This window comes from Talpa europaea, assembly GCF_964194135.1.
Source record: "Talpa europaea genome assembly, chromosome: 15".
NCBI classification, from domain to species: Eukaryota; Metazoa; Chordata; class Mammalia; order Eulipotyphla; family Talpidae; genus Talpa; species Talpa europaea.
Genome location: NC_140083.1, coordinates 41201672 through 41273760, shown reverse-complemented (window position 1 = coordinate 41273760; position 72089 = coordinate 41201672). Strand labels below are relative to the sequence as shown.

The window sequence follows — 72089 nt, the reverse complement described above, 5'->3', positions numbered from 1 at the left end:
GCAGTGTACTTCGGTCCTTCTGCCTGCTCTGCTCCCTGCTCTGGCGAATTCTCTCACCCTCCCGTGCTTCTGACTGTACCCAGTGCTTGTATAAATAAATAAATAAATAAATAAATAAATCTTTAATAAAAAAAAAAAAGAAAAAATTATAAAGGGGGAAAAATTATGAAGACCTGATATTGGATGCTGTGTCAATTAGTGCACTTTAAGGCAGGAAAGTGACTTCATGTAAACTGTTTAATCTATTTCACTCTTTCAACAACTGTTTCTTGAACACCTACTCTATTCCAGCTGTTGGAGATACAGCAGAGAACAAAAGAGACACATACTCTAGCCTCATGGAGTTACATTCTAAATTGAGAAAGACCATAAAAGCAAACTAAAAAATTTCAGAGGAAGGTAAGTGTTTTAGCCATAAACCTAAGCAATATAGAGGAGGCAAAGGATGAGTGTTATGAGTAGGTGGGTTGCTATGTTATAAAATGATCATAGAAGGTCTCAGTGATCAGGTGACATTTGAGAAGAGCCCTGAAGGTAGTGAGGAGAATGCCATGTGGATAATGATGGGATGACTGTGACAGCAAGTGCAAAGGCCCTGAGGTCAGAGCATGCTTGGTTTGTTCAAGGGAAAAGAAGGTCAGTTTGGGGTGGGGATAGTAAAGAGGAGATCTTGTGAAGATCATGTGGAAGGCCTCCCTGGTGGCGCAAGCAGTTGAGCGCTATGCTATGAAGCTGTCCGCAGCCTCTGCTGGTGGGTTCAAGCCCAGCTGGCTGGTAAGATACCCACATGGTGTGGCAGACCTTTCCTGTCTCGCCCGCTGCTCCCCTCAGCAGTGTATTTCAGTCAGTCTGCCTGTTCTTTTCCCCACTCTGTCTCCGGTGAATCCTCTCACCCTCCCGTACATCTGGCCTGTATGCCGGTTCTTAAAAAAAAAAAAAAAGATCATGTAGAGAAGAACTTGAGCTTTTGCTCTGCTGATGTGGGAAGAGGTTGGAGTATTTTTAACAATCACCTGATATGACTTATTAACAGATGATTTGAACAATATCTTCCTGGCCGTTTTCAAAGGAAGTTGATCTATTATGCCATTTACTCCACACAACACACACAGAATCTGCAGTGAGTGTCTCCTGAGAGCATAATTTGAAAACAGGATGTGGCCTGGGGCGTTTTCAAAGAAGTCTGAGGGGTAACTCTGTGGGATTCCCGAGAACAGTCTGGATAGACCCTGATAACAGAATGTGCTGTTCCGTTTGGTTTACTTTGTGATGTTCCCTGTCATAGAAAGAGCAGTGGCAAATTGATAAGGGCATTTTATTCCAGAAGGAGTAGTGTTTGTTTGATTTTGGCCAAGGGGAAGAAGGTCCCTAGGTCTTAGCTAAGAATCCTCGCAAAAAACAAAACAAACAAAACCTCTAGCATTTCGATTTGTCAAGAAAGCTCAGGTTGTCTCAAATATATTTTTCACATCATGGGCTGAGGTAAGCAAGCACTTGGGTTGATAAGGAGTAAATCCTGGAAAGTAGATCCTGAGACAGCATTTATGTAAAAATGATTTATTAGGAAGTGCTTCCAAAACCCACAGGGTTTGAGGAGATGGGCTGAGAAGAGAAAGAACCAGGCCAGCAGTCTGACCAGAGAGTGTGGGGTTAACTGGGTAACAGCAAGCCCAGCTGCGGGTTGCAAGTGGGGGGCGTTCGGGGTATGCTGAAAGCCCAGGCTCACAGACTTCAGTGTGGACACCCAGCAAATCTCTAAGAGACAGATCTAGGACTAAAGACATCATTTGACTGTCTTTGAATGATGGGTGCTCCTCCAAATCATGCTGTTTTACAGGAAAATAAACCTTCATCTCAATTATACATTTTGATGTTTGAAAAGTCAAAGCAAACTGCTTTCCCAGGCAAAAATGAATGGTTCTAAACTACTTTGAAGAGCTGTCTTTTCAAAAGTCATGGGCAGCACATATCTCATGCCGGGTTTCCAAGCCCTGAGTTTTTGGAACAGACTGTAATAGTTTGCTTTTCATTGCCAGCCTCAGGCAAAAGGCACCAACTAGTTCAGGCATGAGTGGTCAGAGCCCTAGTGCTTTTTTCCCCCTGCAATAATATAACTTAAAATTGAAATTGCAACATTTGTCCACTTGTCAGATTTATTTCACTCACAAAGTATCAGAAATCATGCTTTTTTTTTTTAAAGATTTATTTATATTTATTTATGCATACAGGAACTGGGGTGGAGACCAGAGGTGCAGGGGTGAGAGGATTCCAGACACAGAGCAGGGAGCAGAACAGGCAAACTGACTGAAATACACTGCTGAGGGGAGCAGCTGGCGAGACAGGAGAGGTCTGTTGCGCCATGTGGGTAGCTCCCTGGCCAGGGATAGAACTCAGGCCTCAGTGGCTGGTGATAGCTTGATAGTGCCGAGACTTTAACCCCCGCCTGGTGAGGCCCAAATTATGTTACTTTTATTTTTTTTTAAATTTTTTAAAAGATTTATTTATTTATGCATACCAGAACTGGGGTATAGGCCAGAGGTGTGTGTGTGGGGGGTGGTGTGTGTGAGAGACGATTCACCAGACAGAGTGGGGAACAGAACAGTCAGACTGAGTGAAATACACTGTTGAGGGGAGCAGCGGGAGAGTCAGGAGAGGTCTGCTGTGCCATGTGGATAGGTCCCTGGCCAACGGGGATCGAATTCGTGCTGCAGTGGCTGTGGATAGCTTCATAGGTTGCGTCTTAACCCCTTGTGCTACCGGGGAGACCCTATGCTACTTTTAAATTTTATGGGAACTTTCAAAAACATGAAGACAAATGATAATAAATTTATTACATATGATAAAATTAAACTCACTTATGATGCATGAAGTGTAGAGCAGAAAAGTTGAAAGTCTTGTGTGCTTGGTTGTACCTAGGACGTCGTGACATATTAAAATGGACAAGATCATAATTTCACTTTAAATTCTGATTTGGGTTTTCACAAGCAATTTATTAAAAGACAGTCTTAGGGCCTCCCCGGTGGCGCAGCGGTTGAGCGCTGGGCTGCGAAGCTGCCCGCAGCTTCGGCATCACCAGTTCTATCCCCGGCTGCCGGCAAGGGTCCCACATGGTGCGGCAGACCTCTCCTGCCATGCCCGCTGCTCCCCTCAGCAGTGTATTTCGTCAGTCTGCCTATTCCGTTCCCTGCTCTGGCTCTGGTGAATTCTCTCACCCTCCCACACTTCTGACTGTACCCAGCGCTTGTATAAATAAATAAACAAACAAACAAACAAACAAATAAATAAATGAATGAATAAATGAATAAATAAATAAATAAGATCTTTTATTAAAAAAAAGACAGTGTTAGCTGTTTTTCAAGATTTTTCACTTTTTACTTTCCATCTCCTTCCCAGTAATAACATTCAATTTAAATAAGGTTAAATTCAAGGCATTTTCTAAAACTTGACTCAGTAATGCATATTGTTGAAAAGGGGGAAATCCACTAGGAATCTAGCTGTTGTCAGCTCTGAACTTCACCGAGAAATAGCATCAGACATTGATTGGGTGGTTTGTCCCGCACAGCATTAGCCCTTGGAGAAAGGCAGTATTCTTACTTCAGTTAAGCCCAATCACCCATCTTTTGCCCCTCCATCCAGTTCATCTTTGACTAAGGCACCCTTGGGTGGGGAGAGCAGTTGCTGTGAGTTAGGACACACATCTGTACCCATGGGAGCTCCTGGCATCTCTGGGCTCTGGTTTCCCTTCTCCCCTGGACTTCCTATCATCAATCACACCCCTTTACATTTCCACATGCTCAAAAATTTGAGAACACCTATTAACTTTTGGAAAAATCAATGTGGATCTGCATTTGGAAGGTAATATGTTGATGGTTGAGGTGAAGCCAGTCTATTTTATTTAGAACGTAGTCCTTTTTCAGGGACTCCGGAACTGACTTTCTTTGCTAAACAAGATTTTGGCTTATTGCTTATAGCAAATGTTCAGGCAAATTTCAGGAAGTAGAAACCTTGATAATGAGACTGGAAGGCTGCTGTTCATTTACTAAAGTATCAGTGGGCATCCATTCTCACAGGGACCCTCTGTCAAAGGCTTCCTTCAAGTCACTTTCAGAACTGTGTAGTATTCCATCCAAGGGTCACCCAGTCATCTTTTTTGCCCGTTTCAAAGTCTTTCACAGTTTCCCCATCACTATCTGTGTATCTATATCCCATATACATGCTATGTTAGAGAGGGAGAGGCCTCTCTTAACACACAAGAGTCCCAAAGGAAGTAGCTAATCAATAAACATTTCTAAACACTGACTTAATATTTTGAGCTCTCCATGTATTTTCCATAAGGGCTGGACCAGTTTCCATTTTCACCTAGAATGTGCCAACACTTGTTTTTTGTCTTCTTTATGTGGGCCATTCTTACAGGTGTGAGGTGGCATCACACTGTGGTGTTGATTTGCATTTCCCTGATGACAAGTGACGATGAGCTTGACACTGTTTTAAGGTGTTGTTGTCTGGATGCCTAAGGAGGTCATTTCTCCTTTTTCTCCAGCTATCTTTAATCTTCAACATTTCTGCAGACTCTGTCTTTGCAAAGTTTATTTCCCTGTTTTTCACCAAAACCTGCTCCACACCTGAATTTAAAAACCATGAGTTCCCTTATTTTCTTTTACAGTAATCTAGTCAATTGCATAAGTTCAACAAAAATCTCTTCTTTTCTACCAAGGCAACCTTGGTCTTATTGGAATGTCATGGTTGAGGATGGTGTTCATTTAATCAGGAAAGTCAAACAGCTCAGGGATAAAGTCTGATTTTACTTATGGACCCAATGCCTGCAAAACCATCAAAACCCATTTAGTACTGAATCAGGCCTAGGGAACCTGGGGCAGCAGCCCCAGGGGACTCTTGATTCTTGTCTTGGCAAGGAAAGAATTCAATGTGGAGACCAGAGTTAAGCAGAATAGCAAGAAGTTAATTGGCAGATGAGAAGGACCAGGAAAGCTCTCAATATTGAGACCACAGTCACAGAAAAGCAAGAGATTTATTGATAGGTAAGAGGAAGGACAGGAAATCTCTCCAAGAGGAGAGGGGTTCTGAGTGAGTAGCCACTGAGGGAGTGAGAAGCAACTATAATGGGTAAGGAGTGGGGATTCAACTGTTGGAGGTCTCGGCATTGTGCTTCTTGCTGATTGGTTGGGGTAGGTGGGGTCCCCCAGATTACTGAGGCCTGCTGGATCTCCCAGGTTACTTGGCCTACTTTCCGGAAAGGAGCTTTGGTCCAATGCTTTGGTATTGTGTTATCGTGTTGGTGTTTGGTGAAAAACGGGGAAAAAATCTTTGCAAACATTCGATTTTTACTGGGTTGGGGGTACCCTGACTCCAACTTGTTGTTCCTCATTCAGTTTGAGGAATGGGCTTGGGGTGCCTGGACTTGAGGGCACCCTCCTGGTTCCAACCAACTGTTCTTTATTCACACTGATGAATGGGCTGGGGGTCCCCTGCTCCTGGTAAATTACCTGTCATTTCCTAACTTCCTCATTTAGTACCATCCTTATAGGTGGTAAGAAAAGACATTTCTTGTTGGTAAATTTAGCAAAATCTGGGAAACTGCAGTAGAGTAGAATTTACCAAAATTAATAGTGCTGGTGAAATATACAGAGTTTCTCAGCTTGCTTTCCCAGCCTTGAGCTAGCAAAGAATAGAGACCTTCAAAAATACAATTCTGTTGCTCCAATTCAATACCCATGGCTCTAGATTATTCAACTTTTTTTTTAAAGATTTATTTATTCATATAAGAACTGGGGTACAGGCCAGATGGATGGGAAGGTGAGAAGATTCACCAGAGACAGAGCAAGGAACAGAACAGGCAGACTGACGAAATACACTGCTGAGGGGAGCAGCGGGCGAGACAGGAGAGGTCTGCCGCGCCATGTGGGACCCTCGCCAGCCAGCTGGGATCAAACCGGTGCTGCAGAGGCTGCGGACAGCTTCATAGCACTGTGCTCAACTGCCTGTGCCACCAGAGGAGGCCCCCTATGCTCTAGATTAGCAAAGCTAATCCAAGGAATCTTACCTTGGATAATCCTACAGGGTTAACACTCTTGTTATACTTCAGCAAACTGGATGAGTCTAGTCTTTTTCTATGACCATGAGTAATCTTTGACATTTTTATGGTCTCAAAAGTAGTTAGAAAAATTGGAAAGACTGAGAGGGCAAAAAAAAAAAAAAATTACTGAATGTACTTTCAATGGAATACAAGATTTCCTTTCTGGGTTATCTGATTTTATAGAAATGTCACCGTTTTCTGGTTCTTGAGATATTTTATAACCCTACAAACTGTAGGAACCGATGGAGAAATGGTTATTGTCCAATGAAGCAAATGAATGCTTCTGGTAGTGATGTGATTGATTTCCTCCTAAGGCACCAGTTTTGCATCTTTTTTTAAAAAAGATTTATTTATTTATGCAAGAACTGGGGTACGGGCCAGACATGCGGGAGGGTGAGAGGATTCATCAGAGACAGAGCGGGGAACAGAACAGCAGACTGACTGAAATACACTGCTGAGGGGAGCAGTGGGCGAGACAGGAAAGGTCTGCTGCGCCATATGGGTATCTCACCAGCCAGCTGGGATTGAACCTGCACTGCAGAGGCTGCAGATAGCTTCACAGCACTGCTCTGAACCGCCTGCGCCACCAGGGAGGCCCAGTTTTGCATCTATTAACAAATTTACTTCAGCATTCCTGATTGCTGAGATATGGATCTATTCCTTGAAGTTTTCTTTGAACTAATTTTAAAAACATATTACTTGCTCCTTTAGTAATAAACTAAATACATTTTTGATATGATTGCTTTGTGACTCAGTTTTAAACCTGAAAAAAATTTATGTACCTATGTGACGTGTTTAAGGTCTTTAACATGTTCAAGTTCTTTATTTTTTGTTTTTTAAAGATTTTATTTATTTATGCATACAAGAGCTGGGGTAAAGGCCAGAGATGCAGGGTGGGGGGCAGGTGAGAGGATTCACCACAGACAGAGTGGGGAACAGTACAGGCAGACTGACTGAAATACACTGCTGAGAGGAGCAGTGGGCGAGACAGGAGAGGTCTGCTGCACCATGTGGGTAGCTCCCTGGCCGGCCAGGGATTGAGCTCGTGCTGCTGAGGCTGTGGATTGCTTCATAGTGCAGTGCTTAACCCCTTGCGCCACCAGGGAGGCTCCTCAAGTTCTTTAGATATAAGGGGTAATATATAGGGGCCTGGCTTTATTTTCTTGAAAAAGCTAGTAATTCTTCCATTATTTATTGAGTAACCCTTATTTCCCCATTGATGTGAAAGTCCATGTTTTAAAAAAATTTTTTGGCCATTTATGTTGTTGTCTATTACAGTTAATTTATTTACTGATTTTTATTTACTTCCACATCAGTGCAAATCTGTTTTAAGTGTTATAGTTTTATAATACATTTTGATAACTTGATGGTTATTTTGATGTTGTACTGGCCCTACTGAAGATTGTCCTGCCAATATAGATTATTCTAAAATTTAAACTGATGAGGCTGCTTGGTGGTGCAAGGGGTTCAAACACAACATATGAAGCTAGCTGCATCCACTGCAGCACAAGTTTGATGCCCAGCCAGGGAGCCACATGGCACAGCAGACCTCACCTGTCTCACTCTGCTCCCCTCAGCAGTGTATTTCAGTCAATCTGCCTTGCTCTGCTCCCCATTCTGTCTCTGGCAAATCCTCTCAACCCCTGCCAACACCTCTGGCCTGTACCCCCGTTTTTGTATACATAAATAAATAAATCTTTTAAACAAATAAAATTTAAACTGATGAAAGATAAAAAAATTGGTGTAGAAAAAAATGACCCAGTTATTTTGGCCACATCAACCCCACCCATAACCAGGCATAACCCCACCCAACCCCACCCATAACCAACCCCACCCTTAACCAGGCAAAACACAACTACGAATCTAGAAGGTCAATGAACAGATTCTCTGAATTGTATTTACCACTAAGCTTATAGTTTATCCTATGGGGGAGGGGGAGAATAACCCTCTCCCAGACTTTCACATGTAAAGCAGGGCAGAGAAGCACTATTTACACTAGCTAAGATATGGAAACAAACGAAGTGCCCCAGAACAGATGACTGGATCAAGAAGATGTGGTCTATATACACAATGGAATACTACTCAGCAATCAAAAAGACAAACTCATGCCATTCACAGCAACATGGATGGTGCTGGAAGGAATTATGCTCAGTGAAACAAGGAAAAAGAAAAATATTGGCTGGTTTCGCTTATAGGAAGAATATATGGAAACCACACAAGGGATCAGGGGGGAAAAAAGACAAAAATACCAGGCAAACTATAAATCAGAGACATACAGCAGGGGAAGGGGAGGGAGAAGAATCAAAACGGGAAGGAAAAGCATAAGACACTATGGTGACAGCTCAAGGGTGACTTGCTGGTGGGAATTTTATGGCGACTACAGCTGGGGGGGACAAATCAAACATTATACAAAAGTGAACAATGATGTAAAATATATATATTTAAATAAAAAATAAAATAAAACAGGGTAGAAAAAGTCAATCTGAGCAGACACTGAAGAGTGACAGTAGAAGAATCCAGAACTATCAAACCACTCTGGGACTGGACTTTTGATTGGGACGAAACAGGCTCATTCTCAAAAGAGGAACTTTACATATAAGAGTTTTTCCAACTGCTTAGAAAGTGATCATCCTTTGGCCCTGGGGCTTTGATCTATTAAGAAATAGATGCAGTAAGCATGTAAGGATAAAAAGTCTGCTTTCCCACACTAAGTTTCCACCTGGAGATCCACAGGTGCACTCGTGTGGCCCTCTCCAGAATGAGCTGTCATCCAGCAGCTCAGGCAGAATCAAGGTGAGCCACATACCTGGTCACCCCATGAAAGCGCAGGTGGTTCATGCACCACTCATGTCCACAATAGGATTTGAATATCTGGCTTTCTTGCTGGCCAGATAAAGTTTTGCTAAGATCTTGGGGAGGTGGCAGTGACAGACAAAGGCCAGGCTTCAGATACTTTCCCCCAAATCACCTCTGGAGACATAGACATAATGATAGAATTTCCTATTTTGTGGGTGGCTACAATGTGGGGTCCTTCCTACAACATATCATATAACTAATACTCTTAAGAATGAACCAGAGTTTAGAAAGAAAATAGTATGTTAGACTTAATCTGATTACAAGGATTTACAGACATAGCTAGCATGCCCAGACAAGATTGATTTCTTTTCTTTTTTTAAAACATTTAAATTAAATTTTTTTTTTTTTGCATAGAAGAACTGTAGTGTAAGACAGAGGTGCGGGGCGGAGGTGGGGGAGAGAATTCCCCAGAGACAGAGTGGGGTGCAGAACAGGCAGATCTACTGAAATCCACTGCCAACAGGAGAAGGCAGTGATACTAGAGATCTGCTGTGCCATGTGGGTCAGCAACTTGGCCAGAGATCAAACTCAGGCCTTAGAGGTGATAGAGCTGAGACTCCCCCGAGACAAGGTCAATTTCTATTTAATGAGTTTTTAAAGTTTGGGTGTTTAAATATAGGCTTCTATGACCTTCACATGTTCTAGAACATTGAGAAATTGTACAAACCTGTCTCCAACCATCCCGAAGAGTATGTACAGTGTTTAGAAGTCCCCCATTTTTATAAAGAATGACTGCAAGATTCATAAACATTTTTAGTTCATATTTTTAATGTTTAAAAACTATGTTAACAGAGCAGTTAATAGAACAGAAATTCTTACATTTATTTTACACATGGTGGAAAAAAAAAAACTATTTGATTAACTGTGAATAGCAAGGTTTGTGACTTATTTAAATCACCCATCTGAAAGTCTTTTATAAGGTTCTTACATGAATAAAACAGTGATGAGCTACACGTACTGGACTCAGATGAAGTCTAAAATACATGGCCTCTAGAGAGTGGATTCATACCAATGATCAAGATTCAACTGTTTTGGGAAAAAATTATTCCAGACAGTCTTGTTGGCGTCAACACTGAAAGTAAAAGGCAAACATGCAAGACTTTCAAAATCTTAATAATATGATTGCTCTTTTTCCTTCAAATTTGTGCTTATAGTTAATATTCAGTTTCCCCCACTTTCCCCTTTCAAAGACCCCAAAATTTGGGAAATGCAGCAGTTCGATTCTGAAAAAAAATTTTTTTCCTTCCCAACCTCTGTTTTCATAAATACTATGTAGTGGTATCGGTGTTAACAGTAAGAACGCATGATGAAGAAGAAACCATTTTTCATTTTGGGTACACCTATTTCTATATGACAATAATTTGGGTCTAAATATTCTTTAATTGTCAGAGGACTAGTTTTTAAATAATTGATCTTAACACCAGTCTAAGAAATCAACACAACTATTTCTCAGACAGTTCGCTTTCTAAACAATGAGCTAAGATTTTTAGGCTCCAAGTTCACTTGGAGAGGAACTAGGTTACCTGGGAGAGAATGTAAGTTTTTCTATTTCTGGAACAAAACCACGAATACCTATGAAAACAATTAATCTTGATAGGCAGATATTAGAGATTTCTATTTCAGTGTGGATTAACAACTGCAAAAATATACAGCCTCCTATTTATTTACAGTATATTTACATACAAGTGACGTATTTCCTACAATAAGCCTCAACTGCATAGATTCTTCCTTTTAGAAACACAGAATCAAGCCCATATACAGATGGCCCAGTTTCATAACCCCTTTTTGAGAAAGCTCTAAAGAAGGGGAATGTCTGAGCCGTGTGGATTCCATGTTTTTCAAGAACTTCTCTTTTTGGAATTAGTGATATTTTTCAGTTGTTAGCTACTCCAACCCAAATGGTCCCGGAAAGCCATAATCTTTATAAATAATTCACCATGTGAATTATTTATAAATTCAGAGGAAGTATGTTCTATTGCTGAAGGATTCCCAGATCTTCCATCCCTAAGGACACCGCCTATTAGCAATGCTATAGAATCTGTATTTTCTTTATTTTGAAAGTGTCTAGAAGTTCACCATGAACTGGAAATGGAGTAATTATATTCTCAGAGCTCATGTCTTTTTTCAGCCATTTACATTGATAAACAGATGGAGACTAATGGCTTGGTGCTAAGGCATAAAGTTAAATATCTGATTTGATTTTCAATCAAGTCACCCATCTGAATGGGCAACTCACTCGCCAACCTCCTCCCCACCCGCAGTGGGACGTGCCCCACTGTTTTCTGATCTGCTGAAGCTGATAGAACCCTTCTCTCTTCAGAGCACCCTGCAGCCCCTCATCCCCTGTGGGCCTTGGAGTGGACAATTCACTTTAGAAGGACAGGAACTGCTAAGCCAGTGCTTCCAGAATGTGGCCCCTGGCTTGGCAAAGCCATATCACATGGGAGCCAGTGGGAACGTGAATCCTCAGCCCCAACCCCAGTGAAATCTGAAGCTCTTGGGGTTGGGGGCTTGGCAAATATTTTACAGGGCCCTCTGTGAAGCACCTCAAGTGTGAGATCCTCTCCAAGCCAGTTTGTCTCCCTTATTCTCCCCATTTAGGACTAATGGGGAGAATAAGGGAGACAAACTGGCTTGGAGAGGATCTCACACTTGAGGTGCTTCAAGAGGGCCTGTAAAATATTTGCCAAGCCCCCAACCCCAAGAGCTTCAGATTTCACTGGGGTTGGGGCCTGAGGATTCACGTTCCCACTGGCTCCCATGTGATACTGGCTTTGCCAAGCCAGGGGCCACACTTCTGGAAGCACTGGCTTAGCAGTTCCTGTCCATTTCCGGAAAGAAGGCAGTTCTGGGGTGACTGTCTGAGGTTGATCTCTGAAACCCTGAGGAACCTTTCCACAGTCTTTTGTCCACTCTAAGCCCTGCAACAGCACCCATGAGCACCTTTGTCCACAGGACCTACAATTATAGCAGAGGAAAATAGGCAGAGAGCTGTATGTACACCCCCATCTGATTGCTGAGCAGCTAAACCCGCTTATTAGCACTAACCCCAAAAGTGCTATGTGCTGGTTTCTGGGAGAAGTGACCTAGCATGTTCTTTCCTGTAGGAGGAAGAGAAGGAGGTGAACTGTGGGAGCAAAAGACCCCACAAATAGAAGCAGGCAGGCCAAGACTGAGGCCTCCAGAAAACAGCAAGACTTCTGGCTGAGGACGTCACCAGGGCTAATCCCTCAAGAGGGTTCCCCCTCCTCCTGATGCTCTGGGGGCCCTGGACTTACTTTCCCTCACCTGTGCTGGCACCCCTGCTGCAGGTGACTAACTGGGGTACCCCCTTACCCCCAGCATCCAGCGGGTGGTATGTGGCTGAGGTCGACAGCCCAGACTCCATGGGCTACAGGAATGAGATAATCTTGGCAATTCTGAACAAATAACACACCTCCCCGAAACAATATTATTTTTAGTGTTGAGGTTTTTTAGCATTCTGGTTTTATTATCGTACATCAGCCAAACTATTGGCTTGATAATCACACCTAGCTGGTCTGGGGGCCTCACACCAAGTATAACCTGCTGTCTAGCAGGTTACATTGTAGGTTGTAACCAACCAAATGATGGAATTTTGAAATATCATCTGCTTATACATAGGGACACCTCTGCTTAAAAAGGCTAGATTTCTGTACATACTCTCCTCTCCCCGCTTCCAATAAGTAATACTAAGTAAATTAGGGAATCATAGTACTCTGGGTTACAATAGTTAGAGAACAGTTCTAAATCCAAAATAGTAAATGGGCACTGTTCACAAGAACTCAGATCCTAGCTACCAAAAGAAAACGTGCTACTCCCATGGCTAAGGTCTAATAGTCTTGAGTCTACTAATTTCGCAGAAAATTTCTATAGCACTTGACTGTGTTGTTTAAATTCTACCTAACATCTGTGATACATGTACTTTTGGCTACCAGTTCACTATTCTGAACAAGAAGACTAAGCGCAGTACACTTTACACCTAATCCCACACAAAGGATGTAATTAATCAATCAGTGATATTGACAAATCACAACAAGGTCTATTATAGTCATTGGGTCAACAATAACTTAAACATACAAGGAAGATTTTTAAAATGTGGTATCACAGATTTCAACAACAATGTGCCTCCTCTAATAAATATGCTTTAAATAATAATAAAGATTTCTTGTACTGTTACATACAATCCAGAGATCCAAAAATATTGCTACACATTCCAAGAGTTAATGGTCATTTTCTAAATTGACTCTGTGAGTGTAAAGTGGATTGCTATAAATCAATGAGGATAACAGAAAAACATGTATTTTTTTGAATGGAAGGCCATCCGCTACCGGGCTATTTCATTACGTGGTGCTACAGATGAGGCTCCTAGTAACTAACCAACTGGTCTGGCTCAGTTTCTGTTCCTGCTCAGCTAATATGGAAGCCCCTTCTGAAAACAACAGAGGTGACTGGATTTTCCTGGGTAGGTATCACACCTAAACACCTCCATTCTGACCTCAGGTGGATGTAGTTCTGGAACATTCCATTAAAAGCTATGATGATCCTACCAAGAAATGCAGGAACTAGCCTTTCATTATGCTCCCAAGAGGGTCACAAAGAGGTGCTCTGATGTTTGCCTTTTCTGTGGTACATTAGTCTCTAAAGGGGAAGAGACAGTTCTGTGTGACTTCTGGGGAACAAGGAGGCCTACGGGGTTTAATGTGGAGGAGGAACAGAACCCAAAGCTTGCCAAGAGCCTGTGGTTACAGTCTACTTATCTCTGGATAAGAAATCTGTGCTCGATGAACTTCTATATTTGAATTCAATCAGGATACAGATAAAACACAAGTCCTATTTCAAGAGTCCGGTTCACAGAGCACACACGTTCTTAGCAAGTCCATGGAAAAGCCAGTCTAGCTGATGAGCCATCTTGGGCCATGTGGTGTCTCTGTTATCTCCCCTCCTCTCCAAGCTACCTTTGCACACACCCTCTTCGTTTGCAGTCTCCCTAATGAGAGGGACTGGGTTAGAGTGCGAGGCAAGTCTTGTGGGTCACGTGTACAGTTAATGCTCCTTGGTGAGGGGTGAGACGAGAGAACAGCACCAGCACCGAAGACCCCCCTGGGGGAAGGAAGGTATGATTTCTCCCAGGTTCCTTTCAAAGACTATCTCTGAGGGCTCTTTGTCACTTTTCCCCCCAGGACTCTGGATGGATTGTTAATGGACAAGAATAGGAATGAGGCTTATTTAAGGTACAAAAATCTTATATTTGTCATAACCTAAATTTATAGATATAAAACAAGTCTTTTAAAGACCCCCCCCAAAGTACCCAATATAAAACAGGAATTACTTTTCTTAGATCACCCTTGGTTAGATATACATTGTCCTCTGTGCAAAAAAAACGGGCAGACATGAGTCAAAGCTGTTGCGATTATAGGAAAATGTTTTCCCCTGCGACAACATTGGTGTGGGGTGGAAGGCTATTGTACCAGAGGAATATTTTCTTAGGCATTTTGGACAATCTTTTTGTACCACTCTTGCTTCTCAATTTATTAACAAAGGTGCCAAGGATCAGCCCAGGAGACGTGGCCTCTGATGAGACTTTGACATCAATTGCCAAGAGGGAACAAAACTTGATTTGCTCGATTACCCAAGTGTGTAACTAAATATGTTTACCAAAGTACAATCAGCCCCATCCACAGCTGAGAACACTCACCAGGGCCTGTCTCTGCACGGAGTGAGATGTAGAAGCTGTGGGCTACTGGGACCCGTTGCAGGTGACCAGGGCACCTCAAATATTGGGCACACCCTGATCCACAACGGCGCATGCCCTGTGACCCTCGCATGATCATCCCTGTGTGCTAGGTTAACCAAAATAGGCAAATTATTTACGAAACCATTTTTTCTGTAAAGCAAAATAAATATATACAAGATTCTTTTCTATAAAGGTACAGATACTGTGCGCTGAACATCAGTTGGAAAATGATTTCAGAACCCAATATCTAATAAATCAACATGATGGATGATCATGTTTGCAAAGTTCTGAGAGACTGTGAGGTGACAAAAAACACAGTTGGAATAGTGAGCTGTAACTGATGGTGAGAAGTGCTGAGAGATATGATCACGTAAACTTTGAAAATGAAAATCCACCATCTTACACTGATCCCAGAGCTTGAGGGACACGAACCATTATAGAAACAGGTCTCTGTTTTGCTACCCAAGTGCTATTCCGTTTGTGCCTTGTAAGTTTCTGTTTGCTTCTGTAAACTTGCAAAGGAACTGATGAGGGAGGGGTGCTGATGGGTGGTGACGGGGCAGAGCAGCAAGTTGGGGCTGGGACCTCTTCTCGCTGGTCTCAGTGGCCTTAGTCGTTGCTGGAGGAGCAGGCCCAGTCGTAGATCACCAAGGGGATGCTGACCAGTGAGAACAACACCCCCAGGCCCAGGAAGAGGGCAGCCTGGAGGAATAGAGAGGCAGACTTTCGGTGAGATAAACCTTTCCCACCTGCACCTGGGAAATACACAGAGGGCCCCCCTCCTTCTGTGTCCTTGGAATTGTAGCTGAGCTATCAGAATCTTTCCAAAACTGCATGAATCTGATCCTGCAAGAGGGGGAAAGTAAGAATGAGCCCTGTAGGGCCCACCTCTGCGTCCTGATTGCTGACTGCACCCCGGGATGAATCTGCTCTACCACTGCAGCCCCCTGCAGCCTCTTCCAGCCTAAGACTGGAAAACACAGAGGTCGCTTTGTTTCCTCTCTACTGACCAACCCAGGCTATCACTGGCAATGAACACTTCCACTTGCAAAAGTGAGCAAGAGTTCGAGAAAAGCAAAGTAGATTTGGTCCAGTGAGACAGGAAACAGACATCAAAAACTAAGTTACTTCAAGGACAGAGGAAGGCCACAGGGGCAGGTTATTAAATCCAGATTCTGGAAAGCACATGATTATGGATTGCTTGGCCTCAAGGACATTCGATCAGAGCTTCGCTGGGAGAAGGATGAAGCATCTGGAGAGCTCTCAGGGGGCTGCACTGGAACCTGAGGGGCAGATTGAGTTAAAAGACAGGAGGAGATAGGGCGGTGGGAGATGCCACTGAGAAGATGGCACATGGGTTTACAGTAATGAATCCGGAAACTCCTGGCGGGTTCCCAAGTGGATAAGAGCCCCTGTTTCAAGCCATCCTGTAGATCCTGCTACAAGTTTTGTTATGGGAGCCAGGTTGGACAGGACCAGAGAATCGCGTGCAATGCCACCATTTTCAGATTTAATCTTGGCATATTTCCTTGCTGCGCCAGAATGTCCTCCGCCCCACCCCCGTCCTCTGCTCTAGGGAAGCCCTACTAGTAAGGCTTGGGATGAGATGAGATTCATCACATTGGGCTAATCCCACTGAGAAGCAGGTGCTATCAGCCTTAACACTGCTTCTCTGAATGGACAGGGATGATCCCTCCTGCCTACATCTCCCACCCGGGTAACACTCAGGTGATGTGTGAGGCAGGGGCTGACACTTCAACCCTGTTTCCCTAGCTGTCTCCAAGCCTACCCAATCAACCCCTGAGCTTCACCAGACCTGGAAACAAGAATACCAATATTGAAAGGTAGTTCTTGAACCTAGGTCTGTGGCTCCAAAGCATTTCTCCCAAATCAAAGCATTTCTCTTGAATCATAGAAACTCTTTCCTCTAACTCAGCCTTTTTTTTTCCACTGTTCATATTTTATTTTATTTTTTATTTTTATTTTTTTAATAATAAATTTTATTTTTATATTCCCCCATACAATTGCAACCCCCCCATTCTGACCCCAATCCCTCCCCTCCCGCCCCCCACCCCCCAAAAAGTGTCTCTGGTTCATAGTTTTTTGTTGATTCTGATTTTCACTTTCTTATAGTTATTCATTTTCCTGGGCCCTTATTTAAGTTTTCTAGATTCCTGCTATGAGTGAGACCATCCGGTATTTTTCCTTTTCTTTTTGGCTTATTTCGCTGTAACTCAGCCTTTTGAAGCCATTGCAGGTATGACTGGGAACTGTGCAGATATAGTGGACTGTATAAAATCTTTGGGTCCTTCTCTACCTGTCTTGTGCTAAAGACAAGGTCTCACTCTACAGAAACACAAGATGATAAACACCTAGTCTCCTGCTGGCCTGCCCTTGCTAAGAGCAAAAGTTAAGGGTAAAACCTGAAAAGATATTCTGAGAGAACGGAGAAGACTCTGATATATTTTAAATCTCACAAATGGGAAAACACAGGACTGTGGTATCTCTTCGAGACACCTAAAAGTAGTATTAGATAGTAGAAATTGACTATTTGATAAATATAAATTAAAAATTATTAAAAAAAATAAGAGTAGCAGGCAAGACACATACCCAAATTCTTTGAGTTCCTTTATCTCCATCTTGGTTTGTGATTTTTAAATACAGAGATGACGGAAGAATGAAAATAAGCATATTAGCAGACGTAACTCCTGAAAAATGAGAAGAAAAAAATATTTGGGGGTGCTGTTGTGAAACTGTAGCTTTCTAAACAGCAGTTGAGGAATAAGTGTAAATTCATAGTCATACCTACGACTCCAAAAATGTCCTTCATGGAGGGGATGAAGATCACCAGCAAGTTGATAATAACCAAGAGAATGAAGGTAACAAAGATGTGGCGACATAAATTAAACTTTGTTTTCTTAGCCAGTTCAAACAAAGATGAACGAACCTGTAGGAAGGGAAAGACTTAATAAGGGTCGGAAGCAAGCCAACCTCACATTCCTCAGCAAAGACACTGATTTATTGGTGCATGGAAATTTGCAAAATGTGGGCCTCCCTGGTGGCCCAGGGGTTAAGTCTCAGAGCTATCACCACTGCAGCCTGAGTTCCATCACCGGCCAGCGAGCTGACCCACACAGCGCAGCAGACCTCTCCTGTCTCGCCTGCTGCTCCCCTCAGCAGTGAATTTCAGTAGATCCGCCTGTTCTGCTCCCCACTCTGTCTCTGTTGAATCCTCTCACCACCCGCACCTCTGGCCTGCACCCCAGTTCTTCTAAAAAAATGAAATTTGCAAATGTTTTGCAATACCTAACAAGTTTACTGATAGCAGTTTAGGTAGGGGGTGAGGCAAGGGGCCTGAATTAAAATAGAGAACGTGTTTATTTGTGGCTAGTTCTCCATGTGAGGGGATGAATTTCTGCTTTTAATCTATGACTGGGTGTTCTATTCTGACCCTTCTATATTCTCCCATCACGTATGACCGAGAGTCGAATATTCTATCTACCTGTCTCAAGAAGAGGGACCCATTAATAAGAATTAAGATTCATTCTATCCGAGGTCCCTCTGTTTTCTGAGTTCACTTTCTTCCCAAAGAGCCTTAACTGAGTCTCGGGGTCCATCCCTAATGTGGTTTCGAAGAAGCAGGAATGTCCCCGGGGCAGGGTTTCTCTGGAACGAGCTCCGAAGGGAGAAGGAAAGGTGATCCCCTGAGCTGTTCTCAGGTGGCACTGGGGCCCTCACGCACCGTGAAGAACAACACGGGCACTGTGAGGATGACGGCGACGATGACGGCCAGGCGCACGGTCAGAATGAGGATGTCATCTTTGCTCTGGTACTTGTGCAGGAGATCTGATTGCACGTTTTCTAAAATGAAGGCAGAATCAGAGGGTGTTAAAAAAAAAAAAAAGAGCAAGACACATCACTGAACGCCAGCTTTTCTCAACAACAAAGAGTCTGCGAGCTACAGGCCAGAGAAGCAAGGTTCTAGGTGTTGGAGGGTCTATTAAAATGCTTTAGAACGTTGCAAAGAAAAGTCCCCCGTGTGAGCCACACTCCACCTGCACAGCCTGGGCTGAAAGGAACTTGCAGGAAGCTCTAGAAGAAGCCATCAGAAGCAGGGACGGTTAAATTGGACTCAATTAAATCTAGAAATGGATCGGGATTAAAATAATTGACCATTGAAGCACAAAGTCCCTTTTACTCCAGATGCTCCCCCAGTCCTGTCTGCACATCTAACAAGAGCCAACACCATGCCTTGCTGGGCAGACAGGAGCCCCTTCCAGGTCCGCTCATGGAACTCAACTTCCATGGCCAGCAGCACAGGCACCAACAGGACGTGAGCACCTCCTGGAAATAACACTTCTCTTCCAAGTCTGTTTCTGTTACTTAAAAAAAGCATTTAGCTCGTGTGCCACTCTGATTCTCAGCGCCTAACCTCAGCAAGTGTTATTTCAAAGACTTAGAAAGTGGAAAAGTATCCTGATGGAGAGCAAGCTCAGTTTTGACCAGAGATCATTTCTCTCTTTGTGTTTACTTTCTAATGCTCTCATTGCACCATCTCGAGGTTCTGGGTGTTGAGTTCAAGTTTAAGGTCTATCCCACACCTTAGTTGAAGGTTATAATAAAACCTCATTCATTCTAATGTCTTTGATTCAAAATTCATATTCACTGAAATGTAGGTGAGCCTTCTTCTTTAACCTAAGAGTCCAGGAGGGCTTTGTGTTCTATCACATGTGGAAAAGAATGGATTTGCAATGAAAAATCATAGCCTGAAAAAAGTAACAGTAAATCATTCAACTAATATTAAGTTCTCTCTCTCTCTCCTCTCCCTTTAGCTATCCCCAGCCCTGCAACTAAGCAGGAAAATGCAGAAATACCATTTTTATGCAAAAATTAAACATGTTCTGAATCATACACAGTATTGAAAACCAATGTTTACAAACTGAGGTCCATATTTCTGGTTTGTGATGGATTTATAGATTCATTAGCTGTCATTCTCCACTTTTTATAAAAATGGTAATAATATAACTATCACCAGGGTAGCCTTTGTAAGGTGGAATTAATAATCCAACAATGTTCAGCATATTTCGTTTTTTGAGACATTTATGTTCATGAAAAAATGCCCCAAAGAAATCTTATTTAATAAAGAGTAATGTGAAATGTATGTATTTAGACTCAGTTACAAATTACAATGATAATGAGAGATGTTGAACCTGTGGGATCATTTGAATGGGAGAGGATGAAGACATGGGAAAGGTCAATTATTCATACCAGGCAGTAAAAATCACACATGAGACGTGGTTCTCTTTTTCAGATTTCCATTTCTTTTAACTTTGTGTGCCATTCCTTCATGTCTCTGCAAGGCTCCAACTTCCAGTGAGCAATTAGGCCCTTTATTTATTTTTTTAAAGATTTATTTATTTATGCATACAAGAACTGAGGTACAGGCCAGATGCACGGGAGGGTGAGAGGATTCACCAGAGACAGAGTGGGGAAGAGAATAGGCAGACTGACTGAAATACACTGCTGAGGGGAGCAGCGGGTGAGACAGGAGAGGTCTGCTGCGCCATGTGGGATTCTTGCCGGCCCGCTGGGGCTGGGATCGAACCTGCGCGGCAGAGGCTGTGGACAGCTTCACAGCACCGTGCTCAACCGCCAATGCCACCAGGGGAGGCCTCTAGGCATTTTATTTTTAATGAACATGGCTTGTCATGAGCATAACGCTGCTCTTTCTCACTTCCAACATCTGTCTCTGACTCTCTTTTCTATTAATGGAATCTGACCCAATTTGCAATAGCAATTAGGAAAGACTTATCTGATTTCATTTTTCACTTTCCTCTGTAAAGCTGGCATGCTTATACAATGTAATTTTATTAAAGAACACCATTAGGGGGAAAAATCACAGTATGTTGTTTTAGTCATTATTTTCTTATGATCCTGCATGATTATGTAAAGGAACCATCACCATTTGCTTTCAGTAAAAGAAAAGCCTAGCAAATCCTTGGATAGATTTGTTGGGTTTTTGGCTATCATATTCAAAGTTAATTTGTTATTGATTTTTATTCATTTATTTACAAATAGTTGTATTTATGTACTGACAGAAGTTACTTACCATAGAAGGTCAAGTAGCCAAAAATGGCAGTTAAGAAGTACATGACAAACATGGCAAAAAAGGAGATATTCGAAACCATCTGCATTTTTTTTTGGGATCGACTGAAAACAAAGGAAAGAAAAAACAAAACAAAAAATTAAAAATCACCTTCCTAAATTTAAGCGCCATTGTTAACACTGAAGACTATTAACTCCCCTTCTGTCAGGAGAGAGCAGAACTGACCAGCTGAAATCAGGCCGGTTTAGAATAACTTCTTTAATATCAAACACCCCTGTGTGTCTTCCTCAATCTTCTTTTTTTTTTAAATTAATTTATTTATACATATTTTACATTATTGTTCATTTTTGTACAACATTTGCTTTCTCCTCTCAGGTATGGTCCCCGTCAAAAAAAGAAAAAGAAAAACTATATGATCATATCAATAGATACTGAGAAAGAATTTGACACAGTTCAACATCTGTTTATGATGAAGTCCCTCAGAAGTCTTGGGATAGAAGGAACATACCTTAACATGATAAAAGCCATATATGACAAACCCACAACCAATATTATTTGGGGCAAAGCTGGGGCTTGACCTCGGGGTCCTCTGTGGCTTAAGCTGCTGCTCAGGTTCTGCTTTCCCCATTGGGGAGCCCAGGAGGGCACTGGGAAGTCTGCATGTCCCCAGAGCAGTAAGCAGCAAGGACCACAGCTTCAAGGATGAAGGATTCTACATCCAGGTCAAGTTTGCTCTAAGTTTGAATGAACATAAGAGTTTCTTTCACTGTCCAAAGAATTAATTTACCAGGCTTGTACAGGTAGTCATCACATTTGGCTGGGCCATAACAGGTGGTAAGGAAAATGAGAAAAATCAAGACATACATACAGGAGAAAACTACAGACTCAGAGGTGGACTATTGTATTTAAACCTTTTCAATATAATCAAGATTTTTTTTTTAATTATTTTTTGCTGAGAGGAACTAGGGTGTAGGCCAGAGGTGCAGAGGGTGAGAGGATTCACCAGAGACAAAGTGGGGAGCAGAACAGTTGTATTTACTGAAATCCACTGAGGGGAAATTTATTGAGGGGAGTAGCAAGCGAGACAAGAGAGGTCTGCTGCGCCATTTGGGTCAGCTCCCTGGCGGGGGATCCAACTCAGGCCTTAGCCGTGATAACACTGAGATTTAACCCCTAGGCCACCAGGGAGGCCCTGTCCAAGGCATCTTTAAGCACCCTAAATATAGGATGATAAAGTAGGACTGATAAAGGCATAGGTAGGTAGATAGCTATTTCAGAATTTAGCCATGTGTCAATTAAATCTATGAACGAAGAGGAATCAGGACTGAAAGTAATGCTAAATGATAACAACTTTTTGTTTCAAGGTGAAAATACTTTGCTATACTGTCTGTATTTTCTGAGCTTAAGACTATGCCAGGAAAACTATTTTTTATAGAGAAAGTCTGTTAACAGGAGGCTAAAAACAGAACACATGAGGAAATTTATAAGTGGGTCTTAAGTTTTTACCAAGACAGTACATTAAAAATAAATCAGTAGCATCATCTTAGTGTAAAATGAACCATATTCTTTTATCTGGTTTGTGGTCTTAACACTGATGTCTTTCTGTCTGATTTATTAGCTTTTTCCATCGAACCTAATAGGCAAATCAGAGACAGGTAAATCTGAAGATTATTATTACGTGCTTGCAAGAGAAGCATCAATAGCATAAAACAACACAAATACTTGAACTTTTCTGAGTAACATAGTATTTGGAAAACCAAATTAACAAAAACTTTACATAGTTGGCCATTTTATAGATCTATGGCCAAAAAATACTGAAGGTTTCTGATTTTCCTTGTTCTTTTTTTCCCTAATGACAGTATTTGCTCCTAAATGTCAGATAATTAATCTGCAGCTGGGTGATGAGCCCTCGGGACTTAGGGGTGCACTGCATGACTCTGCCTATTTTAATAAAATGGCTAAAGAGTAAACATCCAGCACATCTCTTACTCTTTGAGCTCACTGTAAATTGGCAGGACTGACGGGTGGCAGACAAATGCAAACGCAATCGTTGGTAGTGCATACACGGTCTATTTGAAAAAAAAAAAAGAAAAATTAGGAAAAAGGCAATTGTATCATAACAGTTATACACTCCCGGTATTTCTAAGCTGTCTCTTGATCTGAATCAAGAGATTCTTTCTCTTGCTTCAGAATCCCTGGATTACTCTGTTATTAGGAGGGCTTTGCTACCTAAAAATAGAAGCATTTTTTCAAAGAGAGCTTAGGTGGCCTGAGGCTGCAGGCACCAGGCACAGAGTGGTTCTATTCAGCTCACCTGCCCCATACTTTGCATGGCCCTGGAAAGCCTCTCCCCACATTTACGTGGCACCAGTCTGCAACACAGGAATTTTCCTACATCTCACTGGGTCCCCACTTCTATTTTCAGCCCTTTGCTCTATATCAGACTCTTTTTGAATCAAATCAACTTAAAATGGGACTTAAAAATTCATGTAAAATCAGACTTATCTGCATCAAATCAGATTTATTAATTTATTTTGCATCAAACTACTGAGGTATAGGCCAGAGATGGGGGTAAGTGAGAAGATTCACAAGAGACAGAGTCGGGGAGCAGAACAGGTGGATCTACTGAAATACACCGCTGAGGGGAGCAGCAGGTGAGCAACAGGAGAGATCAGGTCTGCTGCGCCCTATGTGGGTCAGCTCCCTGGCTGGGGATCAAACTCAGGCTGTAGTGGTGACAGTGCTGAGACAATCCCTATGCCACCAGGGAGGCCCCTCAAGTCCGTTTTAAAATATAGCATCTAAAAAAAAATTACTTCCTCATTCCACTACTGACTACAGCCTTAGAATTAAAAAGAGAAAAACCCATTTAATTTTCTTAGATAAGACATTTAAAAACTCTCAAACTCAACATAACTTCTTACGCAAAAAAAAAAAAAAAAAAAAAGGCAGGGGAGGAAGGAAAAGCAACATTTTTCACACTGTAACTTTGCCAAGCACTGCGCCAAGCACATTCTAAAAAATGCTGTAAGATACAGAACGGAATCCTCATTTCACATATGGCTGAAAAGCTTGCCTGAGGATTCAAACTGACCACTGACTGTTTCCATATTATCATTAATATCTCAACAATATGAAAATCCTTAAGTGCCATTTTCTGGTGCAATCAATATTTCCACTGTGCAAACTGGGGAACTTTGAGGTATTTCTTTCTGTCACTACCAGATCAGAAAGAACAAGCTAAGGATGCTAGTAGTTGGTTTTTACACAGGAAAAGAAGACTGAGATTAATCAGAAAGCTTTTCACTGAGAATGCTTAAGGTGACCTACATGTAAAGTGAGTAAAAGGGAACCTATAACAGGTTATTCATTTATTCCTCAAAGATCTCTTAATACACGAATGGATTTTGGTGGTATCATTCTTTTAAGAGTGAATACACTTAAAAACAGATTAATTATAGCAAGTATGAGAAACACAATGCTCTTAAAATGTTCTTTTTTTGTCTTTAAGGGCTAAGAGAATTTACCTTTGAATTGAAGGTAACGTATTTTGGCGTACACATTGTTGAATTAGCATTTGTTGTTGAATTTAGCTCTGGAACAATGCAGGGAATTTGAAATTTCTTGTAGATAACCTGGTATGAAAATACAGAAGAAACAATAGACGTTATCAAATAAAGACAAATAAGGAATAATTATTACACGGCATTGTAGTATGGCAAAAGCAAACTAGACTTTTCAATTAGCACTTACCACTATTAGGAAAAAAACCATACAGCTCAAGGAAAATCCACTAGTATAGCCAAGATAGCCTAAAAAAGATTTTTAAAAATATTATTATTATTTCATCCATCATCTTGTTTTTTCCAATGCCTTTTTTACAGGCATTGTTTGGGATTCCAGTAATACACACATACACATGCCAACGTCAACTCAAGACTTATTTGATGGTGTTACCTTATTTAGCAACAATGGTGACTTTGCATGAAAACACAGTATGTGTTTTGATTCTAGTTCTCCCTGACACACTAAAAGAATGCAGATGCACAGAATTCAAGGGCAAAGAGCCTCCCAATTTTGGTCATAGGTTTGTACATGTTGTTTATGTATTTGCACAGGCAAATCCACTTTCTTCCTGCCTGACACTTTAGCTCCTTATTGCCCAAGTACTGGATGTCAGCTCTAACACTCCTCTCCCCAGAGAGAAGACTCAGAAGAGGTGAAATGACTTCTAGGGATACACTGAACATTTGGGGGTCTTCACCTTCCTCCCCTTGGATTTCTCCCGTTTCCAACCGCCAGCTGCCATGAACTCCAGAAGGTTAGAGTCAAGTGACCTTTGGGGGCTGTACTGTTTTCATCTCTGGGGATGAGCCCTTTTCTACTTAAACTGAAAAGCTACCTGCGTAGACACAGAAAAACCCAGACACAGACCCTGAACCAGAAAGTGAAGCAGCTAAAAGATCTACTTACTAATCTTCCAAACAGTTACAGAAGTTTGATATTTTTCACAGGTGATGTGATGGTGAGAATTTTATGAGAGCTACAACTGAGGGGAGAAATCAAATAGTGTACAAAAATGAACAACAATGTAAATAAATAAATATATTTAAAAAATAATAAAGTTGAGCCTGATTAACATGTACCATTTATCATTCCCTTCATCCTGACCCTACAAGTGAAAGCAGGGTCCATTTTTTTAAAGTTTCTGTTCAATTGGGCACTGTCAAGACAATGATAACAGGAAGCTCTTTCCTTACCTAAATTCTTTAGGAGACACAGAGGGAGAATGATCCCAAAGGTAACTATCACCACCAACACACGGCCGTCCACATACCACGCACTGCAAGGCATTGAAGCGGAGGGTCATATTTTCCAAAAAGTGACGTATTTACCTCAAATGTACAAAAATCCCCAATACATTTTAATTAACTTTTTTTTATTATTGTGAACTTTTATCTTTATGCAAGTTTCATGCAAACACTTTAATCCAATCACTACTCATTTACTATGCTCTCTCGCAGGTGATGGAAGAAGGGATATTGGGTTTCCTCATTCCCCCACTGGTTAATGTGGCCTTCCTTTGAATCATTTAAGTGTTTTCAAAGCTGAATGCTTTGTCAGATTACAACTTGTCCTATCCATTATTTAAGGAAAAAGTTCCTTTTTGGTTGGCTAGGCCTTGTGTCAAGGAGAAACAAGCAATTATAAATAGGTATTGCCTTCTCCCTAATCTTTAGTATTTGACCTTGAATCCTGAGAATAGAACACTAAGAACTCTGGCTTGTACCAGTCTCCTTTGAAAGAAAACAGAGAAACTAAGACAGATGAGAACTGTTAAACAAGGGGGAGTCAAAACACAAAGTCTGTGCTAAAAACAGCTGCAACATTTTCCAGGGCTCGCTACGTCTTTCATGAGGTTAGCGCATGTAAGATGGGCTCCCAAAATGCTATGTTCCTTCTTTAAGAAAGAGACTAGGGTCTTCATTCTTTTTTTTTTTTTTTTTTTTTTTTTTTTTTGCATTTTCCACTTCCATGGTAAAAATACTCCATATCTGTTCTATGTCACAGAAACCAGACACAAATTGCAGGCTCTGGGGAAAATGCAGTGTTGAACAATTGCAGCAGAATGGATGGATTTACCTTTAAATACTCCTATTCTGATGGCTCTCTTGCCTCTGTCATTTATACAACCCCTAAGAAATTTATTTATGCAACAACAAACCACAGGAAAAACAAACCAGCCCAGGGAAGATTAAGTGTCTGCAATTATCACAAAACAAAAACTTTCATTAGCCCACATGTCAGTAAAACTATTTTAGTTATCTTACAAAAACTGGTCTCTGACTTACGAAAATGCCTCTTCCTTTCCCATTAGGAACTTTATGGCAGAAGGTAGCTCATTTTTCACTATGAAGAGGTAGCTCAGCATTGCTAAGAGAATATGAGAACATATTTAGAAAGCAGACACTCAGGGTCAAATTACAAGCCGTATAAAAGATTACTGGCCTCTTCTTAGATTAACCTTCAATAAGACACCAAGACAGCTTTAGAAGCTCTAGGAAAACATTTTGTTTAAAATAAGTGACTGTTTTACTTTCCAAGTGTTTTTAGCAATGACAATAACAACCTGGATTAGATAATCACATACTTTGAAGTTACATATAGAAAAGCATTTCTCGTTACCTCCAGTGTTCTGTAGAGAGGTGGCTCCGAAGATGACAAGCTTCCCTGTGGTGCCAAAGACCTGCTCTCCCAGCTTTTCGTAAACCATGCAGCCTATTTAAAAACCATTATTGAGAACACAAGACATAACAGTTTCAAAAGTTAAAGACAGGCTATTCCCATGATATCATGTGGTTTTCTCAAAATCACAAGACCAGCCTGTTGGCTTTGCAATGGTCATTGTAAAACACCTTCTTAACATTTTAAAATGTCAGACTTTATACCACTATTTCTCCTTTTTTCAGGTTGCCTGCAAAACCATTACAATTACCCTCTTAGGTCATAAAGTTTATTTTTCACAATTTTAAATAGTCTTCCTACTTGGCTGGGGGGAAATCCCCACTCTCATCTTAGTCTCATTAAAATACAGATTCGATTTAAAAAAATTTCTGATGATTCAGGTGAAGAGGTTCCTTTTGAATTAATTAACTGAACTGACTAGCCTCACAAAGAATTATCCTAGTACTAGCCCATCAGTGCTGCGTGTGTCTGCAATATAACACGTGTAAGAGAATGTAATAGTTATAACAGATCCAAGATCATTGTAAAGTTTAGTTCAAAGATATGCAACTCATAAAAGAAAGCAGGGACCACCCTGGAGGCCTAAGGGTTAAGTCTCAGGCTGTCACCACTGCCACCTGAGTTAGATCCTGGGCCAGGGAGCTGACCCACATGACACAGCAGACCTCTCCTGACTAGCCCACTGCTCCCCTCAGCAGTGGATTTCAGTAGATCCGCCTCTTCTGGTCCCCATTCTGTCTCTGGAGAATCCTCTCAACTCCTGCACCTCTGGCCTGTACCCCAGTTCTTCTATGCAAAAATTTTAAAAAATCATGAAAGAAAGCAACAGACACAAAAGGTTCACAGAAAACATATGGGTCAGGCCATAATCAAACCTTTGTTGATTCTCTCATAAGACTGGAGTTTAAATGAGACAATGGTTGGAGGCCCGGTTTATTACAAAGTGTCCCAGCTAAATGGAGTCATCTGTGTACAATAGTAGTTGGCCAGTAGTAGTAGTAGAAGTCAAAGAATGGCCAACATTACCCAGTGTCCCAGGAACAGAAAATAAACACTTCAGGTTTTACACTGCCCAGACAACTTGAAGTCTTTTCACAGTGCAGTCACTCCCACATCGCCCCAGGAGTAACATTTTCTTTTTGGAATATGCACAAAGGAGAAATGAAAGCTCGTTTTACTTGTATAACCATGGAGACAATAATCTAAAAACATGGGATCACTGTTCTGAATTTATAAAGACCTCAGTAAAAAGCAAAGCCTTTAGAGGAAATGGTCTTAAACTAGAAAAACTAGTATAATTGAGGGCTCACTTTAAACTATCATGCTGTGTTCACTGTTCAGGACAATGTATTCTAGAAGTTGGGTCTCCATTTTTCCAGGTAAATACCAGTACTGTCTTACAGTAGCAATAGGTGAAGTTGCTCTGTTTCAGTAACAGTCAAGTGGCTGAATTAATGCACCATTCATTTACAATATCACCAGGAAAACCATCCACCCAGGACCTTTCTGGTAGCCTAGTGGTCAACTCTCAGTGCTATCACTGCTAATGACTGAGTTTGATCCCCGACCAGGGAGCTGACCCACATGGTGCAGCAGACCTCTCCTGTTTCACCCGCTGTTCCCCTCAGCAGTGGATTTCAATAGATCCGCCTGTTCTGCTCCCCACTCTGTCTCTGGTGAGCCTTCTCACCCCCCACACCTCTGGCCTACACCCCAGCTCTCATATGCATAAATTTTAAAAACTCTTCAAAAAAAAAACAAAACACAACAGACACGATCAGCTTACCTGTTTCCTTCGAACAGATCAGCAAAAGGTTTATTGAATAAATAGACAGCAGCGTCACAGAAGTCAAAAGTATCCTAAAGCAAAGAAAACAAGTCTTGTCAAGACTATGAACCAACACACACTGACCTTGCATTTTAAAGGGTAAAGATTTATTTAAGTGGCTAACACTATTTGTTGATGATATCCAAATTCTGCAACTTATTAGTCACACCCTCTTTAAAATGCTTAATGAAAAAGCCCTACCAAATAAAGAACTGCTCATTAGAATCTGAGTAACTCTAACAGTTCAAACCCTTTACGTAAGTCAAAGCCTAAATAGCTCCCTGGGATCGTTTTAGTTGAGATGACTGTAAAACATGGTTATGAAAGAGACTTTGCTTGCTAGGGTGCACTTTCTGTGACGTTCAGGTAGGAAGTGAGGGGGAGGGGATGGGGGGGGACCCATGTCAGCACCATGGGACTTGGGGCATCCTGCTTCACTTCTCCCATCCCTCCATCCCTCACCTTTATCATAAGACATAATCTGAACAAAGTCAAAGGCTCATTTCCTTTAAATACTCTGTGGCTGGTTTTGATTTATGCATTCACACCCTGAGACAATTCACATTTTTTTTTTTAATCTGGTTCCTCTTAAAAGAATAAGCTTCTCTTTCACTAATGAGGGGAATTCTGACAATCAGAAATGAAAAGACTTTTTTTGAATGATGAACTCATGTTTTTGTTTCAGTACATTTGGCTGCTTCTTGAACCCTCCTTAAGAAAAAGCACAATTAAAATGATGTGGGAGATGACATAGATTATTTCTGAATCGTTTGGTTACAACAGACAGAGCATTGAAAATAAAGCCTATTTATTAAAAAGAAAAAATTTCCAGTCCCCAAAGGGAGCCACTCACTTCTTGGTGTAGGAAAACACATCCCCAAAACAATACAGAACCACAACTGATTCCACATTAGTGCAATTACAGCAATATTTTTCTATTGGGAAGCTCTTGGCATGTCACACAGCTGTGTGTCTGTCACCCACCACCCCCCAACACCTGTACTCCTGTGGGAGCCCAGCTTAGGGCACTGACACGTCCCCTCAAATGCCTTCCCTGCCCCAGCCAGGGAGGGTGCCCTTGAGCTCTGTGTCTTAGAGCATTTTATTCTGCTCTGCCGGGAGTTCCCAGGAGCAGATAGATGAGAACAGAATGGTCAATGGAGAGGGTGATGGGCTTCAGAGACTGGCTGGAGATCATAAAAAAGGGTAGTGCTCATGGAATTTGTAAAACAAACACTGGGAGAAAGAATGGAAAATGTAACACTTGGGTGAAGGTCAAACTGAGTAGCTAATAAAGGAGAATTAGATTAAGACAGGATTGTAAGGAAGTGTATTCAGTTTTATACTGACTTAGCTGAAATCAGGGTGCAAGAGGGTGAGTCCCTTATTTTCTATTCTGATAGAGGGACGCAGAACTGAAAGCATTTACTGACCAATCCGGTAGTTTTGAGATACAGGTAACTGAGCTCGGCTTGTACTATTTCAGAGCACAAGGTAGTGGGGTGGTCATAACTGGGCATGATTTCTCCTATCTTAAAAGATAAGTGATATTTATGTTGAAGATGCAGGCTTTGGTTTTCTTTCATAGTTGACTCTGTATGGTTTTAGGGCCACTGAACAGTAGGTAGAAGCTTCTAGAAGTGCACCAGACAGGCCAGAGATGGTCTTTGTGTGGCACAGAATTGCACAGCGATAGGGCACTTGTGGTCTCAGGATCATCTGTGGTGTTCTGGAGTGGCTCTTTGCCCAGTCCAGCTGATTCTCCTGGGACCTGGCTAGGAGAGAAGGGAAGTCACCCCAGGCCATAAACTAATCAGGAAAGAGTGTGACTTTGCAGGAACCATGTCTAGCAGGAGGGTAAGTAAAGTACTAACATCTGCATAATAATTTACCAAAGGCCCCAAACCCAGAGAACTGGGTACTTATTAACAAAAGGAAACTTCTAAGGAAAAAGCTGCTTGTCTGTCCCTTAGCTAGCAGCCCTTGGGACCTCTGGGTTCTTGCACAAGGTTGCCTCTTAACATTGTCTATTGAGTTGAATCCCTTTGTAGCTGGCCTGCAGCACTTGGCAAGAGATAAAGCATTTCTTCACAAACTCCTATCACCTCTTGCTCTTTTTCAAGTGGGATAAAAATGTTGCTGGGGAAGATTTTAGCAGGGAGCTCACCTATCTTCTTCCCCACACTTAGTAACAGCCAAATGAGGTCCTCCCACAGTGGTGAAAACAATCCCCTTGTTCCCACGTTCAGAGACATAACATCGCACCCCAGACAAAGCATGTGTAGTGTGCGTCTGATAACCTTGGCCTGTAACCAGACTTTCTTTTCCGTCCCTATGAAGATACAGAGCTTCCCGAGAAAGACTGAAAACTGAAACAGAAAACAAAGAAGCAAATTTCGTAGGTAAAATTCTAAGAATGCTTCAGGCAATAATCAAATCTAGGACTAATGGGATTAAAATTTAGACAAGTACATCACCTTATTAGATTCTTTGAAAGAAACAATCAATTGTCTAAGCAGCTATGAGAGATTCTAGAAGAGATTAAGAGGGTCCAGACATGGCAGGGAACCATGAAAAAGGATGCGAAGGGGGACTCAAGGACTTATTTAAATATTTATTTTGAGCATGATTATGCCCTAAATTGTCTAATTACATATTTGGACATATAATTGTGGTTTCCTGGAAGAGAAACATAACCTGGTATCCCTGTGCTAACAAAGAGGGGTGGGAGTGATTCATTTTTTTCATTTCATCTGGATCTCATGTAAATGTCTATACCGCTCACCACTGACCAGAGGTGTAATTCACAGCCATGGCCTAACCTACTTATCTATATATATCCAATAACACACACAGCACCTAGGAGATTTTTAGTGCAGAATAAGCAAATTTGCCTACTGTAAACAGTGCTTCGATGAACACAGAAATGCACATTTCTCTTTAAATTAGTGTTTTTTCATTCTTTGGATAAAATACCAAGGAGTGGAATTGCGAGCTTAAATGCCAATGACAGATGAGTGGATTAAGAAGATATGGTATAGGGCCTCCCCTGGTGGCGCAGGCGATTGAGCACCGCACTGTGAAGCTGTGTAGCCTCTGCAGCTCTGGTTCGATCCCGGCCAGCCGGCGAGGGTCCCACATAGTGCGCAGACCTCTCCTGTCTCGCCCGCTGCTCCCCTCAGCAGTGTATTTTCATTCAGTCTGCCTGTTCTGTTCCCCACTCTGTCTCTGGTGAATCCACTCACCCTCCTGTGAATCTGGCCTGTACCCCGGTTCTTGTGTAAATAAATAAAAATCTTTAAAAAAAAAAAGAAGAAGATATGGTATATATACATGTTGGAATATTACAGAGCTATAAAAAGGGTGAAATCTTGACATTTTGACAACATGGATGGAACTGGATGGGATGATGCTAAGTGAAATAAATCAGCAAACAGACAAAATACTGGATTTCATTCACACATGGAATACAGAGAAACTAAACAAAGGAATTCACAGAACTCAAGAAAACAAACCCTAGATACGACTGTAAGCTACCAGAGAGAGTCAGGGTGTTGAGAACAAATGGGAGAGGGGTCCGCAGTTCTATAGTAAAGAGATAAGGGTGCTTTGGTGGTGGGTATGGGGTGGTGACATACATCTGAGGAGGTGTGAACTTATTCCTCTAAATCATATATAGTGTTTATAAACCATTGCTGCCTCAAAAATAAAAAATAATTTAAAATAAAATAGTGGTTACTGGAAGGGAAGAGGGAAAGAAGAGAGGGTAAATTGAGTAAAAGAAGTCAATTGTATAGGGCCTCCCCTGGTGGCGCAAGTGGTTGAGCGCGCTGTGAAGCTGTCCACAGCCTCTGCAGCACTGGTTTGATCACAGCCGGCCAGCGAGGGTCCTACATGGCGAGCAGACCTCTCCTATCTCGCCCGCTGCTCCCCTCAGCAGTGTATTTTGTCAGTCTGCCTGTTCTGTTCCCTGCTCTGTCTCTGGTGAATCCTCTCACCCTCCCATGCATCTGGCCTGTACCCCGGTTCTTGTATAAAATAAATAAATAAATCTTTTGAAAAAAAAAAAAGTCAATTGTATAGTAAAGGATGGACTTTGTGGTGAACATACATTGTATATCCAGATGTTGATTTATAACGTTGTACTTCTGAGACCTATATAGTGTTATAAACCAAGGTTACTTTAATAAAACAATTTGAAAAAAAAAAACAAAATGAATTCACAAATATTGGAATCACATGTGTAAGTCACATAAAGCTATGCAGATATCTTGTTAAGCCAAGACAGATTTGACCTAAGAGAGTTCTGTGACCTACTAGTTCACTCACCTCAAAATATGAAGTTAGTTGGGCATGGCTACTTAGGAAAATCCTACTGGCCTCTGTGCAGCAATATTTTCTACCAAAATTGCACATAAACAAACTATTTAATGATTTGCTCTAGAATATTCCTGGGATCTAGAATATTCTTGGGATTTTTTAACCACTTTTGAATTCTTGCTTTCCGTGATTTCTCACATATATCTGATGCATTTTTTACTCTAAGAAAATTTTGGTTCATATCTTAAACAACAAACTGCTAAACATCTGTTTTAAGAGCATTTATTTGTTATTGCTTTGAGTCACATTGCTAGGATTCCAACTCTCTGTTCTTCCATGTTATATGGAGAATGTTTTAATAAATTTCATCCTAATAAAATGGAAAGATGTGACATTAAATGTAACCAAATATTTAAGGTGACTGAAATGTTCTACACCATGGGATTGTGGTAGAGATTTCATGACTGGTTTTAAACTTATCAGATTCTATCCTTTAAATTGGGGGATGTATTCTATATGAATTTTCCCTCCAAGAAAAAAAGAGACCACAACACTTTGAGATGAGGTTATATTTTAAAAGCCTAGCACTATAACAAGAAATCATATGACACTCCCAATCCAGCATCAGAGCCCCCTGGAGAAGTGGGAAGGAAGTATCAGCCACTCTGTAGATCCAGAAATAGCTGGGGTGGGAGTGGTCAAGACTGCTGGGCAGGTGAGTGCCTTCATCTCTCCCAGTACCCATTCCTCTCAGAAAACAGACCACTTCACCAACCCCCCCCCCCCAGTGTGACTCTGTCCTTCCAGCACGTAAGCATCTATCCTCAACTTCCACTGTGCACATTCAGATCCCTTAGGATTGTGATAAGATTCTAATTCAGTAAGTCTGGGGTAGGACCTGAGACTCTGCATTTTGAACAGGCTCCCAGGGCATGCTGGCCCATGCCCCACACCTGGTGTAGAAGAGTTTCAAGCTGCGAGTTCTGACCTAGTAGCATGCACATCATGCACATCTCAGTGTTTCTGCTTCTCACAACCACTGTACTAGAGGAGTGGCCATCACAGGTCTGCCCAGCAGTGGAGGACCTGTACCACGTACCCGGAGGACTCCAGGGAGCTGCTGTGAAGGGAAACGCTGCAGCTAAAGCAGGCACGTTCCTGGGAGACGTGGATGGGCTCTCAGTGTGGAAGGCGATCTGGTCGACTTGCTCAGCAACCAGGCATCACTTACTGCACCAGGACACATATTTTAAACTGACTTATATTTTACCACTATGAGTTACAGAGCTAATTCTGGCAGACTCTACTTAGAATAGATTGCATTTACAAAAAAATTGTGTGTGTGTGTGTGTGTGTGTGCAGAAGAACTGGGGTGTAGGCCAGAGGGGTGGGTGATGAGAGGATTCAACAGACCAAGCGGGGAGCAGAACAGGTGGATTGACGGAAATCCACTGCTGAGGGGAGCAGGAGGCGACACAGGAGAGGTCTTCTGAGCCCTTTGTGGGTCAGCTCCCTGGCCGCGGATGGGACTCAGGCCTTAGCGGTGAGAGCACTGAGACATAACCCTTAGGCCACCAGGGAGGCCACTACAAAAAAATTTTTTTAAATGAATAAAATAATTTATTTTCAATGTCGCATCTCCCGCCATCCACTCCACCCCTGTCATGCATCCTTCCTTCCAAAAGGGATCTCAGGCCCACCAGGCCATATAGTTCTTTTCTAAACACAAAGGTAGAAAACTTTACCATCCTCAATTAAATGAGCAGTGTAGCTCATATCAAACTCCATAGGACAGGTGTCCTGCTTTTACCTATTATCATCTCCCACTAATCCACAGCAGTGCACTATTCTAGAAGTCATAGATACACATGCCCATTATTCCAAAAAATTTAAAACTCCAGTTCAAGTGAACTGGACATCCTTGCAGGCAATAGTACTATCTTCTGGCCAGGTCTTTCTCCAGCTGTTCCATAACACCATTCCACCACCCCACGCCCCCGCCAACCTTTCCTCTATCTTTCCAAACTGTCTCCACTCTCCTGTACTTTTTCTTTCATCTTTTATCCCCTCTCCCTGTTCTTCCATTCCATGCCCAGCTTCTGGAAGGAAATAGCTATGTGAAATCCGTTTTTAAAACACTGCTGCAGAGAGGACAGGAAATGACAGGTGGGCTGGGCAGCTTAGAGAAACCTAGCTGAGGGTGAAGACCAAGACTTCAAAGTGTCACTTGTCACAAAAACATTAATTTGAAAGGAAACCTGCAGGCCTGTGTTTATTGCAGCTCTATTCACAATAGCTAAAACATGGAAACAACCTAAAGGCCCCCAAACAGATGCTCGGATCAAGAAGATGTGTTCTATATACACAATGGAATATTACTCAGCAATCGAAAATGATAAACTCATGCCACTCATAGCAACATGGATGGAGCTGGAAGGGATGATGCTCAGTGAAATAAGTCAGAAGGAAAAGAAAAATATCTGATGGTTTCACTTACAGGAGGAATAGAGGGAATACAAACAAAGGATCAAAAAAAAAAAAAAAGAAAGATAAAACTTGCAAGCAAAAACTATAGATCTGAGGCATCCAGCGGGGAGGAGGAGGGGGAAGAGGGGCAAAACAGGAGGGGAGAGCACAGGCACTGTGGTGACACTTCACAGATGATGTGGTGATGGGAGATTTATGGGGACTGCACATAGTGGAGAAACCAACTACTGTACAAAAATAGTAAAAAAAAAAAGTGTCACTTGTGTGAGAGATTAAAGTTCAGACTCAGGGGCTTTCCAGGCTAGGGTTGCAGAGAGCTAGCAGACACAGGAACTTTTAGGGGGTACTGAGGGGCTGCAGCATTTCAGCTGGACAGGGAAGGGGCACACACCAGAGGCCTCAATGTGGTTCTAGGGCAGGTTCTGGAAGGGTACTGTAGTGCCAACAAGGCACGGAGCAGGTTTCCTATGATCTGAGAAGATGGGTAAAGGAGAGTCCTGGAGCCTTCGGTGGCTTTTCAGGCTTTTATTGCCATTTTACCAGGTACAGGGCAGGCAGGAGTGCTGGGAGGGCCAGTAGGCTGGCAGGCCTCCCAGGCCCCGGCAAATCTTCACTCTTCCTGGGCTCTCCAGCGTTCTCTGGTGGTCTCCTTCTCTCCTGCTTTCTTTCATTCTCTCTGCTGGTTCCCCGTGACACCGCTCTTATGAGCCCAGTCTCTCAGCTCAGGGGTACCCACCTACACATGCCCACACCCCACTCCAGGTGCCCGCCATCAGGCATGCACTCAGGACCGCAGGGGTCCGTCATCCATCCTAATGGCGGGAGGGCAGAAAAGCCTGATAATCACTTACCTTACAACATACACATGCATTTCCTAGAGCTTTAATTTAATTAAACTACCCTGGCTGTTGGTTAGGTATTTTACTCCGTCTAGAGAAAGAAACATGCATTGATATCTAATACAACCCTAAAAAGAAAGCGGCATTTAAAGACACAGGCCGACAGAAACAGACTTGATCAGTTTAATGGATGCTTTGTGAGCCTAAAGAAGTTAGCAAGAGTCTGAGTTTAAATGAGGAAGTCGTATGTAAGGGCAGGAATGGCCACTGAGCAGGTTTTCTGATCCAGCAGACCGGGTAAAGGAGGAGTCAGAGTCCTCAGTGGTTTTTTGCAGGTCTTTTATTGGGGTTCAGCGGGTATGTGGCAGGCAGGGGGGCTGGGGGGCTAGGAGGCTGGCAGTCCTCCCAGCCCCCAGCAAATCTTCACTCTATCTGAGCTCTCTGGCCTTCTCTGCTTCTGCTTCGGGCTTCTTCTCTTTCGGCTTCTACTGGCATCCCTGTGACGCCGCCCTTAAAAGCACAGTCTTAGCACAGGTGTACCCACTTCAGGTGCCCGCCATCAGGCATGCACCCAGGATCACAGGGTTCCCTCATCTATCCTGATGGCGGGAGGGCAGAAAAGCCTGATTTTTTACCTTACCCTACATCGTAGCAGTCAGAAAGCGCGCTATTCTCACCACCACTTCCTGTTTTCGTTTAGCGTCGTTGTAGAGGGCTGTGGGTTTTGTGGGCGCTCCATTTATAACTCCTGACATACCCATGTTCTTCTTTCGTTCCTCAAGGATAACCCATTTCTGCTCCCCTAAACCCAGATCCTCACCTTTCAAAGTGAGGATCTCTTTACCATACGCTAACGGTGACTCCCGAGTGACAGAAAAACTGCACATAAGCTGAAATAAGGGATGTGTGTTTCTGGGGGGTGTTGGCCTCCCACTCCATTAGTAATGATGGGCTGGGGCTTCACTCACACTTCCCTAGTCTGTTTCCGTGGTAATGATGCACATGTTGGAGACAGGAGAGGACACAGCATCGGATCACCCGGCCCCTCCCTCCTCCCACCGCCTCCTCACCCTGGGTAAGTTCCTTACCCTTTGTGAATCTTTGTTTATCTACACAATGGGGGTGATAAATAGGGCTGTTATGAAGAGCCTCTGAAACTATTCTTTAAAATCTGTAGGGTAAGTAGAAATTGTCAGGATTTTCCGCCCTCCAGCCATTGGCATCTAAGCTCCACACCTGTGGTCTTGCAAGTGTGCCTGATGGTGGGCACCTGGAGTGGGGTGTGCTCATGCCTAAGTGGGCACACCTGGGCTGAGAGACGGGCTTCTAAGGGCGGCATCACGGGGACACCAGCAGAACCGCAGAACCATAGAAGCAGCAGCAACAGCAGGAGCATAGCAGAGAAACAGAACAGTAGCAGCAAAGAAGCAGAGAACCCAGAAAGTGTGTAGATTTGCCTGGGGCTGGGAGGCCTGCCCCTTGCCTGCCATGTACCTGGTCATCGCACTGCAAATGATGTAAAAAGTTCAATAAAAGCCTAAAAAAGCCACGGAGGGCTCCAGGACTCTCCTTTACCCATTTGCCTGGATCATAGAGAACCTGCTCTGAGCCTTGCTGGCACGACAAAATCCTTTTAAAAAGTAAGTGTCGAGCAACACAAGCCTGATGTGGGTAGCCGTGGTTTGCAATGGAGGCTGGCAGCCTCCGACAGCGGGGTACATGCATCACTGATGCCAAGTGCTGGGGGAGGTGGGTCCTGGGGTCACAGGACAAGGCAAGGCTCCCTGGCCTAGAAGGTGGGCAGTTTGCCACATGACCAAACCAATGACCACTCTTTGATTAACAACATTGAAAATCAGGATTTCTGGATGATGCTGAGTACTAAGCCCATACACATCTGGCCTGCTATATCCCAAACACAAGCACACGGCCGCTTTCTGTGCATCCCGGGTGTGAATGATACCGTTAAAATCCAGGCAGTATGTAGAGGCAACTTCTGGCAGAGAAACACAGGGCTTCAGAGGTCACGCTTTTGTCCTCCAGTAACTCTTACTGTGTACTTTTCAGGCTAAGTGACCTAGTGCCGTGCTCTCGACACGTGTGTACAGGTGTGTGCACACACACACGCACAGCTCCTCCCTCCCCAGGGCCCCGAGAACTGACTTCTTGGAATCTCTTATCAGACCCATCGCAGATGAGTCATTAACCATAACTGCTCAACTTCTAAGCACAGTGGGTGGGACGGTCTCCTACACTTCCCGACTCTGTCTATGAGATGGTGACTTATGTTTAGCCCACCCACTGCTCCCACTTCCCTACTTCTGAAATTGTCTTGATCCAATCCAGGTCGGTAGCATTCAATGACTGCGCTGTGCTTTCACATGGAGCTCAGTTGCTGGCAAGCTTGATGTGCCATTTCCAGTATTATTATTCCAAGAGGCTGATGCCAGTGATTTCTGCTGCCAGCTGAAGGACAATTTTCTCTTCAGATCATTTCTAAGGAACGGTGACTATACCTCAAAGAATTTGAAAATGAGGAACTGGTTGACAAGATGGGAGATGAGTGTCACCCTCCCCACGGACCTCCCGGGGGCAGCCGGAAGAGCTCATGACTTCCTCTTCACCACACCATTCTTATATCACTACACCCCATCTCATCTTTCCCTTGGAGGCAAAGAATCGCCTGTACCAAGTGTACTGAGTATATACTTGGAGTGTACAGAAAAGACAACATTCGACAAATATCACACAGGCCGTCTCTGCTACTAAGAGCAAAATTATCATCTTGGGTGTGAGTCTGACTTTTAGGGAATATATATATATAATAAAAAGTCATATAAATATAAAATATGAATTATATAAATATAATAAAAAGTATATAAATACAATATAAAGCATATAACTATAATACAAAGCATATACATATAATACATAAAGTATATATATAGAATATAAAGCATATATAAATATAAAAGTATATAAATATGAATATATAAAGCATATAATATAAAGTATATAATATAAAGTGTAATGTGAAGTATATAAATATAAAGTATATAAATATAGTTAAAAGTATATAAATATAATAATACACATAAAGCATATAAATATAACAAAGTGTATAAATATAATAGAAAGCGTAGAATAGAGCACCAAGTGAAAAAGCAATGGCACTTCAAGAATACGCAGGGTATTTGCAAAGGAACAGTGTAATCTCACAATACAGAATTGGCTGAAAAATACTTAGAGATTTCAGAGAACTATGCTGAGACAGTTATTTAAGAATAAAACCTCCTGATAGACTGAGATGTCCATTTTTGGAATGCGACACCTATAATATATGGACAGAACTCTGGGTGATGCGCTGACTAAAGCTCTGGGTCCAGCTCTTCTTCTTTCTACCCCTCTGGAGGCTCAACTATAAAATCAGATGTGGAAGGAATAGGCACCTGGTCCCTGATCTCAGTTCACAGATCTGATTTTAGACTTTCTGGCATGCGTATTTATTGCTTGCTTTGTCAACACTGTGATTTACAGACAACACAATGTTGTGTCTTTTTGGTCAGAGGATGATGATAAACAGTCCACAAAAGTAAATACTGAGCAAAAGAGAGAAATCACCTGCAACTGAGGCAAACAACCAGCTACCAAGGGAAGGTAATTGCTATAAACTGACAATGACAATTACTATCCTCTTGAAAATAGCACTTTAACAATGAATGTCCTTTTAGTCATGCATACTAGCCCCATACAGTTTTTCTTAACCGCCTCTGAACTGTTTAGAACTTTTCAATGAGGGAAGCATTCCTGTGCTGACCTCATGACCCATGACAAACCTACAAGCTGCTTAAATCTGAGGGTGAGTTAAGCGTTTTGGTTGATTTTCTTCTCCTCTCATAAGTTTGTAACAATTACAAGAGCCTTGGTTTTTGTTCTGAAGTCTTGTTTTTGATTTTGCAAAATCTAATTTTTACACATTCATTTATTCTAGGGCAGCTCTGAGATCAGCTCTAGGCAAGCACTGTTCTAGATCTCATTGGGGAGAAGGGGGCTAATTGGAACAAAGGATAATCAGACATTAATCCTGCCTTGTAGGGTTCAGAGTAGTTCAACAGGGAATGTAAAACACATGTCGAAAGACCAGAAGCAATCCTGGCTATTAGACATTAAAATTATAGGGTAAAGCGAGGAGGCGGTCCTTCTTTTGCCTGGAAGGATCAGGGAAGTATTTCTGGAGGAAATGCATCTAACCTGGACTTTTAGGTCCATTAGGATTTGGAGGCAGAGTAGAGGCTGGGATGGGGATGGGGTAGGAGAAAGGCAGAGGGGCACGGGCAGGCAGCCTCTACAGGAGAGCAGGAGGGTTGATGTGGCTATCACAGAGGCAACCGAAATAAGAGATTGGAAGTAAGGGGCAGGGCACCAATTGGTTTTTAATCCTCAATAACAAAGTTTAATTTAATTCCTTGAAAGGAATTAAATGCAAAGATTCCTAAAGACAAATCTTAAAAGGCACATGAAGGAAAATCAGGCAGTGGATATGAAAAATATGGAGCAATTCAGAAGGTTTATTGGTTTTGTAATACCCTTCTGGCATAGATTTTACTTGCTGTGACCATGAACTTGAGCACCCCGATCTATAATTTGGTAACTCAATATAACAAAACTTTTCATTACGTTAAAGGTGACGTTTCTTAGTGGAACACTAGCAACACAAGTCAGGGATACCTGAGTTGACAAGGTAATTTTATTTTAAATTTTTATTTATTTTTGCGTAAAAGAACTGGTGTTTAGGCCAGAGGTGCAGTGGGTGAGAGGCTTCCCCAGAGACAGAGTGGGGAGCAGAACAGGTGGTTTGACTGAAATCCACTGCTGAGGGGAGCAGCGGGAGAGACAGGAGAGGTCTGCTGTGCCATGTGTGTCAGCTTGCTGGCCAGGATTGAACTCAGGCTGTAGTGGTGATAACACTACGACTTAACCCTTAGACCACCAACAGAGCCCATACATGGTAATTTTAAAGCTAAAGCATTAACATGCAGGTATCCATGGATGTGTATAAAATTCCTGTCATGCTGTAGACTAAAAATGCAAGTTTGGTTTTAGAGAATGCAACACTAAAGAGCAATGAAGTGTTTGGACAGCACGGGGCCTGGGGCCAGGAAAGCCTAGCTCCCCTCCTTTCTGAGTCCTTATTAAGCGTCAGTTGCTTCATCTATAAAATCGTGATAACAGTTAATGCATAGTGTTGTTGGATGGGGATTAAATGAGATAATGTGACATATGTAGGTACCACTCAATAAATGTTAACCATTTAGTTACTACCTGATAGAAATTACTACACAGGTAATACTGGCTCTCTTTCAATCTCTCTCTCTCTCACACACACACACAGACACACACACACACACTCTCATTGACTTTCCGCAACAGCCCTATGGAACTGGTACTAATGAAGAAAAGGCTTTTGCATGCCACTTTTCAAAGAATGCTTTTAGATACCTTATCTTTTTTAGTGGCACGACCACTACCCAAGTCAGCTAGAAAATGGAAAACAAGAACCAAAGAGGTATGAAATTATAATCAACTCACATAAAATCTAAACAATTGTTTGACACTGATTGTATTATTTCAGAATGAACATTTCAAAAACATGGTTTATAAACCCAGTGGTTATAATAAATTATGACAGCTCTTTGAGGTCTCAGAAGTATCGTGAAGTACATTCTCCATTTTCATTATTTTATGATTTAAACTGCTAAAAAGTTATGGGAAAATATACAGCATTTATTGCTTTATCAGAGTCTATGTAATAAAATCCCATTTACCTAGCACTATGTGGAGATGATATGCTCTAAAGAGATTGATTTTCTACAAAATATATGCCTTTTATTGAAATCATTAGAAAATATAACTTTCCTATTGGGCTGGGAGTGGGTGACACTATTATGAAATAAAACAAAGCCTATTATTCTTCCATGTTAATACTGACTTTTAACCCCAACTTTTGCTATGATAGGTTATAGGGAAACTGAGTAAAAAGGTTAGAAGCATAAGAGGAGCCTTCCTTCTCCAGGAACCACCACCTTTTTTTAAATCTCCTTCTGAGGAAAGTTTTACCCTGAAATACGTGTGCTCCAGGGCATCCCAGGTCGCTGCCTGGATACTGAGAACCTATTCTTCAAAACAGGTAAACTGAGGTTCCCCACCACCACATTTCCTGTTCCTCAGATGCAATTAGAAGGCCTCAGAATTCAGGGAAACACAGAACCTCACAACAGGATTATTCACTGAATCAGATGTGTGTTCAACAGGATGACAGCTATTATGCTTAGGTAAAAAAAATGAACCCCAAACTCATCCAAGTACCAGAAATAACCCCGGCAAGCTGCAGATGACCCAAGAGAAGGGCCGGGCACCCAGCCTCAGTGAGACTTGGAGGAGCCTTCCCAGCTGCTTTTCTAAAGAAGTCAGGGCAGGCTGGGCCTCCGGCTCCAGTATGTGTCTGGGACAGGGCCCTGAACCAGAAGAAATGTCTTGCTCCTGCCAACTGATTCTTGGCTTGGAGCAGCTGGCCAGAGTGAATGCTTGTTCTGAGGTAGGAGAGCTCTCATTCTGTTAAAAACTTGTAATTTTGTGAAAAGCTTATAAGGATCTTTCTACACATGCATTAACAAATCTTAGCCCAAAGATTTGGTGTTTTGTGCTTGCTCTTAGTATGTATAGCAAACAGCAAATGATCTATAAAAGTTTCATCTGGGGAAAATCTCCCTGCAACAGTCAAGTTTACCTAATTCTCTTCTTCAATCAGAAACTAGAGTCATGAGATAGGAGATGAATTATCCCTGGGCCAGTGTAATTAAAAAGTAACTGAATTCTAGGAATGGTTGGTTGAATACCAGAAACTTACTCCTGCTCCCTCTGATATCCCAGGAAAAGGATTTTTTTAAGGCATAAAACTTGTGGTCACAAGTTGTCATGAGACAACAGTAACAAACCTTAGAACCTAGAAAACAGGCAGAGTTGAAACTTAAATTAGCAGTGGAGAAAGTCAAAACCAATCAAATGTAAACCACAGAATCCCCAAAAGGCCCTGGTGGAAATGGGGAATAATGAAGGGATGAGCAAAAAATAAAGAGAATCTGTAAGGAATATGGGGTAACTCAGGTTTTTTTTCACCTCCCACCACCAGCGGCTTTGTTTTGTTCCCAGGCCTCATTATCCACACATGATACTGCATTATACTTCAAAAAGCACTTGAGAGCAGGAGCACAGGGCATGTGCACCTATAATTATGGACACCAGGGCCACGAAGCCAAAGATAGTGGGAGCTGGGAGCTTCAATTGCTGCCTGCCTGCTGGTCTGCCTGTGTATATGGTCCACCGCTTCAGCATTCAAGGCAAGTCAGATATACCTAAGACTCCAAGATTCTTTTTCCATTTCCCTGAATCAACAGTGAACCTGCCAGGCCTGGGATAGCTGCACAATGGGAGCTCTTGGACTTCTTTCAAGAAATAGCTAGATTCCCCAGACAAGGCACTTACTCTGTAAAACTGAGCGATTGCTCCTCTACAACCTGGCAAAAGTCTGAAGATGCATACTCTGGAAAGTCTAAAATATAAACCCCTGGGTAAAGGACTAGGCATAATTTGTAGGGAAGAGGGTGCTGTAATGAAAAGGGGATGGAGTGAACACAGTGTGCATTTTGAGATATTCACACATCCCCCCACCCCCTGCCCTGTTCTCTTTTCCCATCTAGTTCTCGGAAAGCTGACGACCTGGCCCAGGCCCTCCAGGCAAGAGAGAGAAGTTCTTCTCTGGGTGATGTGAACAGTCAAAGTGGAGAGCGATAGAGACACTGACACTAGTGGTTCCCCTGATAAAGGGCGATGGACAGCATCGCAAGTATAGCTGTTGTCGGTGAGTCACACTCACAGGTACCAGGCTCAGATTAGCCTGTTTCCCTTTCTTGAATATAACGGACAAAATCTGACCACCTGACATGTGAGGAAAGATTCTAAAATGAAAGCTAGAATCTGAGGATATATATCCTAGAAAGTACAGTGACCATTTACAGAAATGAAAGTAAAGAATTAAAAATCAGAGGACTAGCCCAGAAGGTCCAAAATCTGAATAACAGTTTCAGAAAGAAAAGAGAAAGAGGGGGAATGAATTTACCAACACAATAATGTGAGAACATTTATTCAAAATTGAAGACTGAATTTCTAAAACAAGAGAAAGTACCAGCCATGTAACACAATGATGAAGTTGGGCATTGCTCTGAAACTCCAGAACTCTGAGAACAAAGAGCTTTGACAAGTTTCCATAAAAAACCAGAAACCCTGGCTATAAATAAAAGCTCAGGAATCAGAAGTGTATGTGACTTCACAATAGAAAGGCAAAGTGCTGAAGGAAAATTATTGCCAATCTGGAGTTCTTGATCCAGTCAGACTACACATGAAGGTCTCAAAATTTTATTTCTACTCATCTCTTCTCAGCAACAAAGCAATGAAATAAATCCAGAAAGAGGAGGATGTGGAACATGGAAACAAGGGAGTTAGCAAAGAGGGCTGATGGGCATTCCCAGAATGGTGACAAAGAGATGCTAAAGTAAATATATGTCCCATTCCTTAATCTGTGAAACAGGAATTAACAATAGCACCAGTCTTGGAATTGTAAGGATTCAGCATAAAACAAAGTCAGAGCTATAAGAGTTATTATCAACAACTAATTGATTCTTTACACAATTATATTTGTCTATAACTTGATTCAGATCAATAATTTAAAAAATCAATGTAAATGTATTTCTGAATGGAACATATTTCCAGCTTTAGAATGAATGAAAATAGAACTATCAGATTTTGAAGGTTGGAAGGGTTCTGAGATTTCCCCAGTGCAATTTGCTTGTTTTAAAAAGGAGGAAACTAGCTGGGTTGCTAAGACAATAGAGCCACTGTGCAGAGGAACTGCTTGGCAGTCAGGTGTCTCAAGCTGATGTAATGGAATTCAGAAATGCAGCTACATGAGCCACACCTGCAGGATCTTCAGTGTCAGTTTCACACATACAAACAAAAATCGTCATAGAAATGTCCAACTCAAAGCCTCCCTGGTGGCACAGGGGTTAAAGTCTCAGCACTATCAAGCTATCGCCAGCCACTGTGGCGTGGCCTGAGTTCTATCCCCAGCCCGGGAGCTACCCACATGGCGCAGCAGACCTCTCCTGTCTCACCCTCTGCTCCCCTCAGCAGTGGATTTCAGTAGACCCGCCTGTTCTGCTCCCCACTCTGTCTCTAGGGAATCCTCTCAACCCTCTCCACATATCTGGCCTACATCCCAGTTCATGTATACATAAATAAATAAAATAAATCTTTTAAAAAAGAGAGAAATGTCCAACTCTCATTTTATCCTCAAACCTGACATTTGCACAAGATAGACAAAAACAGAAAGCCCACATCGAAAAATCCCTATCACTCCCTTGTAAAAAGAAGAGGCTCTAGTTGGATTGACTTAGGCTGACAATAAGGAAGAAAAACGCATTAAATTCATTGTCCTACACAGAGGCCTTAATTCTAGGAAGGAGCCTCGAGTGGATTTATACATACACATAAGAATATTAACAAGAAGTCTCAGCATGGGTTAGCATTTCTTATCTCTGAGCAATGGCCTGGGCAGTAATGCACTACCACAGTAGTTTTCGAGAGAATATGCACAGTTTGGATTAATAGTTGTTTTGGGGCACTATTTCCAAGGAAATAACGCTCCCATTAAAATGACCCAGCAGGACCTCCGTGGTGGTGCACAGTGTTAAGATGCAACCTGTGAAGCTATCTGCAGCCACTGCAGCATGAGTTCAAAATCCCCAGCCAGGGAGCAACCCACATGGTGCAGCAGACCTCTCCTGACTCGCCTGCTGCTCCCCTCAGCAGTGTATTTCAGTTGATCTGCCTGTTCTGTTCCCTGCTCTGTATCTGGTGACTCCTCTCACCCCGCACCTCTGGCCTGTACCCCAGTTCTTGTATGCACAAATAAATCTTTAAAAAATACGACCGAGCATGAAGATTATTGAGCAAGGCCAATGAAAAAGTGTTAGAGTGGTTAGGTCTGGGAGAGAAGAATTTCCTCCTTACCTCACCAGGCAAAGTGCCCCCCACACCCCTTTGAGGTTTAAGAGGAGCATCAAACTGGGTGAGAAGTTTTCTGGGATAATTTTGTTTCAACTGAAAATAAGCCCCTGGACATCTGGAGAAGGTCCCACTCAACAGGAAGAAGAACTTATTTAAAAGAGAAAATTGCGCATTTTCTTTTCTCTCAAAGGAAAAGTACATGCTAATTTTTCACTTTCCAAACACTGAAAACTCCTATGCTTCTTGAATATTTACTGTAAATCAATTTATAGTTATCTTTGGGTACAGGCGTTGTGACAAGCCAAACATGCACTTGGTGACGGGCTGGGTTAATACCTCTTACCATTGATTACTGGGCTGAGACTTTTTTTTAAGATTTATTTATTTATGCCTACAAGAACTGGGGTACAGGCCAGAGATGTGGGGGTGAGAGGATTCACCTTAGACAGAGTAGGGAACAGAACAGGCAGATCTACTGAAATACACTGCTGAGGGGAGCAGTGGGCGAGTCAGGAGAGGTCTGCTGCGCCATACTTGGCTGAGACATGCAAAATCCAAAATACCCCCAAAATTTTGTTTTTACATGTTTTAATCCTTTTTATAAACACTCATTTCAGTATTTATGATTAGTGAAAGGATTCGCTCCTTCTTTCTTGCAAATATTAGGTGCATCTTCAAAAATCATTCAAACAAACACTATGAAGTGGGTAACTTAGCCAAGTTGGCAAAAACATGAAAATAAATACATTTAGCACTACTTTCAATTTCTTCTACATCTGAACAGAAACATCCAAAAAATACTATTTTAAAACAGAAAGTACTATAATGTCAATACTCACAGAAAAAGTAAGATCCCCGTGTTGGCCAGGGCAAAGGCAAGTCCCAAAATCCCACTGCCCATAATGGCATTGCTTAGGTTAAAAACAGACATTCCCAAGGAGGTTGTTCCTGGAATCTGGAAAAAAAGACAAACATTCACACTAAGCAAAAACGTCCCCAAAAGTTCATCACAGCCTTTAAAGCACTGTAAGGAACCAATATAGTTCCTAATTCAAGATCTCCTTCCCCAGTTATTCTTAAATGGGTTTTAGAAGAAGACACATAGGATGCAAGAAATATAGTGGTGAATAAAAGTAACTATGCTTTTGGTACAATGATACATGAATTAAACTGTCCCAAGTTATTTAAAAAAATAAGCATGCTTTATTGTAATAACACTTACATATTCATCACACTTCTTTTTTTCCAAATGGCTATTAGTGAGACTTCTTCGACTTTCTCGATCAGAAATAAACTTGCTGTAAAGACATGCATAACACATTTAATTTCAAAATGATTTGATATTTCACATTATGACAAAATAATTTACCACTTACCGAAACACATTACACATTAAAAGGTACCACAGCCCTATTCAATGCCCCCTACTTTTTGGAATTTTTGTTAATGTTAATTGTCTACATTCTTGTCTTACCAAATAAACCAAAAGTGCTCCAAGAGTAAGTACTTCACCTTATTCCTTTTTTGTTTGTTTGTTTTCTATTGAGCTATAAGTGATATGACATTATACTGGTTTCAGGTGTACAACATAATGATATTAATGATATTGTTTATCAGTCTTCTCACCTGTGAAATGGGAGTAAAGCTTTTACATTTATCTCAAAGCATTACTGAAGAATTGAGAGTGTGTGTGTACAATGTCAGTACAGGGCTAGGCAGAGTAAAAGTGACAGGCATTAATCATTCCTCTTCATCGGGCAGTGGGACTTGAGTTGGGAAAGCTTCAGAAAGTCTGAGAAAGTGAACCAAATACACATATATACAAATACGAACTCAGAATGCTCTAAGAATGATCAAATATAGTTGGGGATTCATAGTGTAACTTTATGTCCTAAATTTATAATTTAAAAAATTCCCCATTATGAAAACAATAGTTATTGCAAAGAAAAGGCCATTATAGTCAAACTGTCTGAGTTTGATCCCCAGCCAGGGAACTGACCCACATGGCACAGCAGACCTCTCTTGTCTCGCCTACTGCTCCCCTCAGCAGTGTTTTTCAGTAGATCCACCTGTTCTGATCCTCAATCAGTCTCTGGGGAATCTTCTCACCCCTGTACCTCTGGCCTACACCCCAGTTCTTCTACATAAAAACAAATTTTAAAAAAAGTTAAAAAAATGTTGTCAGAAATATAAAGATTGCAAGACGAGAGAAAAATTGAAACATCATAGAGAGAATAAAGTGGCTTTCTTTACGTCATTGTTACTGAACTAGATTTTTCTGCAGCCTAAGCTATTACTAATTCCTAAATAGAGATACGTATTCAGTTTATGGAAGTTACTCTGAATTGCTGATGCATGGGCAGGTTCATTTGCCTGAAGGATGAGACCATTGCCAACCACTCTGGATAGATGAGCTCGGCTCAGGTTCAACCAGAGTATAAGTACCAGGAAGACAAGGGCTTTGACCTGGTAGGAAGGGGACGGCCGAAGGGAGGACCCGGGTGTCCCCAGGGTGGAAGGGACTCCAGTACTTATATTTCAGTCCCTGCTCTCATGATGTGCTAGTCCTGTGCCCGTCCACCCTCTTAGGAAGATCATTTGGAGGAGCAGGGAGAGTGAAAAGCAAAACGTTGGCAGAAAGTTCAAATTAAGCAATGCATGGAGTTGCAAGGTGAGGAATTTGTACTTGAATCTTTTTCTGTATTGAAACTTAAAGAGGATTCAGGTGGGATACTGAGGTGTGGTATGAAGGGAGGAGAGTAATATTAGAGTAGTTATTTAAAACCAAAAGTAAATCAATAGCCACCATTTGGATAAGGATGGACAGCACAATAGGAAGATAATCTTCTTGTTTTAATCTCTACCAGCCTGATTCTCATTAGATAAGAGTATTTTGTTGGAGAATTAATAACACAAAAGAGGTGAGAGGTTATTAAATGACATTTCCTAGTTTTTTCCCTGACATGCTAACATTCGATTAAAAAAAAAAGACGACTCGAACAGAAAAGAGGTAACAAAGAGATGGAAAGGCATTAAAAAATTCAAGGAACACCAAGCATTTAAAGAAGACTGAGAGGAGAGGGTGGAGCAACATGGCGGCGAGGAGACGCTGCGAGTAAGATCTCCCATTAAAAAAAGTTAATAGGGAGGAAAAGTGACAGGTCCCAGTGAGAAGTGGGACACAAAAGATAAACGGGTGACTCCAGCAAACTACCCGAAGAAGAAAGTTGCCATAAAAGAGGACTAGAAGGGAGAAAAGCGCAGAACCCTGCTCCCCTCCCCTGCCCACAGAGGCGGCACTCTCCGACCGGCAGAGAGGAGATAAAAAACACACTAAAATGACCAACAAGAACAAACTACGCAGCAAGCGGGACTGTGAGTGGAAAGGAACTATTGTAGCCACCACACCCCTTGAACGGGAGCTGCGGAGAACCCTGCAGGATTCACCGCGGAGGTGAGCTCCGGGCGCCATTAAACAGAGACCCCGCCCCCCAGGAGGAGGCCAGGACCAGCACACAGCCCCGGGCCACCCGGTAAGCTTGCGCAGAAAAGCGGAGCTCTGGAAAAGCAAACGTGGATCGGGATCAGGATAGCGCGGAAAAGCAGCGTGGTTGAAAAGCAAACGCAGATTGGGATCTGGGCTGCCCAGGTCCCCGCGCCTGCGACCTAGGCTTGCAGGGAGAAGCGCGCGAAGACCCTCACTGAGGTGAAAGTCCCTCACTGAGTATCCAGGAACCAGGCACCCAGGCACGGGAGCGGGGTGCAAAAGACGCCATTCTGTGGACACTGAACTGGGCTACAGCCCGCGTCCTGGACCTGAGGGCTTTGGAACTGAGATCCGGGGCACAAAATTCGGGGCGTGGGTTCTCCACGACAGTGGGGCACAGGGCAGACACAGCACCCCAAAGCCGCTGAGGTTTACCCTACCATTCCCGCTCTGTTTCCTGTCCCACGGGGTGAAAAAAAAAAAAAAAAAAACAGCTCCCCAAGGGATCTAGGAGAGATCTCTGGCGCCACCTAGCAACTTGAAACCAGCAGAGGCTCCTGGAGGAGCCAGTGGCCAGCTGGGAAGTTAGCCCACGCCGGGCCCCTGCCGACCAGTAGTCTGAGCCCACAGGGGGAGCGAGTACCCAAAGCCGGGGCAGACCAGGTGCGCAGAAGAGTGTGCCTGAGACTGGACACGCAGGGAGTGTGACCCGCATCGCCATTTTAGAACAGGGACATTTCTTCAGTAAAGACTGCTTGAAACTGACAGATGGCTCCTGGAGGAGCCAGAGGGGAGCAGAGAAGCTCACCCAAGATGCCGGCCAGTCCCAGCAACACAGTGTCCCAACGCATACGGCAAATTAGAAAACAGACAGTAGGGAGTAGAAGAACCACACGCAACATAGCAACTCCTCAGGGAAGAAGCACACCACAAAAAGAAAACCAACCCCCAGATTGCAACGACAGTAACTTGGAAGAACTTCTGAGCCTTCCAGAAAGAGAATTTAAAATTGCCATGATTAAAAAATGACAGAACTCATAAAGGAAAACAATGATAAGGGAAAAATAATCAACGATCAGAAGAATGAAATTGAGTCCCTAAAGAGGGAAGTAAAAGAAATGCAGGAGATCAAAGAATTAATGGAAGAACTAAAGAATTCTGGGAAAAGCAATGAAAGCAGAATAGATGAAATGGAAGAACGAATAAGTTCTCTTGAAGACACAGAAATAAAAAGAACCAAAACAGAAAAGGAAAGAGAAGTACAAAGGAAAAAGAACGAAGAAAGACTTCAGGAACTATCAGACACCATGAGGAAAGGAAATATAAGAGTTATAGGAATACCAGAAGGAGAGGAGAGAGATGTAGGAACAGAGAAAATATTCCAGGAGATAATTGAAGAGAACTTCCCAAATGTGAAGAAGGAGCTGAAAATTGATATACAAGAAGCAAGAAGAACACCAAACTTCCATGACGAAAGGAAAAATACAGCAAGACACATAATAGTGAAGCTCCCAAGAATCCAGGACAAGGAAAAAATAATGAAGCTGACAAGAGGGAAGAAACAAATAACACTCAAAGGAAAACCAATCAGGCTGACATCAGACTTCTCTGAAGAAACACTACGGGCAAGGAGAGAGTGGAAGGACATAGTCAACAGACTCCAAGAAAACAGATGTCAACCAAGAATACTCTATGCCGCAAAGCTTTCCTTCCTCTATGAAGAAAGAATAAGGACCTTCCCAGACAAACAGAAACTATTGAACTTCATTACCAATAAACCCCCACTCCAAAAAATACAACAAGGAATCCTAAAGCCAGAACCTCAGAGGGACGAATAACAATGAAAGAAGGCAAGGAAAAAAAAAAGATATTAAAAGAATTAATAAAATCAAAGGAAAGACAAACACAATGGCAAATACAGATGCTAACATATCAATATTAACCCTAAATGTAAATGGACTAAACTCTTCAATAAAAAGACACAGAGTCTCAGGCTGGATTAAGAAACAAAACCCAACCTTTTGCTGTCTCCAGGAAACACATTTAGCTACAAAAGATAAAAATAGACTCAAAGTTAAAGGATGGAAAACAATCCTACAAGCAAATGGACCAAAAAAGAAAGCAGGAACAGCTATACTTATATCAGATAAAACAGATTTCAAACTCAAAAAAATAAAAAGGGATCCCAACGGTCACTACATTATGATCAAAGGGACAATACTTCAAGAAGAAATAACACTAATTAACATATACTCACCAAACGAAGGAGCACCAAAATATATCAGACAACTGTTGTCATCTCTGAAAACAGACATCAGAGAAAACACATGCATAGTGGCAGACTTCAACACACCACTATCAACAATGGATAGATCAACAAGACAAAAAATAAGTAAAGAAACTAAAGCTCTAAATAAGGACCTAGAGCATTTGGGCTTAACAGACATATATAGAACACTAAACCCCCCAAAAACGGAGTACACATTTTTCTCAAGCGCACACGGATCATTCTCCAGGATCGATCACATACTGGGGCACAAGACAAACATCAACAGATACACCAAGATTGAAATCATACCAACCATCTTTTCTGACCATGAAGGCATCAAGCTAGAAATAAATAATAAAAAGAAGGCAAGGAACTTTCCTACCTCGTGGAGACTAAAAACCACACTACTGGAAGACCACTGGACAAATGAGGAGATCAAAGAGGAAATTAAAAAATTCTTTGAATTGAACGACAAGGAGGACACCAATATCCTAAATGTATGGGACGCAGCAAAAGCAGTAATAAGAGGAAAATATATAGCAATAGAAGCTCACATCAAGAAACAAGAAAGAACTCAAAGAAACAACCTAATCTTGAAGCTCAAAGATCTAGAAAAAGAACAACAAAAAAAAACCCAAAACCAGTAGAAGAAAAGAAATAATAAAAACCAAAGCAGAAATAAATGAAATTGAAACTAAAAAAACAATCCAAAAGATTAATGAAACCAAGAGCTGGTTCTTCGAAAAAATCAATAAAATAGACAAACCCCTAGCCAGGCTCACAAAGGAAAAAAGGGAGAAAGCACAAATAAACAGGATCAGAAATGAAAGAGGAGAAATCACAATGACACATCAGAAATCAAAAGAATAATTAGCAACTACTATGAACAGTTATATGGAAACAAGTTCAACAATCTAGAGGAGATGGACAAATTCCTACAACTCTACAATCACCCAAAGCTAGATAAAGAAGAAATAGAACACCTAAACAGACCAATTAAAATTAGCGAAATTGAAATGGTAATCAAAAACCTCCCCAAAAACAAAACCCCAGGACCTGATGGATTTACAAATGAATTCTACCAAACATTCAGAGACGAATTAGTGACTATCCTTCACAAACTCTTTCAAAAAATTGAGAAGGAAGGGACAATACCAAACACGTTCTATGAAGCCAACATTACACTAATACCAAAACCGAACAAGGACAACACAAAAAAGGAAAACTACAGGCCAATCTCCCTAATGAACACTGATGCAAAAATCCTCAACAAAATTTTAGCTATCAGAATCCAACAATGTATCCATAAGATAATTCACCACGACCAAGTAGCATTCATTCCAGGGACACAAGGATGGTTCAACATCCGAAAATCAATCAATGTTATCCAACACATCAACAAAAAGAAATATAAAAACCGTATGATAATATCAATAGATGCTGAGAAAGCTTTTGACAAAGTGCAACACCCATTCATGATAAAAGCCCTTGAAATTCTTGGGATACAAGGAACATACCTCAACATCATAAAGGCCATATATGACAAGCCAACCGCCAGTATCATTCTCAATGGTGAAAAGCTGAAAGCATTTCCATTAAGATCTGGAACAAGACAAGGATATCGACTCTCACCACTGCTTTTCAATATAATACTGGAAGTCCTCGCCAGCACAGTAAGACAAGAGAAAGACATACAAGGAATCCAAATAGGAAAAGAAGAAGTCAAACTATCACTATTTGCAGATGATATGATAATCTACATAGGGAACCCCAAAAACTCCATAGAAAAACTAATTAAACTCATCAATCAGTTCAGCAAAGTGGCAGGATACAAAATCAACACTCAAAAGTCAGTAGCCTTCCTATACACAACATTAAATCTGAAGAAGAAGAAATGAAAAAAACCATCTCCTTTATCATCGAAAAAAAAAATCAAATATTTGGGAATAAATCTAACAAAAGAGGTAAAGGACCTTTACAAAGAAAACTATAAAACACTGTTAAAAGAAATAGAAGAAGACACAAAGAAATGGAAAGACATCCCCTGCTCATGGATTGGAAGAATAAACATTATTAAAATGGCCATCCTACCAAAAGCAATATACAGATTCAATGCTATTCCAATCAAAATTTCAATGTCATTCTTCAAAGAAATAGAATAATTATTGATGAAATTCATATGGAATCACAAAAAACCCCAAATTGCCAAAGCTCTCCTGAAAAAGAAAGAAGGGAATGGAGGCATCACACTCCCAGACTTCAAACTATACTACAAAGCCATAATCATCAAAACTGCATGGTATTGGAACAAGAACAGAAACACAGACCAATGGAATCAAATAGAAAATCCAGAAATAAACCCACAGATGTATGGTCAACTAATCTTTGACAAAGGAGCAAAGACTATGCATTGGAGCAAAGAAAGTTTGTTCAATAAATGGTGCTGGGAAAACTGGGTTGCTACATGCAAAAGAATGAAGCTTGACCACTACCTCACACCATACACAAAAATCAACTCAAAATGGATTAAAGAACTAGACATAAGACCTGAAACCATAAAATATATAGAAGGAAATATAGGCGAAACACTACGTGATTTGCACATCAAAGACATCTTTACAGATACATCACCCAAAGCAGTGATAGTGAAGGCAAAGATAAACAGCTGGGACTACACCAAATTAAAGAGCTTCTGCACAGCAAAAGAGACAATAACAAAAACAAAGAGAAACCCCACTGACTGGGAGAACATGTTTGCACCCAACACTAATGATAAAGGACTGATCACAAAAATCTGCAAAGAGCTGATGAGACTCAACAACAACAAAGAAAATAACCCAGTCAAAAAATGGGCAGAAGAGCTAAAAAGAAACTTCTCTGAAGAGGAAATGCAAATGGCCAACAGGTATATGAAAAAATGTTCAACATCACTTGTCATCAGGGAAATGCAAATCAAAACTACCATGAGATACCATCTTACACCAGTGTGAATGGCACATATTAAAAAAACTAGCAACAACAAATGTTGGCGAGGTTGTGGAGAAAAAGGAACTCTCCTACACTGTTGGTGGGAGTGCAAACTGGTCCAACCACTATGGAGAGCTGTGTGGAGATTTCTGGACCTACTAAACATAGAGCTTCCATATGATCCAGCAATTCCACTCCTAGGTATTTACCCAAAGGACACAGAAACATCAATTCCAAAGAGCACCTGCACACCTATGTTTATAGCAGCACTGTTTACAATAGCTAAGCTTTGGAAATAGCCCAAATGCCCAAAAATAGATGACTAGATCAAGAAGATGTGGTACATATATACCATGGAATATTACTCAGCATTCAAAAAAGATAAACACATGCAATTTGCAGCAATATGGATGACGCTGGATGCTCAGTGAAATAAGCCAAAAAGAAAAAGAAAAATACCGGATGATTTCACTCATAGCAGGAATCTAGAAAACTTAAATAAGGGACCAGGAAAATGAATAACTATAAGAAAGTGAAAATCAAAATCAACAAAAAACTATGAACCAGAGACACTTTTTGGGGGGTGGGTGGCGGGAGGGGAGGGATTGGGGTCAGAATGGGGGGGTTGCAATTGTATGGGGAATATAAAAATAAAATTTATTATAAAAAATAAAACATTGGAAACATGAAAATAAAAACAATAGAATTGAAAGTAAGAAAAGAGAGTGGCTATTTATTGGGTCTGAGAGATTGTACATCAGCAATGAAGTGCATGGCTTTTTCTGTTTGTTTGCTTAAGTAAATAAAATATAGGAATGAAAATGAAAAAAAAATATAAGAAGACTGAGAGGTAAGAAAAGTCTCATTTGGTGGGAAAAATAGTAAAATTAGGAGAAGTCTTTAATTTAGGCCATAGACTTTAATTTACAACAGGACTGATTAAAGCAAGTGAAGAATTTTCTGACATGAAAACTGAATATTAGAAGATGTTATGGGATCTTCTTCCCTAAGATGGCAGAAAGACATTAAAGGAAGGGAACCCTTTCAAAGGTCCTGCCAATTAAAGCACATTTAGTCCATGAACTCTGAAAGAGATACAGGAACAAGGAAAAAGGGCTGGCTGATACAGGATCTTGTGGCAAGAGTTGCCCCAAATTCTTTTAAGAAAATCTAAAGAGAGACTCAAATTTTGTTACATACTTCCTGGCTCATAAAAACAATAACTCTAATGACAGATGAGAACAGGAAGTAAGTATTAAAATATGTGAACATTGGGGCCTCCCCAGTGGCGCAGCGGGTTGAGCGCCATGCTGTGAAGCTGCAGCCTCTGCAGCGAAGGCTAGATTCCCGGCTGGCCAGGGAGATTCCCACATGGTGTGGCAGACCTCTCCTGTCTTCCCGCTGCTCTCCTCAGCAGTGTCTTGGGTCCATCTGCCTGTTCTGCTCCCCGCTCTCTCTGGTGAATTCTCTCACCCTCCCATGCGTCTGACCTGTACCCCAGTTCTTGTATAAATAAATAAATCTTTAAAAAAAATAAAATAAAAATTATGTGACATTTATCTGCATCCAGCTAGGATCATCTCCTATATTTCACCACACTTAAGGCAACAATTATCAGCAATTGCCCAAAACTGGAAAATATCATTATTCGTTGAGGTAGAGAAGAAATGTCAAAGAAAGAGGGTTGTACTTTGACACAAACTTTTCTCATCTGCTCTCAACAGTAAGAGGCTTACAATTACCAGACACCCTGACAAGTCCTTTACTTGGATTTTCTCATCTGTTTTCACAATAGCTACTTGTAGTTGATACTATTATTAGCTCCATTTTAGAGAAATGAAGCAACTCAACCAAGTTACTAGTAACTAAATGTGGAACCAGGATTTGAGCCCAAGTAGGCTGACCACAGAGCCTAAATTCTTAGCCTACAAATGGTATTGCATCCAACATTCCCCAACAATCCCATGAGGTAAGATATTATTATTATCCCTGCCTTACAGGGATGGGACTAAGGCTTGGAGCATAGACCTATTGAAAAACCAGGATTTAACCCAAGTCTAAATAAAACCAAGTACCTACCTGCTCCCTCATTTAACAAATCCTCTGTAATGTGCATCCTATTGCTATGATGATGATTAAGGTGGTCCCTCCTCTACAGAACTCACACCTGGAGTTCTCCAAGGATTTTCTCATTTCCAAGTCTGATCTGGGGGTGGAGGGGTCATGTGGGCAGTTCCTAGGATCTCAGGACCCAACCCAGAATCTACATTTTGACAAGGTTTCCAGTTATTTCTCAAGCACATCAAAACTCCAGTGGTACCGGCCTAGCAGACATTTGCAAGATTTTGCTGTGCCACATACAGATTTCTGTCTCTATGGCCAAAGACCAGGGAATGAAATAAAATAATTGATTGGAATAGGGTAAATGTCTTAGTACCCAAGTGGCTCCACTCTTTTAAACTAAACATTAAAAAAGGATTTTTGTGAGTATCCTAGTGAGGGTTTCCAGGGAAAGAGAGGCCCCAGGGCCTCTCAGGTGCTGGGTATGTTCCACCCTGTAGGGTAAATGGTTTTTCAGATTTTTCTGCCCTCCCACCATTAGAATTGCCCTGCCTGATGGGGCACCTGCAGTTGTTACATTGTTGTAAGCTGTCTTATTTACTTCTGTGGGCCATGGGAGGAGTACTGATGTAGTCACCAAGAGAAGCAGAAGCGAGAGAGAGGCAGGAGAGAGAAGGGGAGAGAGAAGGGGAGAAAGAGGACAGAGAAGGCCAGAGTGAAGACTTGCCTGGGGCCTGAAGGCCTACTGGCCACCTGGCCCCTGACACCCCTGCGTGCCGTGTACCTGGTTGCTGTGATGCATGTAAAGCTCAATAAAAGCCTGAGAAACCCACCGAGGGCTCTATGACTCCTCGTTTACCCGCCTGTCTGCTTGGATCCTAGAAAACCTGCTCAGTTCCCATCCTGGCACTACACACCTGTAGGGTAAGGAAAAATGTCAGGCTTTTCTGCCCTCCTGCCATCAGGATAGATGATGGATCCTTGAGGTCCTGAATGCATGCCTGATGGCGGGCACCTGGAGTAGGGTGTGGGCATAGGTAGATGAGATTCACCTGGGCTGACTGTGCTTTAAAGGGCAGCGTCACAGGGATGCCAGTAGAAGCCAAAAATGAACAGAAACCAAAAGAAGAGAAGGAGAGAGAACGCCAGAGAGCCCAGATAGAGTGAAGATTTGCTGGGGGCTGAGAGGCCTGCCAGCCTCCCGGCCCCCCAGCACCCCTGCCTGCCGTGTACCCACTAAATCCCAATAAAAGACCTGCAAAAAACCACTGAGGACTCTGACTCCTTTACCCAGTCTGCTAGATCAGAAAACCTGCATGGTGGTCTTCCTGCCCCTAAAATTGGCGTAGTTGGCAGGATGATCCATGCAGATGGGTATGGAGCCCTCCAAAGACCTGGAGGGATTAAGGAGTAACAGACTGTGTTTGGCTGTGACAACGTTGGAGGCGTCATGGCGGCACAGGAGATGGACAAAATCTCAGAGCTACAGGATGAGACCTTGCGTGAAGGAGATGGCCTGAGAGGACCAGCCAAAGACCCCTAGGCAGCAGAATCATCGGGGAAGGAAAGGACCATGATTCAGAGTTTGCCAGTGCTGATGGCAGGGAGAGGCCTAATGGACTTGGACTAATGGACTTGGACTGATGAACTTGGACTGACAATTCCACCAGAAGACGGAGGAACTTTGGCAAGTTAAGTTTTTGGGACCCTGGGAGGATGCCATTGTTTGTACACCCCAGGAAATGGGAATCTGGGAGTGGCCAGTGGGCCTTGATGGCCAAAAGCAACCTGTGTATGCCCAGCAGCTAGGCAGAGGAGAAAAGCCAACTGAGAAGGCAAAAGCTGGTATTGATGCTAAGTTTGGGAAGCCCTGAGTGGCTGTTAAGCACTAAGTAAGCTGAGGAAGGCCAGTGAGAATCATAAAATCACCTGTGGGTGATGCCCTGCTCGTTCTCGAGTGAGGGTGAGGAGCTGAGGAACCCGTCCTTGGGGAACGGGTGGGGAATGTGGCTTTGGGTGGAGCCCAAGCCAAAGAGGGGACATGCAGAGTTTGGATCCTCGACCCATGTGCTTGTGCAATGGGTTGGCCTGAGTGCAGGGGTCTGCGTGTCGCATTGGTGGCTATGAAAGCCAAGTGTTGGAGCCACAGCCGACAGAAGCCCTGAAGGTTGGGCGATTACCCCCAAAGAGTAGAGAATCCCCAATCCAGGAGTGAGTGCATCCTGGGGGTGGATGCGGTGTGTGGCTTGTAGCCAAGACTACAGCCAGAGAAGATCAGGAAGCCTGACAGCTCCTGGCATGTGACAGAGATGTCTGAGTGATTTCCCCTCCCTCCTATGAGTAGTGCCTTCAGCAGCAGATGTGGTGGATCATCTGCTAGTACCAATAATTGTCTTTTGCCACTAGTTTGGTGCTCTGCCTGGACTTATTTTGTTCTATTGTATTTTGTTATATTGTGATGTATTTCATTTGCTTTCATGGGCCATGGCTGCAGTGTTCTTATTGCCAAGAGACATGTGTTTATGACTTGAATATAGAGACTGATAAAGACTATATGGCAGAAAACCCTGAGGGGGTGGACTGTAGGGTAAGGAAAAATGTCAGACTTTTCTGCCCTTCCGCCATCAGGACAGATGATGGATCCTTGCAGTCCTGAATGCATGCCTGATGGCGGGCACCTGGAGTAGGGTGTGGGCATAGGTAAATAGGATTCACCTGGGCTAAGACTGTGCTTTTAAGGGTGGCATCACAGGGACACCAGTAGAAGCCAAGAACGAACGGAAGCCGAAAGAAGACGAGAAGCGGAGCAAACACCAGAGAGCCCAGATAGAGTGAAGATTTGCTGGGGGCTGGGAGGCCTGCCAGCCTCCCGGCCCCCCAGCACCCCTGCCTGCTGTGTACTAGGTAAATCCCAATAAAAGACCTGCAAAAAACCACTGAGGACTCTGACTCCTCCTTTACCCAGTTTGCTAGATCAGAAAACCTGCACTGTGGTCTTCCTGCCCCTACAACACCCTTTCCCCTGATGCTGGGGTTCTGCACCGGTTACTGTCATTCTTGACTGCATAGATATTTCATGCTCTCCTCTATGTATGTGGTGCTTAGACTTGTCCCCTCTGCAGTTTACTCGGAGTTCTTGGGTGGGGACTCAGCCAGCCCTTCATTAATCTAATCATGTTGTTTCCAACTCCACCCACTGTGGCCTCCGCGCCCAGCACCCCTGAGCCCAGTTTCTCTGGTTTGGCTTCTCCATAGAAAAAAAATGCCTTTCTTCCTGCCGGAGTCGGGGCATGGCTGTGCTGTCCACTACAGGCTTGTCAGTGGCTCTCTTTTCTTTGTGTCTACCCTGCTATCACACTGAGAAGGCCTGAGATCTACATCTTCAGACAGGTCAGAGGTTCTGGGCAGGGAAGCTGCTTGCCTTTTTAAAAACTCATTTATTCCTCCAGTGATAAGGGTATTTATTTGCGTTTGCCCACACTGGGTGTCTGCTTCATCCATCAGATGTGCTGACTCTCTTCCCTGGCTTGTCTTGGCCTGTCTTTTCTTTGGCTGCTCCTAAGAGCAGGATTGGCACAGAGCAGGTTTCTAGAATCCACCAGACGGGTAAAGGAGAGTCCTTGAGCCTTCAGTGGCTTTCTCAGGCTTTTATTGAGCTCTTACATATAGAGCAGCAACCAGGTACATGGCAGGCAAGGGTGCTGGGGGGCCTGGAGGCCAGTCCTCCAGGCCCCCAGCAAGTCTTCACTCTGGGCTTCTTTCTCCCCTTTTCTCTCCTGCTTCTTTCCTGCCTCTGCTTCTCTCATGACTATCTCAATACTCCTCCCATGGCCCACAGAATTAAACAAGACAGCTTGCAACAACTGCCGGTGCCCCATCAGGCAGGGCAATCCTAATGGTCAGAGGGCAGAAAAGCCTGAAAATCATTTACCCTACACACCCTGACCTCACAACAATGGGATTCCCAGAGTTCAGCCCTGCACCATCTGATCTGTCTGTACCTCTGCCCCAGGCGAGCTCATCCTTCCATTCTATGTATTAAACATCTCCATGAACATTGGACACAGTGAGAGTTGATCAGATTTCCCCCCTAAGAATTTATAGGGAAGCACTGGGGGCGTCCCCAAAGGAGAGGGTGCTCTGAGCAAAGGCAGCTTCCAGTATTATCTCAGCTAACTGATTATCAATTTGAAAGATTAGGTACAGGAACTGAGTAAGCATTTAGAAACTCCTGTGGTGAAGTGGAAAATGTCAGACTGACCTGTTGATCAGCTGAAGTTGGGACATAGCCTGTAGACTGAAAGTTTCAGGGAACAACTGACAAAAGCTCTCAAGGCCACATGATTGATTCATGCATCCCAGCTGACTGTAACCCTTGCTTTAGGCAATAAATACTTTGTTACTAATTGCTGGGAACCCACACTTTGGAGAAAGATCTCCTCTGGGCTTGCCTTTGTAAATAAAGAGCTTCCCTCCTCCTCTCTGAGTGGTGCCTGGTTACCTGACAGATTCCTACTGTAATAATGACAATTTGACAAAGTAACTATGTCTATTAAACCCAATATTTAAAAGTGGGGTCTGGGTGAACTTAAGTGTCCATTGACAGACAAATGGCTAATGAGGATGTGATATACAGAGAGCAATGGAATACTACTCAGCTACAATTTAAAAGAAAAAATGAAAATCTTAAACCATTTTCAACAACATGGAGGAACTTGAGATTATGTTCAGTGAAGTAAGTCAGACACAGAAAGACAAATGCTAATGTACTCAGTCATATGTGGAATATAAAGAAATAAAGCAAAGGAACAAATAAAACAAAAATAAACTCTTTGAGAGCAGACTGGAGGTTACCAGATAGGAGGAGGCCTGGCAGCAAGGGGGTGGGGGTGCAGGAGGTGGTGAAATGGGTAAAGGGATTCAGCTGCCTGATGACAGATGCAAAACAGACTTGGGGGGGTGATGGCCATGTGCACAGATGCTGGATCCTAGCTCTACGCACCTGAAACTTCCATCATGCTCCAAACCGATACCAGGTACCTCAGTTAAAATGTATTAGCAATCAAAAGTGAGGTTTGTATTAAAAAAAAAAAAAGCTCCATGAACTAGGTCAGTGAAAGAGACACAGTAAATAAAGAAATGAACACTTTATACTACATTTGCAGTAAGAACCGAATTCCACAAGACTAGCGGTCAGCACCCCTGGCTGGCCTTCCTCACCATCTGTGCAGACATGCATGGCCCTGGCAGGTGCCCAGGTCAGAGGTAAGGACAGGCGCTTCTTCCATCCACCACAGGGGCATGACCCCCAAAACTTAGTATTTTTGGCAAGTAGAAAGAGCAAGTTCAGATTCAAAGCTAAATGGTATAAATGACCGTCACTTTAAGGTCCTCCAAGTTTGCAAGGCTTTGAGAATGAAGCTTCTTATAAAATCAAAATGTCCTATTTGTGAAATGGTTAGAAGCCCATTTAGGGTAAACAGGAGTCAGCAGTGACTGCAGAGCACCCCAGAAAGGGAGCATAGAATGGTGCTGGCAGAGTTTAGATTCTCTTTTCTACCAGTGCCCAAGCTTTATAATCATAGACAGCAGGAGAGAATAGAAAGATGAGGATTACCAGGACCTCCCTGGTGGCACAAGGGATTGAGTCTCAGCACTATGAAGCTATCGACAGAGACTGCAGCACAAGCTCAATCCCTGGACAGGGTGGTGACCCACATGGCGCATCAGACCTCTCCTGTCTTGCTTGGTGCTCCCCTCAGCAATGGATTTCAGAAGATCCGCCTGTTCTGCTCCCCATTCTGTCTCTGGTGAAATCCTCTCACTTCCCTTCACCTCTGGCCTACACCCCAGTTCTTGCACACGTAAATAAAATAAATCTAAAAAAGATGAGGATTTCCTACAGACAGGTGTGTGCCCTGGGCCAGTGATCTTATTCTGAGCCTGTTTCCTTATTTGTATAATGAATTTCTTTAATTATCCTTATTTGCAAAAGAATAATTGTTTTGCATATTATAAAGATAAGTGGTAGTACAGAAAACTCTGGGCACTCAAGAAATGATAATAAGTAGGAATTACTCAGAAAAAGTAAAAAGCATGCTGGAGTCCAATGGTAAGAAATATCCCCTAACAGTAGATGATATCTGGATGATAATAAGCAACTATCTGGTTTGGAGACTTAACCTCAAAGGACATTTAAGGAAAAGAAAAAGAAGAAGCAGGGTTGAAATGTCCAAGAGTATGTATGTGTGGCAGCTGAATCCTGCACTGGACTTTCAAGTACGTACCACATCAAAATGTAGAGCAGAAAATCAGAAATGATTTCTACAAAGATGCTGGCTTAGCTGACATGAAGTTTTCACCCTCCATCCCAACTGCCCTTGGCCCTTACCCTCAAAAGTGTAGCTTCTGTTGTTCTTATAAACAGTCTTGTAGACCCTACTCTCTTTTCCTATCTTTTAGGAGGACTCAGACTGCAACAAACCACACCTCCTACCCCGAAGCTGGAGAGCTTCCTGCTAAGGGAGCCACAGAAACTGGCTATAAAGTCAGGAGGTTGGAGAATATCCCACATCATTGGAAAGAAGGGAGGGAGAAAAAAAGTAATACTCTTTATTACTTAAGAATTGGAAAAACCTGCTTGCCAAGGTCACAGCTAAGCCAAGGGCACCCTCTACCTATCTTTCGGCCTCCACTCACTCACGCTATCTATTTTTCGACTCTAGTTTCCCATAAGGCTCTTTAGGCTCAACAGAATAAAACTGTAGTAGTGGGCCTCCCTGGTGGCGCAGGCGGTTGAGTGCCGCAGGTGGCTGAGTCCGATGCACTGTGAAGCTGTCCACAGCCTCTGCAGCATGGGTTCGATCCTGGCCGGTCAGTGAGAATCGCACATGGCAAAGCAGACCTCTCCTGTCTTGCCCACTGCTCCCCTCAGCAGTGTATTTCAGTCTGTCTGCCTGCTCTATTCCCTGCTCTGTCTCTGGTGAATCCTCTCACCCTCCTGCACATCTGGCCTGTGCTCCGGTTCTTTTATAAAAATAAATAAATATTTTTTAAATAAATAAAAAACAAAACTGTAGTAGTATTTAAAATCCATGTTACAGTCGATGGCTTATAGAGATGTATTTGTAGTTAAAAGGAGGGAACATTGGCAAATGAAATTCTGATCACTACATTAGTACATTTTCCTAAATTTTATTTATCTTTGCGTGGAAGAACTGGGGTGTAAGCCAGAGGTGCGGGGCATTGAGAGGATTCATCAGAGACAGAGTGGGGAGCAGAACAGGTGGATCAGTCACTTCTTGATTAAAATGCAGTCAGGGTGTTATGGCAGTGCTGTCTACTCAAGAGATGGGACGAGGTGAAATTCCAATCACCGAATTCAAAAGCACAGAGTTTTTGTAAAGTTAGGGCTGGTTGGGGTTCAATGTGTTTATACATTTTATTAGGCTGAATTGAAAGAGCTGAAGACTGAATAAATTCCTTTCCTGTTGGCTTCATCTGCTTTTGCAGACGATTCCCAACAGATGTCACATAAGCAATTCAAATGATCGTCTTCAAGTGGAGCATAACTTTAGGAATGCATAATTCAAGAGAGTAGCTGAAAACCGGAATAATATTTTCAGATTATTTTTGTATTGGCTAAAAAGTGTTAGTGGAAAAATACTCACCTATTTATCTGACCATTTTCGACTTCTGTGAAATCATTGGAGTCATTGCTGATGTTGTCATCTTCAGGCACCGTCATGTTTTGTAGCTCAGTTAGTTCCAATCCACTTTTAAAATGCATCATGTTTGGAAAAGATCTATAATCCGAAAACTAGACTGAACTCTGCTGTTCTGAGTGCATTTACAAGCAGAGAGCAGCCAAAATATAAGCTTGATAGCCCTGCAACACACCACAATGACAATTAATCAACAGATGAATAACATCACCATTCATTTATTGACATTTATTGATAAACTGCACTTATTGATAATGCAATTTTTACATTTTGCTAGTCTATGCATTAAAACGTTATAGATGCTTATGCCTAAATTTGACACCTTGCATACATTTCCCTCCATTTTAAACTAAAATGAGTCATGTCCCATAATCCTTTTTTTTAAAGATTTATTTTATTATATTTATGCATACAAGAACTGGGGTATAGGCTAGAGGTGCGGGGGTGAGAGGATTCACCAGAGACAGAGCGGGGAGCAGAACAGGCAGATCAAGTGAAATCTACTGCTGAGGGGAGCAGTGGGCCAGACAGGAGGGGTTTGCTGCACCTTGTGGGTCAGCTCCCTGTCCGGGGATCTAACTCAGGCTACGGTGGTTTGCGATAGCTTGGTAGTGCTGAGACTTAATCACTGTGCCACCAGGGAGGCCCCCAGGTCCCATAATCTTTATACTCACATTTATAGGAATTCCATGTCAACTATGGGTAAGGTAGACTCCCCTTTATGAAACAGTGTGTTTAAAATCAAAGTGATTAAAGACGTCAGATCACACGCCATGTATAGCAGGATGCAGGCCAGAGGGGCACAAAAGCACATCTGATTGAGCAATCCCAGTTTAATAAAAATGCAAATCCCAATAAATGACATCATGGGAATCAGCCTGGAGGTCAAGCAGGAAAGGACAAATCTATGTTTTGAAATTCAGCAAACAGTTTGCCCACCAACCACAAGAGATTAAATCAATCTCTTCAATGAAATCACTCCATGTCAGGGAATTAAAAATCATACTTAGGGATTTATGTTAATCTACCTGAAACTACATTTCCTCATCAGAAACAAAAAGATTTGCAGATTGCACATTTCCCCTCACGTGGAAAACTGTGCTTTATATTCAGGTTCTGAAAGGTCACCCAGAGTATATTAGGTGGGAAAACATTTCAGACACAGCCATACCAATCAAAAAGCAGATGGCAACAGAGGTAAATGCAACCTCAGAAACAAAGTCCATGTATGTACAGGAATCTCACCAGGATAATCTCAGTGAGGTCACAGAGCATGGCATGAAACAGAACGTCAAAGAAATTTTGTGTTGCCTTCATTGGTAAATTCCCTTGTACAGTTCTCAGCAAAGGGGCCGGTGCTGTGTTTGATCCTGAGTTCCCTAAGACTAATGACTTAAGGGACAAAATTCCAATGGCATCTAAGCACCCTCGAGATCCCAAGAAGCATTTTGTTAACTGATGATATTTTCAGGACCCAGAGAAAGTACCCTTTTATGATACTTCTTTAGGGGTTTTCTTCACTAGGGATTTCTTTCTTCGTGTCTTGCCCAGCACTAGCCACCCATTTTTTTACTCACACAGTCTCCTATCGAGAATAAAACTTTCCAGGCTCCTTTACAAATTTACCGCTTAAGTGCTTTCTCATATCTCAGCTTCCAGGAGCCTCCCTCACCCTCCTGCAGAGAAGATCTCTCCTAGAAAGTTGGGACCCAGGACAGGAAACTGAGCCTCAAGACATCTGGTCTAAGGCTAAGTTGGCAGCCCCAGGTTGGACCATTCCAGAGACCCGGCTGGACCCAGTGCCTCACCCAGCAGCAGAGTTTACAACTTGTCGTTACTTTGCAAAAGTTGACTTCATTGAAATGGTTGGAGCCCGGCTGGACTGGGTCATTTCTAGAGGTCTTATGGCTCTCCTGTAGGCGCACTCAGAGGAAGAGATACTAGGACACTGGCAGACGGTTGATTTAATAGCTGCTGTTTCCAGGCTGGACTAAGGAGTCCCTTTTTCTCCTCGAACTGCTGTGAAATGGAGCCCTGAGGAGAGGAAAGGCTGACGGCTAATAGTCTTGGAGTCACCTGTTTGAATTCGAACTTCCATATCAAATACGTGTGTGTGTCACTATGGGGGTAGGGGGAGAGGAAGGACAAGGGTCAAAATAAGGGGGGGGGGTGCAATTGTATGGGGAATATAACCAAAATGAAAATGCATACATTGTGCAAAGGTGAAAAATGATGTAAGAATTATATAAAATATTAAAAACAATCATTCTGGAAAGAAAACGAACATAAAAACTGTGATCTAATTAAACCAATTTCAATATAAAGCATTGTTCATATTAAAAACGAACAAAAAACAAATATGTGTGTGTGTAGTGTACCTAGATCACACACACACACACACAGGCATTCAAAGAAGTGAATAGAATGAAAGAAGAAACCAATTGAAAGGAGGGAGCAAGTTCTGGAACAGAGGAAGTCAGAATTATGTCAATGTCAGGTAATTACACAGAACACACCTGCTAGCTATATTTCCTCACAGAAATCTCCTCTCTCTGGATGTTGTCTGTGTCCTAACCTCTTTTTTTTTTTTGAACAAGTTTTTATTGTTGTGAAATAATCTATCTGAAATCCAGCTTGTTCGTGAAAACAAAAACTTGAAAATGGGGAATATTAACAGTTTGTGGCACCCCTCCTGAGGCTGAGGTGGCCTTAGAGAACATTATCCCTTCAGTTCATCATGTTCTCACTGGTAGGGCGAGTGAGGGGCTCAACAAGCCTAAGAGGGTCATATTAGGATATGTGAAGTAATTTCATGTCATCATCACAATTGGACTGCATCTTGAAAAAAGGTTTTTCTGATTCTATAATTAATACATATTTACTACAGAATCTTTGGAACAGGGGCCTCCTTGGTGGCCTAGGGGTTGAGTCTCAGCGCTGTCACCTCTGTGGCCTGAGTTCGATCCCCGCCGGGGAGCTGACCCACATAGGGCAGAACAGACCTCTCTTGTGTCGCCCGCTGCTCCCCTCAGCAGTGGATTTCAGTCAGTCCACCTGTTCACTTCCCACTATGTCTCTACGGCATCCTCTCATCCCCGCATCTCTGGCCTACACCTCAGTTGTTCCATGTAAAAAAAACCCCACAAAACTTTAGAACAGACCTTGTAAAAAATAAAGTCCTCCCACCCCTAGAATGGGCATGCATTCTTATGTATTTCCTCTCTCCTTGTCTTTCCTTCTCTCTCTCTCTCTCCTTTCCATTCAACATTATGACTTTAGACTGTTCTTGACCTATTTTTTCATGTAGTATATTGCAAGTATTTTGAAGAATGAAAGATTTAAAAAAAACACATTAGGTCCTTATTAATAAATAAGTTTTGTAGAAAATACAATTTTGCAAATGTAGGAGGATATAAGTGAAAAAAAGGCACCTGTTATCTCAGCAAGCGGGGGTGATCGCAGTGTTTATGCTGGTGTCGAGCCTCCCAGGGTTTTTCTGTGCACAAACAATTGGTGCCTGGCACGCGGTGGGTACTCAATAAATATGATAAATATCTGTGAAATGAAAATAATGAGCACGACTGAAAAATACATGTAGATTTACAAAATGGAAATCACACCACAGAGATTTTAAAAGAAACATGTCCACTTAACAAGAAAAGGTCTCCTGATAATCAGACTATGCAAGTAATTAAAAGGTGAACTGGGGTCATCATGGGAAGATCTTGATGTTAACCCAACCACAATACTATCTCTCAATGTACCTAATTGGTTACAAATTATAGTTTATTCAGCACAGAACATTTCTGATCCTTTCCATGGGAGGTACTCCTAAGCGCATTATCATCTGGGTATGGTACAGATTGGTACATTTTAGTAATAGTACTAATCAAACACATAAACTTATTCAATACTCTGCATGGTGTTATATATCAAAGGACAGAATAAATAAACTTGTCTAGGGCCTCCCCAGTGGCGCAGCAGTTGAGTGCTGGGTTGCGAAGCTGCCCGCAGCCTCTGCAGCGCCAGTTCAATCCCCGGCCACCGGGCGAGGGTCCCACATGGCGCGCAGACCTCTCCTGCTGCCCGCTGCTCCCCTCAGCAGTGTATTTCGTCAGTCTGCCTGCTCTGCTCTCCCCTCTGGCTCTGGTGAATTCTCTCACCCTCCCGCGCTTCTGACTGTACCCAGTGCTTGTATAAATAAATAAATAAATCTTTTTTTTTTTTTTTTTTTAAAAGAAACTTGTCTGGCCTTATGTTACTTAGAGTGGACTGAAGCAAGTGAGACCATGCATATAAAATAAAAGCGTACCTTAAAATATTTACATGATAGATCAAACTACATGGGAAAACAAAAAATAAGTCCGGAAGATTTCAGACACACACACACACACACACACACACACACATCCCATATGCAGGGAGGAAGGAAGATGGGACCTAGAGAAATCAGATAAGTTTTGCAGAGATAGGACTTGAAGTCTGTCTAAAAACAGGAAGGATCTAGACTACAGGTGGGAAAAGCATGACTTGTACTAGGAAAAACACGTAAAGACACAGAGGCCAAATGCACATACAGCCTTTTATGATGCTTCAGATGAACGCACCTACAGTAGGGACTACGGTCTTGAGTAATAGAAGCTTTGTAGGTTCATCAGGCAAAGCTGATGAAAAGATTGTAGAGGGAAAACAAAAGCAAAGAATAGGTTGTAGGGGGGGCCTCCCTGGTGGCGCAAGGGGTTACGATGCAACCTATGAAAGTGTCTGCAGCCACTGCAGCACGAGTTCTATCCTCAGCCAGGGAGCTACCCACATGGCACAGCAGACCTCTTCTGACTGGCCTACTGCTCCCCTCAGAAGTGTATTTCAGTCTGCCTGTTCTGTTCTCCACTCTGTCTCTAGTGACTCCTCTCACCCCCGCACCTCTGGTCTGTACCCCCATTCTTGTATGCATAAATAAATAAATCTTTTAAAAAATAGGTTGTAAATTAAACATGGTCCAAAATTACTTTTTGATATCAATAAGCAAAAATTACAATTTCAATTGCTGATACCCTTAGTAGAGAACTGCTCTGCTCTGCTCAAAAATTTTCCCACCTTTTTCAAGTTTATTTCCATAGATCAGGCCCCCCCGGTGGCACAGCGGTTGAGCGCAGGGTTGCGAAGCTGCCCGCGGCCTCTGCGGCGCCGGTTCGATCCCCGGCTGCTCCCCGGCCACCGGAGGAGGGTCCCACATGGCGCGCAGACCTCTCCTGCTGCCCGCTGCTCCCCTCAGCAGTGTACTTCGGTCCTTCTGCCTGCTCTGCTCCCCGCTCTGGCTCTGGTGAATTCTCTCACCCTCCCCGCGCTTCTGACTGTACCCAGTGCATGTATAAACAAAACAAACAAACAAACAAATAAATAAATAAAACATGCCTCTATAAAATAAATAAATAAATAAATAAATATTTCCATAGATCACAGAAAGTTGAAAACTATACTTCCCATTCTTTCTCATTCTTTCATAGTTCAGGTTCTAGATTTAGATTCCACAAACCAGAGAATGGCGAAGGGAGGGGGGTAGCAGCAAGGCCAGCATTTTGCTGGTACAATTCCAGCAGATGTAGCAGATAGCACTGGAGCCAATGTTTATGAGCCAACTACAGATTCCTGGTCATCAGATTTGGCTCGAGTGATGCGTTATTGGGGCAGCTGAAACAGTGGCTTCCTGGTTTCTGGGCTTTGCAACTTCCTACTGGAGGCATAAGTAGCCGGAGGCGTGGTGGTGTTTTGGAACTAATCCTAGAAGCCCAGCCTAGAACCTACTGTGTCTCTTCTAACAATTTTATAGGAACTTAATTCCCTGTATTAAATCCCTTTCACTTACTAGACACAGAAAGATTTTCATTACATTCAAGTAAACCTTGACTGAAGTTTTGATTTTATTTTTCCACCCTTTAAATTTTTTATTATGGGGGCTTCCCTAGTGGCTTAGGGGTTAAGTTTCAGCACTGTAACCACTGTGGGTTGAGTTAGATCCCCGGCCAGGGAGCTGACCCACATGGCACAGCAGACTTCTCCTGTCTCGCCTGCTGCTCCCCTCAGCAGTGGATTTCAGTCAATCTGCCTGTTCTGCGCTTCACTCTGTTTCTGGTGAGTCCTCTCCCCTCCCATACCTCTGGCCTACACCCCAGTTCTTCTACGCAAAAAAAAAAAATAATTATGGTAAGTTTTAAATATATGTAAGAAAGGACAGAATGATACAACGGTTCCTCATCTACAAAGGTTAACAGTGATCAATTCAGGACAGTCTTATTCATTTTACCAAAACTATGACCAGAGTTATTTCAAAACAGACCCAGACATCCTATCATCTGTAAATATCTCAGCATATATCTCCAAAGTGTAAGACTTATACACTTTAATCGTGCTACCATAGCACGATTAAACTTTAAAAATACAATGATTTTTTAATATCAATATATATCTAGCTACATATATTTAATTTTAAAATTTGTGGTGAATCATTATTGGTTTTCTAATCTGAAGAACTAGTAAGACCCTATCTCTCCCGGCCCAGCTCCTGAGAATCAATGACAGCCGGAGGTCATGGTTTTGAGTGTATTCGACCAAGGCCAGGGTGATCCCATGCTTCCCGCCATCCCATGCCACCACTGTCCAAACCTGCCTACCCCAATCAGTACAAACTGATTTTCTACATCTCAAAAGGTTTCAATCTAAGCAGTGAACTGAAACATCAGGGATCCTTGTTTTTGGCTAAATTGCATTAACTTGATATGGTAATCCTAGATCCTGACTGGCACTTTTATATACACAAGAGCAACCAAAATGAAAAATGAACTGATACATTCAAGTTGATCATCAAAAGTCACTGACCAGGATACCTAAGAGCTGGACACCACATTCTATCTGAATTATACTGGAATTA

General features: G+C 42.3%; 1 protein-coding gene across 1 annotated transcript; it reads right to left on the bottom strand.

The window, feature by feature from the left end:
* Positions 1 to 15314: 15314 nt before the first annotated feature.
* On the bottom strand, positions 15315 to 65229 carry SLC38A1 (solute carrier family 38 member 1; the record flags this gene model as incomplete). Its single annotated transcript, XM_084255998.1, has 15 exons — positions 15315 to 15407; positions 17316 to 17413; positions 17511 to 17652; positions 18448 to 18566; positions 20815 to 20915; positions 22801 to 22880; positions 24339 to 24446; positions 24565 to 24623; positions 25572 to 25654; positions 26664 to 26745; positions 26998 to 27090; positions 28844 to 28917; positions 47493 to 47608; positions 47876 to 47951; positions 65108 to 65229. 15 exons carry the CDS (start codon positions 65227 to 65229, stop codon positions 15315 to 15317), a joined length of 1446 nt encoding a protein of 481 aa, XP_084112124.1.
* Between the last annotated feature and the right edge of the window lie 6860 nt (positions 65230 to 72089).